Here is a 72,089-nt window from a genome sequence, read left to right as displayed (position 1 = left end):
CGACCACCAACCCCAGTAATGTCGGCACATGTATAAGAATGACACAAAAATATAAATCAGATAATTACATGTTTTACCCGCACTGAATAAAAAAATTAACACTCAGTCTCCAAATATATATAACGAGAAAAAATGCTGACTTATCAGATAAATCAAGAATTCCGTTATCTCGGCATATCATACTGGTGTATGACATGCACATCTAAGGACGCAAATTGCTTACCAAAACTTTTTCTCTCTCTACATCATTGTACTTACATATGTATCTACGTGCCATAGACTTGGTCAGGTTCGTCTCGGCACTTATGGTTGCCGGTGACAATATGTACCTATGGAAGACAGTATGTGCAATGTGGTTAGATACGTTCTGACACCGGTGACAATACATGTATGTACAGAGCGACCATATGAACCGTCACAAGTCCTCTCTGAGCCAGGATTTACCTTTCTCCTCCTATAACCACGAAACAGAATTTACTTTTTCCCTCCTATAACCACGAAATAGGATTTACATTTCCCATCCTAACCCTGAAATAGCATTTACTTTTCCCCTCCCAGCCAGAAAATATTAATTTTACCACTCCTCTATTGACCACGAAATAAGAAACACTTCTCCCCTCCAAGTCACCACACGAAATAGGATTTACATTTTCACTCCCAACCACAAAATTGTATTTACCCTTTCCTACCAAACTACGAAAGAGAATTCAACAAAATAAGATTTAAACTTCGCATCCCATGTAGAAATAAGCCTTCCCTTCTTGACCATGCAAGAAATAGGATTGAACTTTCCCATCTCAAATTCGAGATTGCCCAAACATGAAAATCCTATTGTTTGTGTGTGTGTGTGTGTGTGGGGGGGGGGGGGGGGGGGGGGTTGTAGGGAGAAAAATACCGAATTTCAATTTCCTGAGTCATTTTTCTTCACATAGATGACTCTCCTTACCGTTTTAAAGGAGTGTGTGTGTTTCTGGAGATGGGGTGGTGACAAGGTTTTTTTTTCTTTTCTTTTACATAGAAAATCTATAACTGAAAATTCCTAGGGGGAGGGTCTGGCCATATTGTGTGTAATAATCTGCCTAACTGCAGCACAACCTAGAACACATTCCCTGGTTCCATCCCCTCCCCCCACCTCACTCCCTCTTCTAAGCATAGTGAAAAATGAACATATATGCAAAATAAAATTATTTAATGGAAACATCACTCACTTAGATATGAAACAAACAGCACATCAACTTACATATTTCTAAACAACATACATCTAATAATTCTATCTTTTGTATCCAAAATTGACAAAAACTGTGTACAAGGTTTTGAGCATCCATGAATCCTCATCTAGAAATACAATAATTCTAATGCGAGGATTAAAATAAAATGCACTCTTTTATAACAGTTTTACATGTTATTACTTTCATTTTCTACACAACATTGTCTATTTTTATTTTCAATGCCAATAAGTCTCTTTACCATAGCACTGTCCACAAATCACAGTTTCTCCCTTAAAGTGTTGTTAAGTTACATACACACATGTATACATGTATTACTTCATGACAAATTAAGGAACATGAACTTTTTTTTTAATTTTAACATGCACACAGGTCATGTTTGATAAGAATTCAACAAATGTGTTGTTTAAATGAATATGACCAAAAAAGCCAAAGATATATGTTTTATTGCTGATGAAACACTAATGGTTGGAAGGGGCACACCTGAATAAGAAAATTAATGCAATTTGAAGCAGACTTGAATGATATGTACCTTTATAGGCCATTGAGCAGACAATGTATGCCAAATATGATATAATTACCCTTTTTTGTCAATTATATTTTCTTTGCTTGTCAGGAATTTTTTTTTTATCTAATCCCCTTGAAATTTTGGATCCACCCCTGACTACTAGCATTTATAAAAATTGAAATTGGTTGAACTGTTAAACTAGGTCCAAACACACTGTAGTTAAAAGGTGAATCATACATTCATTTCACTAAATACAAAAACACATTTTTTAAAAAAAAACAGATTTTCTTTGTATCTTGTATACACAGTATACATTATAGTATGCAATGAGTTGGTAATACCCCTCTTTTCCAAGAGAAATGGAAAAAGTGCTGGAGCCACCCTTGAATTTAATTACTAAATTACAGATGTGCATTTTACAATGTATATGCCTGTGTTATTTACGGAGTCAATGAAAAATATTTCACTGAATATACATGTAGAGACATCAGCAATCAAAGAGCAATGCATATTATTCTGGAGCATGCATCACACTGTCCACTGGAAAATATTTTAAATGATTTCCTTTTTTTTTTAAAAGAAAGCCTAAATTTATGGGTGGATCAAAAAGTTTCATGGATAATTAAAATAACTGTGCATGTCATTCAGTAAATTTGCTAACTATTACCCCCCCCCCCCCCCCCCCTTTGTGCGTTGTGTCATATCTATCTTTGTACTTCGTGTTTTTCAAAACACTATAACTTAAAGCGAAATGGAAATTGCTATTCATTTATTTTTGTTCTTTATTATGATTATTAATGTTTAAATATGTAATATAATGTATAGGTTCAACCTTGTTTTGGCCCACCTTTAGTCCAACTATGTTTTAGTCCGACTTATCTAACACAACAGGAGATTGTGGTTTTGAGTATTTTGAATTTAATTAGATGATGTGGCAAAGTAGTTCCCTCCCAGTCTACTAGTATTAAAGCAGAAAAAATTGAGTCCATAATTATTACATAGAAGTATATATAACCCAGAAATGTAACTAAATTGAATAATGGGGGGGATTCAAAGAAGCTATAAAGATGAATTGCAAAACATCCTCTGTAAAATGGGACTTAGTTCACACAATCCAAAATCATGCTAATAACAGAATATAGCGAATATAGATTGACTAAGACATATAAAAACAACCACTATAGCATTATCAGGACTAGTTTGTTCTTAATTGTGGAAAAAAAAATCTGTGTAAACATGCAATGATCAATATCTGAAAGCTAGGGAGGTAAAAATATAAACAAACCTAAGGTTTCACTCACATGCACATTTCTCTTAACATTTTCAAACATCTACACTTACTTACCTGTACACTTGAGCCAATTTTTATTTTTATAAAAAGATTTTTTTGTTCTTGTTTACCACTAATTGCAATTTCTATGTAAAATATAATTTTGCTTATCACAAAAAGCAAATGACTGCTCCGTAAGAACTCATTTTCATCAAAATCTAAAGAAACTCAACTCCTACACCAAAAACCATGATTTTTTTTACTGTACACATCTTTCAGTTTTTACATGTGTATCATTAGATTATTAAAGATTGTCAATTTTGAGGGACTTCAAAAATTACGGGGAAAAAACTTCTGTAAAAAAAATTCTTGAACACAATTTGTTTGAAAAAATATCAAATTTCACATATGAATGACATACACTGTTATGCAGTTACAAGTTCCATGTAAGAAACTCGGAAATAAGTCAGATTAATGTTTTGTTACATGTAATGATTCATTTATACATGTACTAGATATTAAAGCAAACTAAAACTTAACTGTCAAATGTATAACGTAATATCTTACTTGTCTATGAATTACTATAAAAATTTCTATAAACTTAATAATGTGTTGACATACAAACAGAACACAAACAATGCCTTTACACTTTCAACATTTAGAAAGAAAAACTCTGAAATAGTATGATGCATATTGAAAATCAGAAAATTAAAAAAATATTTTCTGACTATAAACTACCTATAACTTACCAAACACCTAACACTCATAAATTTTGGCTTCGTCTCACACAACATATCACATTTCATATAAATATTTTAAATCTACATTTCATAACAGGTACGCAAGAAATCAAAATGACTATAATTTCTTGAAAATATCTAAATGCCGCTTTCTATAATTACGTCCCATCTTCATCATCAACGTGAAAGTAGGTGAAGCTCCTAAGATAATGGAGAGAGATATCGTAAACCGTGAAGCTGGTGCCGACGGCGATGGGACCCTTGATCCAATTCATGCTCAGTCCCTTATACAGGCCTCTCCAACTCTCCGTTCTCCAGACTAAACAAACTGTCTGATAGATAGAGGTGTACTCATGACTGGTACCTGTCACACCTGTAAACCAGATAAAATTAACATAATTAATTAGTAATTAAAACGCTGTCTGATAGAGGTGTACTCTTGACTGGTACCCATCACACCTGTAACACAAGTAAATTAATTAGTAATTAGCATTGATTGTAAAATCATTTTCATCACTTTTTCAACCAGAAGTCTCTGATGAGACTGTAGCTCTACTGGTTTGTACTTATAAAAAAGAAAAGTAGCACTTGGACTTGAAACTTTGCAACAGCAATAAATAAAGTAATGATCCTTGGTTTAGTCTCTTTTTGTAGCAAAATTTATTGCAATCAGACAAAAACTGTAGGAAGAGTAACTTTTTAAAAGATTTTTTCAGAAATTTTAATTTTAGTAACCATGGCAACATCATTCATCAAAATAAAAAAAAACTGATAAAGACAATTATGTATCTCAGTGTAGTCTATTTGCATGCCACGTTACATTGAAATTAAAGCAAAACTATAGAAGGAATAGCATTTTGAATGCATTTCACAGAAATTTCTATTTTTAGTAACCAAGGCGACATCGTTCATCAAAATCAAAAACCGATGAACTATATAATTTATCTTAGTGTAGTCTACTTGTGTGCCAAGTTATACTGAAATCAAACCAAAACTGTAGGAGGAGTAGCATTTTAATGGAATTCCACAGAAACCATTGCAACACCAAAACTGAGGCCATCATTAAAAATATCTGTGTTTCCCCTAACCCAACCCAAAAATCTCAAGTTGGGTAGGTAGGTAGGCAAATAATTTTTTTTTGACAGCAGCTTTGAAAGTACATTCTTGAAATTGAATGGAATGATACCTTAAAAAGAAAGCGATTTGTAAACAGCCAGAATACCATACAAATGCTGTTTAGACTCAACACTTAAGGTAAATTTATTCACAGCTATTATTCAATCAAACTTGTGAAATATCTCATACCATAGTAAATTTTTTGAAATTGAATACATCTGTTTAAAAGATTCTCGGGTACGCAAGGACTGGACATCAGAATATATAATTATGTAGTTTTTCAGGGCTTCAAAATATGCAGTGGTTCTAGAGCATTTCGTTTTGGAGTCTCGAAGTAAGGAGCTATTTCTCTAAGTTGCAGGTTTAAATCCATGCGGGACGTTGAGACCTGTTCTTCAAATGAAACCAAAAAAATTGGGTTCAATGTCGCAGTAGATACTGGCACAAAAAAAGATCCCTCACAGCTCAATGGCCTAAAGTGCCGCGTACAGCTCTGAATTTGGAGCCCTTCACTAGACAAATGTTTAAATAAATGTTGTTGTCCCAATAATTATCAAAGGAATTCAAATCAAAGGAACAACCAATCTTCAAAGGCCTTGAAGAAAAATACATGGACGCCTCAGAGAGCTTTTATCATAATATCATATCTATTTGGAAAAAGTATGTTAACAATATTAAATTGAAACAAAACATATCTAAAAATGGTAAAATGTCATAAACAATGTCAAAGTCATTTAGTTTAACCCATGAATAAACGGCATCGAGAAAAGACGTTTGAATTCTATACATTAGGATGAAATATGCAGACATAATTACAATTCCTTTTGTCTCATATTGTAAATATAGGAATATTGATGAACTGTTCATAAGATCAAAGCTCAAATTAAATAAAACGCAGTAAAATTGATTGGTGTGTTCACAAGGTGGGCCCCTTGTCTGCTCATGAGGGGTATCAAGTAGAGGGCCTACGGGTCTAAGCATTCTCTCTATACGTACCTTAATTTTAAGACAGGTAAGTAAATACAACCAAAACACTCTTAATAGGTCAATGTATATTATACTTTATTAACAAAGTGTTTCAAGAGTGTAGGATTCTTATATGCTAAAGGCATAAGGTTGATACGTCGCCTTCTTTTAAAACACGAACTAACCCTCTGTGACCACATATTGTGGGCCCCATCTTGTTTCCAACAAACGCTTAATAATCACAGAATAAAATCAGTCGTTCTGATAAAAACAGATTTTTATGGAATTCTATTTAATAAAAGTTGATAAACCTAAAAAAAAATATTGGAATATCTTATGAAAAAAAACTTTCCAGTCAGCACGTTTCAAATGGATTGGTCGCGTTAGGGGAAACAAAGGTATTTTTTATTTTGGCCTGATAGATACGTATCTTAGTGTATTTTACTTGTGTGTCAACTTATACTGAAATCAAACCAAAACTGTAGAAGGAGTAGCGTTTTAAAGAAATTTCTATTTTTAGTGACCATGGCAACACTGTTCAACAAAATCAAAAACTGATGCACTTTGTTATGTATCTTAGTGTAGTCTACCTGTGTGCCAAGTTATAATGAAATCAGACCAAAACTGTAAAAGGAGTAGCGTTTTGAAAAATTGTTTGCAAACAAACGGACAGACAGCTAGACGGACAGACAACGGACACCTTATCGCATAAGCTCTTCTGGTCTCTAACCAGTAGAGCTAAAAAAAGGAGGGCTTTAAAAAGCTTTAAATGCTTTAATCAATTATTTAACAGAATAACAAATTTCACAAGAATTTCAACCAGCTAAAGTTTTTAGTCTTAGATGTAAGTCTTTTGTAAAACAGGTCCCAGTAACTTGATCTCCTCTCACCTGCTGTTTGCATCCTCCTTCTCACAATGTCTAGAGGGTAGGAAGCAGACTGTCCTATCAAGCCTGCCACCGCCCCAAAGCTCATCCTCTCTATAGGGTTAGGATCTCGACCATCACGGTAACCTTTAATATGTAAGGAAGCAGACTTTACATAATTCCTTAAAATAAACTTACTCATCCCACAAATGAAATGAAAAAAGATGAAAATGCTTAATTGTTGTAAAATCATACCAGCATGCCATTTCTTCAGAGTTTCATATGTGAAGAAACTGGCCCCTGAGTAAGGAATGGACCCCAGCACTGTGGGGGTAAAGCCTCTGTAGAGTGTAGCAACACCCTCAGCCTTCACTATGTGTCTGAATACTGACCAGAGGTTGCTGTATCTAAAAAAAAACATTAAAGATCTCTGACCTTTCAATCAATACAGAAACATTTAAAAAAAACAATTACTACATATTTTTCTCTTTTTCTTTGAATAGATTAAACTGCATGATCATTATCACATAACATGAATTTCTATGCTACCACAAACCCATGAGAACATCCATAGATCTATACATGTATATTTAAGAAGAAATTTACTTGCCCTCTCCTAGATAATTCAAACCCACATAAGTACTTACTATTGAATTCTCATAGAACAAATCATCGATATAAACTATAAAATTCCCTTAGATTTGACAGAGACTTATTTAGACTTGAAAGAGACTTACTGAGACTTGACAGAGACTTGCTGAGACTTGATAGTAACTTACTGAGACTTAACAGTGACTTACAGAGACTTTACAGTGACATGCATAAGACTTGACATAGACTTACTGAGACTTAACAGTAACAGCCATTCTAGCCCTCATCAGGTCGAGGGGATACGTAAGTGAGGAGGAGGTAACTCCAGCTAGAGACCCCGCCAGGAACCGCAGGTGTGGAGGAAGATGTCTGAAAAAAAGAAAGCAGCCACTTAATATTCATCTATTTCCAGAGAAAATGCATTAACAATTTGAAATACTTTTTAGCTAATTCACATCACAGCATTTGACCTTTTCACCTTCACCTAACATTGTCTTAACCTTGCTCAGCATCAATTATACTGTTCATGAGAAGCATGTTATATATACTCACTGTTTCCATCTGTACCAACTCAGCAATAATGATACTGCACATTAGAAGTGCATTATATATATTATATAGACTTACTGTTTTCACATGTCCCTGTTCAACATTAATTATACTGCTCAAAAGAAGATTATATTGACTTACTGTTTCCGCTTGTCCCTGCTCAGCAGTCTTTTATACTGCTCATGAGAAGCATACTGTATGGAAGCATAAGGGATGATTCTGACCATGGTAGCAGAGTTCCCCCTCCACAGTTTAGTGAACCCCTCCTTCTTCACTGTATCTATCAGGAAAAGGATGGCTCCCCTGAAGGAAAACTGCTTATGGGAGACTAAAAGGAAATCAACAAAAGTACAGTTAAACCTTGTTAACGCCAAGATATCTGAGGACTTGAGATCATGGAGATATGAGGTTAAAATACATGAAAAAGTGTTTAGGACTACAAATTCGTTTTTGACATTTCCATGGTATTGGGGATATTAATGTTTCAGGTATATACAAAAGTTCAACTGTATATCAAATTCTGTACCCTCTTAATGAAAAATTGGGTTTGATGAATACTGTGTGATTGTTTTTTAAGAAATCTTAAATAATGTTTGAATTTTTAAGAAAATGGAAATATTTCTTCCCCATACTATTAACGATTAATGAGATTTTTAGCCAATTAATTTTCTGAAGAAAAAGCGTCATTTAGCAAAGTTAGCAAATATGCACAGGTAATTGATGATACATTGATGATACATTCATAACATCGTATCACCTGTACTTTGTATCAGTTTCTCTCAGGGTTCGAAATTCACTATATACAACTCGCAAAACTCGAGTTAGAATTCCCAAATTGTGAGTTAAACTGTCTTTTCAAAAACCTGCGAGTTGATTTTTTTTGCATTGAAACTGTAGCACAATTATATAATATGACAGAACACAATGCTTTTGATTTAAATCAGTAATTTAAATAAAAGTAACACTGTAGTTGTATTTTGTGTATTGTACAGTAGTTACTTTTTCCTTAAGTTACATGTATTTAATTTATATAAATTTAACTTTATATGAAAATTGCAAGTAGTCTTATAAAATTGCGAGTTCACTTTCTTGGTACTCACAATTATTTGCAAGTTGGAATTTTAGGGAGTTTCTAACCCTGTCTCTGAAATACAAATCATCTCTCTTAGTAAAATTTTATGTATCCTTGACATGCTGAATTTTGAGTTTTAGATACCAGTACTAGAGGTTGGTCTGTGTTTTGTGAGATTAATGTATCTACATATGTTTTACATGTAGTGATGTACGTACTTTGAAAGTTAATCTTTGTCCTGTCTAGTGGGGCTATCACTGTCTTTGCCACAGCTCCCGCCATTGCTCCTGCTATCAGGGAGGTGATGATCTTACTGTGGTTTGATACCTGTGTAAAACAGTTAAAGCTTAATCTATATATATATTCAAATACAAGATACGTGTATCATTATCTTTTTTCCCAATGAGTACAATAATGTTATTATCAGATAAAGGACATTTAAGCATTAAATGCCTTGTGTATTTTACTGGATCATGAAATGCAAAGGGTTTACTAGGAAAAAGTACTTATATTAAAAGTAAATATTTGTCAAAATTTATCAAAAAATATCATTATGCTCAAGCAATATGGACTGGTTGAAAAAAATTAGATTAACTATTTATTTGAATAACATTAGACCAAACAAAAAAATATGTGTGGTTCCGGTTACACTTAAAAAAAAATTAGGGTAGGTAGGTAGGGGTTTTTTTGTTTTTTTTTTTTTTTTTGTTTTTTGTTTTTTTTAACAAAAAGATTTTCTTAATTTTTTCTAAATAATACCTATCACTGATTTGCAAATGGCATTTAGATGTGGTGTGATAATATACTAGTCAATATTGGTAGGGGACACCTACATGCTAGCTTGCTTTGGATTTAACACTATTAAACACTTGCACTATGTTTTGCAAGGAGGCGTCATTGCTGAAACTAAAACTTAAACTGGAGCCATTGATGGAAATCGGGGGAAATTCCGGAAAAAATATGAAAATTGCCAAAAAAAAAGTTTAGGGTCGGGGGTATAAAATAGGGAAGGTCGGGTAACCGGAACCACACATATTTTTTTATTTGGCCTTACTTCTTGGCCACAGATTAAAGCTGCCATTATGATTTAAAACTCACTTTCAAATTAATTTCATGCTCTCTATGCATTATCTCCTCTTCATTGTTCTCACACTCTGCCATTTTGGCCTGAATATCTCTCATGGATGCCCCCCGCATGGCTATTTCTGGAATTATTTGGTCAGCCTTTTCTCTCTTCATTGTCTCTTGATTATGCATTGATAAAGTTTTTTTTTCTGTATTAAATACAATGTACAATGCCCTTGATACCTTCCAAGGCTGTTCACACCACTATTAGTCTATTATGTTTTCTATTTTGTTTTCTCTCTACATTTTGCTTATCTGAAATAAAGAAATATAGAAAAATATATTTTTTAAAATATTTATCAAAATAATTTTAAATAAATGTTCAGCACACAAAATAAAAAGTTTCCATCATGCCCCTGTCAATTAACATACACAAATATTTTATAGAATCAAAAAATGTTTTAGAATTAAATACAATGTGCATGATGTGGTTCTGAAATTTATTATCAAAATACAGTGTTGTCCCCTTAGAATTTTGAAAAAGCAGGGAACATCTAAAAAGTAGAAGGGGGTCGGGGTTCTTCCCCTTACAAAAGGTTGAAGGGCAATACCAGAAAAACTTGTGGTTTACATTATTATAGGGGGAAATCAGAAATCCCCCCACCCCACCCTTTAAGGACAACCCTGAAATATTATTAATAAAAAAAATGCAAATGTCTATTAAATTTTAAACAATTTAATAAATTTCAGCAAGGAGATAGCAGGGGGATGGGGGCATTCCATATATATACAATTATTCTCTTCTACAAAATCTTAATGTGGTTTCATAAATTAAAATTAAATACATAATGAACCGATTTCTGTTGTTTTCATGGTTAAGAGCCAGGCTAAGATCGTCAAAATTATGTTTTAACTACAAATTTTACTTATATGATAGAATAGGACAATTAAGGCATGAATTTAAATACCAATCTAATCAATGTTTTTTTGTTTGGTTTTCTTGGTTTTTTTTTTTTTTTTTGATCCCATGAAAATTAATGAAACTGGAGGTATTATACTGTTTATTTTCAGTGCAGACCTACCTTCTACATGAATATTGTATTACATCCCCATACGATGTTCTTCGATAATTTTTTAAAATCTTTTTCTCTCCAGCAAATGATTAAAACAATGCAATGTTTATCTGTACTTCATATTCCTTGTTTACAATCAAGGCTTCATTCATAATAGAATAAGGATATTATACAGTTGTATGCATGTCATATCATCCTAGCTATATGTTACACATGACCATCATCAGTCATAACCTGCTTAGCTTATATAATTTGACAGTGATAAACAAATGTCAAATGTGGAAAAAAACATGTTAATTTTATCATTTGATTTTGCATAGACTAACATGAGGCAAAAGAAATTGTGATAAACATTTATTTTAAGACTAGGCGGCCTAATTTTTTGATGCAGTTCATAACTTATGCAATATCCTGAAGCTTAGGGTAACATGCCCTCCAAACATACACGTTTAGGCCTACCATGTTTACTACGACTCAAGTGTGGCTTCAATTTTCATTTTTTGTTAATGAAAAATTTCAGAAAAAGCCTGCATATTTTTTTTTATTCGTGGAATAGACAATGAGAGGTCAACGTGAGAGGTACGTACTGTCGGCTAACGACCGAAATATTAACCCCCCAACCGTGACCATTAGGCTCTGGAGCCATGTCTCCCTCCCAAACGGACGCAGACGACAATTTTTCTAAAGAATTTCCAACAACAGAAAAAAGTTAATTTCATTAACTTACTTCTTCACTGATATGTCCCATGCAAGTTACACAAGACACAAAAAATCAGGGGTGTTTTCATTCTGTTTACATCACCGATATTGTCCTCTCGACGCAGATGTGTGGATTTTAGAGTTACCTCCCGCAAAATAAACAGTAACGCATAGAATGTTTTGTAGTTTCATAATCTTTTTTCTCCCCTTATATTCTGTGGCGATCAAGGGATTTGGAATAAGAATTATTGACTTGACATTATTTTACCCATTTTTTGTTCCAATACATTTTTTCCTAAAATTTTATAGGACTGCAGAAAAAAAATGTTTACAAAGGGAAGTAATTCACATTCTGATAGCTAAGTCAAAATGGTAAGTGCTGCAGTGTACGCCTATTTTTGCTTGTTCTTTTGTGTTTGAATACGATAAAATTCTTGTGATAAAGTTGCATTTCTTTGTGTTTTCAGGCAAAATTCTTCAGTCAGACGGATATAGATAGTAAGTGTATATCATATTTGTCCCATCTCACCTGAATAAAGTCCATACCTGTTCTCCTTATGACCACGCCCACATTCCTGGAACAAACTCTGTCCTCACTTCATTCCTGTAATTTTTATTTACACACATATTGAAATTGTGTTTGTATTCACTCTAATCCTCTCAAATCTATACTGTTAATGTTCGACATTAATTAATCAGATCCAGCTTTATTAATTTAGATATTCAAAATAGCTTTATATAGCTATTTACTCACAGCTTTTTACAAATATTTTCTTTTTTGACAAGAAAGGAAAAAAGTGTAACTCTGTGACTATTCATATATAATACGGACTATAAAAATAATCCAAATCAAAGATAATTTAGGTATTGCAACTTTTGAACACTCTTAAGCAAAAAATGTACTTGGTATTTCCATTGTTTGGATAACTGTATACAACTTTTTGTTCAGTGAGGCAGAGATAAGTATGCTTCACATTAATTGTGCTTTATTTACATTTGCAAATATTTTTCTTAGATGAACCTATAGAAGAGAAAATATGTTCAATTCTGTATGAACTTATTAGGGGGTCAGAGGTCATGGCGTGACCGAATCACACAGCGAGACGATATCTTGTCTACATATTTCTGTCACAGTGACACTGGTTTCGGAACTTCTGAACCGTCAAAGCGATGAAAAAGATAAAATTATTGAAACATATATTTTTTTTTCGTTCAACAAATGATTGTTAGATCTTTCTTTGGTGTGAAGAATGTTTCTAATTAGCCTAAAATCACGCTTACCTTTTTAACCCGAAATTCCTTTGAAGGTATGTAAACTGAAGACGATATAGCACCGCTTTTGACTTCATATATAAAGAACTAGTACAATAATAGTAAGATTATTCTCAGTAGCGATCATTGTTTTTTCATTACGAACAGTTATTTCCTGAACTGGACGGCTTAACATCCATGTAAATATTCAAATGTTGGAGCGAGGCGAACTCTGAAGAACAAACAGCTTCTAGGTCATTGCGCGTCACAACATAGCAATACGGCGGGCCGTTTGTGTAATAAATGCAGTTCTACTCAGAATATTCGTCTCAAATGTAAATAAAAGTAATAAACAACAATGTTAAAAAGTTCACTGGGAAATGAACTTGGTTGGTACGTGATCAAATCTTCTGAGAAGCCCTTCGGGCTTCACAGGATTTGATCACGTGACCAACCAAGTTCATTTCCCAGAGAACTTTTTAACATTGTTGTTTATTTCTTAAGAAAATTTACTAATTGATCAAATTACTTTGTTGACTAGATTTGACTCCTTTATAATTTCATTCAAGAGGTAAATTTTAAATCAATTGCTTTTATTAGCTCCTAAAACATTTAGAACTTTGAGTGCAAAGTCTATAATTGAGACACATTTTGGTTATGAGCATGTTTTTTTTTTTTTTTCCAGAACAGTACAAAATTTTATTATATCCCATTATGGGTTATTTTATCCAAATCTGGCTTTTATAACCAATTTTGGCAAACTGGTCATAGCCTTGTTTTGTTAAAAAAATGAATTCATTTTCCTATCTATATTTTTAAATTTTCTGTACTCTAGGAATAAATTTTACAAAAATTGAAAAATTATAATATATATGGTTTTTTATTTTTTTTATTTTTTTTTTTTTGGTGCTAAATTATTTTACATGTATGACAACAATAAGTGTAGTATACACACATCAATGACATGAATATTTGTCCTGAAGTTTTGTTGTATGCTGAAGAAGAATAAAGGCAACTTGCAGGGCTTTTAAAAAGGTTAAAAACAGTTGGCACTTTTACAAAATTAGGAGGTACCTTGTGAAAGTGATTTCAAATATATGTTATAGAATTTTTCTCCAACAAATATTTTGTCTGGTACAATTATAATTTTAGCGAAATAAAAATACCGGGTACTTTTTGAAAACTTTGAACTCGATTTAAATATAGGATTGTTTTGTAGAGTTCAAGGAATGTTTCTTCTTCCATGCCAGGAGGGGTCACATTGCCAATGAACAGGAACTGTCCCTCGTAATGAGGTCCCTGGGGTACAGCCCCACCCCTCAGGAGGTTTCCAAGTACTTTAAGAAGTATACCAAAGGTAAATCAATCTTGACGACCATGTTTGATCATTTTCCTCTTTACTACATTTTACTGTTACAATGAAATTATCCATTTTATGTATATAGTAAAACTTGTGTAATACGTACATCTCTGGTTCGATATAATTGGCCAGATTAGACGAAATTCCAGATTAGGTAATTTAACATTTAACATAATTGAATTTACTGAAAGGGACTTGAAGTGTACATCATATTAGGCAAGATTTTGATCTACAGAACATGGAAATCAGACAAGTTTCCCTGTACTTTGTTTTGTGTTAATGAGCAATTTTACAATTAAATCATGTGCTATGTAAACTGGTGATGGTGTCAATGCAGTTTTGACCAAAATTAGAAGAAAGAACTAGGAGTACATTTTTTAAAAATTTTTCAGACAATAAAATAGAATTTGCTTCCTTCCTTGAGGCGATGCATGATCATACCAGTGTAGAAAATCCTGAGAAAGAATTATTGGATGCTTTCAAGTCACATGACACAGAGAGGCGGGGCTACGTCAATTCTGCAGAGGTTCAACATATCATGATGAACATGGGAGAAAAACTGAGTAGACAGGAAGGTATGTAAATCATACTGGACCTTAACTGAAACCTAAAACTGAGTAGACAGGAAGGTAAATCATACTGGACTTTAACTGAAACCTAAAACTGAGTAGACAGGAAGGTAGGTAAATCATACTGGACCTTAACTGAAACCTAAAACTGAGTAGACAGGAAGGTAGGTAAATCATACTGGACCTTAACTGAAACCTAAAACTGAGTAGACAGGAAGGTAGGTAAATCATACTGAACCTTAACTGAAACCTAAAACTGAGTAGACAGGAAGGTAGGTAAATCATACTGGACCTTAACTGAAACCTAAAACTGAAGAGCTTTGATTTTTGAGAAATTCACAGCTGGCAGATTAAGGCTCTAAGTTAATCTTGCTCTTTGTAAGCCTTTATTGTGGAATAAAGTTGTTAAAAATAACAGTGAGATAAAGATTTTTGTTTAAAAATAATGAAAAAGAAAACTTATGCTGATCTATCCAGTAGCACTGTCTGTAACCTAGATTTAATTAATGATTGTCTGATAATGATATCCAGTGAGGTGTGACTGACTGCTTTAGATTGTAATGCTTCATATATAATATTTTTTTAATTTTTGGCTGTTTTTTTTTTTCCATAAATTTCAAAAAAAGTGAAAGTGTATTAATTCTTTGAAAATCTTCTTCTCTGCTCCAGGGTATTAAATAAAGTAACTAAGTACATAGTTATGACAAGCAAGAGTGCCTCTTCCAAAATTGTGAATTTCATGGTCCTTGGGTCAGGGGTTCTGGTGTGTGTGTGTGGGGGGGGGGGGGGGGGGGATGGCTCTATTGATTATATAGTGAAAATGCATTAATTCTTTGAAAATTTCCTTCTTTGCTCATGGGTATTAAATAAAGTAACTAAGTACATAGTTATGACGAGCAAGAGTGCCTCTTCCAAAATTATGAATTTCATGGTCCCTGTATCAGGGGTTCTGATGTAAGGGCAGGGCTCTATTGATTATATAGTGAAAATGCATTGATTTTTTGAAAATATTCTTCTCTGCTCCTGGGTATTAAATAAACTTACTAAGTACATTAGTTATGAAGAGCAAGAGTGCCTTTTCAAAAATTGTAAATTTCATGGCCCCTGGGTCAGGGGTTCTGGTATTAGGGCGGGCTCTATTGATTATATAGTGAAAATGCATTAATTCTTTGAAAATCTTCTTCTCTGCTCCTGGGTATTAGATAAAATAAATTAGTGCATAGTTATGATGAGCATGGTTGCCTCTTCCAAAATTGTGAATTTCGTGGCCCTTGGGTCAGGGGTTATGGTATAAGGTTGGGGCTCCATTGATTTTATGGTGAAATGCATTAATTCTTTGAAAATCTTCTCTGCTCTTGGGTATTAGATAAACTAACAAAGATCATAGTTATGGTGAGCATGGTTGCCTTTTCAGAAATTGTGAATTTTATGGCCCCTTGGTCAGAGGTTCAGGTCTTCGGGCGGGGCTCTATTGATTATATAGTAAAAATGCATTAATTCTTTGAAAATCTTCTTCTCTGCTCCTGGGTATTAAATAAACTAACTTAGTGCATAGTTATGATGAGCATGGCTGCCTCCTCAGAAATTGTGACTTTCATGGCCCCTAGGTCAAGGTTTCTGCTGTTAGGACGGGGCTCTATTGAGTACATATGAAAAATGCATAAATTCTTTCAAAATCTTCTTCTCTGCTCCTGGGTATTATTCAAACAAAGGAAGTGCATGGTTATGATAAGGAAGACTGCCTTTTCCAAAATGGTGAAATTCATGGCCCCTGGGTTAAAGGGGGGAGGGGGTATGATGAGCAAGGGTGCCTCTTCCAGAATTGTGATTTCATAGCCCCTGGGTCAGATGTTCTGGTGTAAGGGTGGGGCTTTATTTTTTTTTATTATATATTGAAAATGCATTTCTTTAAAAATCTTCTTGGCTTCTGGGCATATATGAGGCAAAAAGAGTAAAGTTTTAATATGCAAAGGTATTTTTACCAGAATTTTGAACACCAGGACCATTTAGTCAAGTGTTCTGGTTCTGGCCAGGGCTCTATTAACTTGTATTCTGCTGAGCAAAGTTATTCCCCTTTGCCATTCACCTTTGATAATTAATCACTGTAAACAATGTATTTGAAAGGTTAATAGAATACAAGAATTATGCAAGAATATTTATTGTATAATACAAAAAGTACTTTTTTATAATTTTAATGATCAGGTAGACTTGGAAATAATAGATGAAAAAAAATGAGACAAAAATAACTCTTCTTAAAATGTTCTTTAAAAACCAAGAGAGGCCAATGTGAGAAGTTATAATATGGGGTTAAAATTTAGACATTTTGTTAATAGTCTGCATGGTAATAGTGATAAATGGGGGACAGATAGATGCTAGACCAGTTATTTTGTTGATGCTAATCATATTATTTTTTCTTGCTTTTGGGCAACAAAGCTTCATTTATCAGTTAATGGATCCTCTAAATTGTTGTATTGTACTCAGGTGACCATTAAGGCCCTTGGGCCTCTTGTTTTAGCTATTGAAGTTAAAATACACAAGGGAAAAGTGGTTAAGACTTTTTACTTCAACATATCCATGGTATTTTAAATATCTCTAAAGTTCAGCTGTAATTTCAACCTGAAGTATATAAGGCCATTCCAACTTATTTTCTTTGTGTATTGTTCACAGATGGAATTGGCTTTAGGGTTTGAAATTATTAAATAAAAAAAAAACTTATTAAAAAATGTATCTTAAATCTTATATATGAATGAACAGAGGGATGATGAACCTTGAATTAATTCTTAGTTAATTTTCGATTAGTTCTTAGTTAATTTTTAATTAATTCTTAGTTTGCCTTGTAAATTAACCCTATTCTGCTTTACTTGCAGTTGATGCCTTGTTCCGAGAGGTTGGAATCCAACATGGAGGACAGATTCGTTACAATGACTTTGTGAAATCATTACTTACCCCAGTTCCTGATTATTGATTTTTTACAGTTAATATCTTGTAAACATGTGTAAAGATCAACTTTTGCTGCATGTACATTACAATGGCTTTTACAGGAACACATGCTCATGTAAAATGTGTCACCAAAGAAAACATATATTAATTTAATGTTCATTACTATACCAGTATACTGTATACATGTATTTTGAATAATTTGTGGGATCCATTAATGGCATTTAACATCTTGTAAAGACTTTTGCTTCGTTACTGTAACAATGGTTTTACAGGTACACATGATCTTGTGAAGACTTTTGCTTCATTATAATGGTTTTACAGGAACACATGCTCTTGTTAAATGATATTTAATTAATGTCGTTCAATGCTACTTCATTAACTGTATATTTTAATTAATTTGGGAGCTCTGGATGGCAGGTTTTTTTTCTTCATTTTATTCTGGTAGTACAGTACATGCAGTATGCAATTTGCAATTTGATACATGTTTCAAAATGAATGCTAAAATATTTGACATTTTGTCATCAAAATAAACGAAATAATACCTAGTACATGTATATTATATATATCATGAATATGTTTTGGTTTTTGGTTTAGGAAATACATGTATTTGCAATTTTTATTTGTTTGAATTATAGGGGGGATTTATTACAGTTTCTAATATATAAAAGCTGTCAGTGCTTTACTAGAGCTGTTTTGTTACTCCTTATAAATTGTATACATGTATTAATATATAAAGATGCATTCCATTCTCTATTTTTGTAATTATTTGGTTTTTGTCTAAAATATTTGGTTGTAAGTTGTATCCATTGTTTTACTTTTATATACTGATATTTTCTAGTAATTACATGTACATGCCGTATTGTCTTTAAAAAGAAATTCCAATGTATTTTTCACAGTTATAAACTTTTATATATCATGTGATTACCTGTATTTGATTTTGATAGTTGGACCATACATGTAGAACTGATATGTACTGCTAGGTTGTGATAAAATAAAAAAATGTTAAGTACAGAGTAAACGAGTTTTATGTACTAAGTAAATTTAATTAAGGTCCATTCCCTGCATATGTCCAAGTCCAGAGCTTCTGATCCAGTCTGCTGAGTCACTCTGCTCTACATATTTTGGAAATTTGTGCCAAGTTTAATATGTTAAAGAAGCTCTAAATAATTTCACTGCTGATTGTAGGAGAGGTTAAATCAGAGTGATCTGCCCTTAGATGTACATGACGTAAGATCAATCATACTTAACATAGAATGAATGGAATGAATGCATATAGTTAAGTATTTTTGATGTTATATTAGACCAAGATAAAGTAAACTAAATAAATAAATTACATGGATTTTCAATCAAAGACATTTTTTGGAACAAATACTTCATGGGTTTTGAAAATTTTACCTGCAGGGGAAATACATTCATGGCAGACAACTATGAAACAAGAATGAATTAGAAAAACTCATCTTTATTTGATATAATTTTATTGGGGTTCTAAAAACATTTCATTCTTAAACCGTCCTTGATGCGGAATTAGACCAAAGCCCCCCCCCCCCCCCCCCATTACTAATTTCTGTAGATTTTACTTTCTGGAATAACAACCCTCTACCTGAGATGTCTAATGTCAAATGAAGGAAACAAGTGCATTGATCCAAACTCCGATCCCGGGCAAATCTATTGGGGAAGAGGGGGCAACTTTCCCAAAGAGAAAAAGAAGCATTACATTACGGTGGAAAATTTTTACAAAACAGTTCATGGCCGTAGGAAACGGGGGGGGGGGTGCCACCCCCCCTCCCCCCCCCCCCCATAATTTTGCCGAAATATAGAATACTATAGAAAACATAGCTGCTACATGCTTGTGTCCCCTCAATGATAATATCTGATGACTTTTTTTTTTTTTTTTTTTTTTTTTTTGTTAAGGAATTTTGGTAGTTCATATAGGTTCATAGTGCCACCCCCCTCCCCCAACTGAAAACGTATGGTTGTGCCCCCTCAAAGTGAAATTGCTTCCTACGGGCCTGCAGCTAGAAAACGTGAAGAGGGGTCGGCTTTTCAATGACAATTTCCATGCTAATTTTACAGCAAAAAAGTATATATTCTCTAGGGGAGAAAGTGGGGAAGAGCACCCCACCTCCGGTCCTCATTGCATGCTTGTACTTTATGGTCAAAACTTTTAAGATACTAATTAAGCTTTGCCTAGTTTGTGCGGTTTTCATTAACAGTTTTCAGTAGCTTTGGAAATTGGGACCATTATCATCTTTGACCTGTTGACGTACCGTGTACATGTATATTTAGAATTCTTGTATTGAAGCAACTTTAATTATATTTTATGGTTTGAGTTTTCCGTCTGCCAGTACCAAGAATAAACTAAGTGAATCAGCTAGTCTTTGGAATTTTCTGGAAAGTTTTATTCCATGACATATCTAAAAATATTTACCCATTTCTTGGTTTTAAATCCAAAAGAAAACATTTAATGAAATATACATGTACATCCTGATTGTATTTCCACAACATATATATTTTATTCTTCAAGTATTAAAAAAATCGCATACATCCACAACAGCTGTTCATTTTATACACTGGTTTTCCCCCAGAAAACATAATTATTCAAGGCCACCAGAGATCACTTCACGCGCATCTTTATATATAAACATCGCGCGATCAATATTATATTCGCTCGATCGTGACCCCAAAATGCAATGTGTGTCCTGACCGAGTGAATTCATAGACACAACAGACGATTCCAATACACAGAAATGGGGGAAATTCCTACTGACCTATATTTAGACTGAGGTCAACGACTTGAGGTGGATCACGGTGACCTAGCTTACTCTAATTATAACAGGGCAATGTTCTATGATGAACTTCCGTGGCCTGGATATCGTACTATTACGCAAGATGTGTGTTTAAAATCCAGCGTTCATTGAACATTCCCGTCTGATTTAACACTGGGTTATGCAGTGGAAAATTATGATATGGTTAAAAGGTGGATGGAAACTTTCATGTTTAAATAGAGCGCATCAGGGAAATAATATGATTTATCGTCTTCGGAACAAGTAGAATCTTTTTAAACATTATTTTTAAATACAGTTTATATGCATACAACCAGGGACCTATATACCAAGTATAAGTTAGTATATAGGTCCCTGATACAACTTATTCTCAGATTATATATTATATCTACAAATTAATACAGATTAAATAAAGTCATTGACTTTAATAAAAGGTATAATTAATTGATCTATAGAATTATGCATTCATTAAACTTTCAAAGACAGACGAAGTATATCGACTGAGAGTGATTTAAAAGTGCATATTCAAAAATAAACCACTGTGTCAACTGAAGTCAATGAACCCGTTGCACAATATGCCACCTGTAAGCTATATTGTTAAAAAACATCAAAAGCAGGCCGGCCAGTCCTTTTTGGCCCCAGAAATCCCCATGCGCCGAATTCTCTAAATATAAAATGTTAAAATACATGTATGTTGTTAATACATGACCATTAAACAATATGTCAGATGATGTTGTTAAAATTTATATACTAGTATAAACCATTAAAAAATTAAATGTCAATCAGAGTCAAAATGTACAAATGAAAGCAGTATAATAAGTGCATGTAGGGGGCGGATCCAGTAAACTTTTTTTATAACCATTCATTTAAAAACAGCCAATTACGACTAAGACATTTAACAATTGTCTGTAATCAGATGTGATTTTTTTTTTAAAGATTATCCACAAGTTATATTGCAAATATAAAAGAAATATATATATTTTTTTGCTACATACTTTTAACGTAAAACAGACTTGTTTGGATAAAAACCAACAAGCCATTTCTCAGTTCAAGTTTAAAGTGAAAAAAGAAATGTCATATAAAAGAAACAAAAATATTAACTTTTATTTGGAGGTCATACACTCTGCACGCAATCTTACAAGAAGAATGGACACTGATATGTATATGTGGATAAAAAAGAATTTTTGAAAAAGAATGTTCCTCGTGTGGATTAAATTTACTAAATTACTAAATTTACTAAATTTACTCTTTCTATCGCGCCTCAAGTGGTCAGCGGCTTTTATTTCTTTTTCGCTCTCAGCTGCAAGTTTGTTGCTGAAGTAAGTTGTGCGTTCTCTTCCCAAATTCAAACTTGTTCTAAGCATACCTATATTGTCTTCCCACAAATTTTTATTAAAATAGAAAATTTGGTGTTATGACTATTTGTCATAACACCAAATTTTCTATTTTAATAAGAATTTGTGGGAAGACAATATCTTTACTTTTATTCTTTCTCAGTGTAAATTCTACAACAAGAACAAACCAATAATATTTTTCAGATATTTTCTGATATTTTTAGTTGTTGTTGATATAACAGTCATGCACCACTATTAAAAAAAGACTAGGAAGCGATGTGTTTCCCTTGTGGACAGGACACCCCCCACCCCCCTCCCTGCAATATTCAAACCCGGAGCTTGTTGGACATTTCTTCACATGTTATATATTTATTATACACTTAGTACTTGTGTTCTAAATAAGAACGGTCCGACAAGTATGTAGTAGACATGTATACATGTACCTGTACCCTTAAAAAAGTTTCATGTACGAGGGTTGTCCGGTAGAATCGTTGACAAGTTGTCTACAGTGAAAAATAAACTGTATTCCTTCGACCAATCAGATAAAGCGTAATATATCAAACCTCCTGCAAGGATGTCAATAGAGAAATAAAATTTTACGTGTTCGTCTAATAAATCGTCTGATTACAGCATATGAAACACTAAAGATGGGGTTTAAGAGAAGAGTGGTTGCAAAAACATGATAGGTTACACTGTATCAGCTTTGAAGCGGGGAACCCCCCCCCCCCCTTCTTTATAATTTTTGTTTCTTACCTTGTGTATTTTGTGTATTTCTGCCAATTTTTAAACTTTAACAAAAGTACAGACCAGTTGCACAGAATGACATACAGATAGAATTGACGGAGAAATCACATATTTTAGAGAAAATAAAGACTCCTTATATTTTATTAGTTAGTTGGGGGGTGGGGGGGGGGTGGGAGGGGATCCATGCTTCAGGTGCCTGTGGCAGGACCTTATACCCTGTGTGCATTCAAGTGTAATAAAAAAAATTGTCTATATTTTGTTAAAAAAATTTTAGATGCACTCAAATATGATAAATAGACATTTGCTGAAAATTTCATCTTAGTGCGCCCATTATTTTTCGATAAAAACGTTTTGTCCACGATTTAACCGGACAAACCTTGTACAAATGTTTATCTTAAACAGATAGATAACTTAGTTGTTGCTAGAGTGCTAACTCATTGTAGGAGAAGTTTCTAAAATCAGTACAAGGTCTGATCGAGATTTTTTTCTCAAAGAGGAGAGCGGAAGGGGGGGGGGGGGGAATACACACACATTCAAAAACAAGACAAACAAAAACCCCTAAATGAAGTTCCCAAGTCACGAAAGAAGTATTTTGACAGTGGGGCTGGGGTTAGCTGCAGAACTGTAGCTCTTTAGTTGAGAAAATATTAACAGATAAACATGATTTATCTGTTCGAATTTTCTCAACCAGTAAGCTACAGTTCTGCAGCTAACATACCTGGTAATATTTATTATCCTCTCGCAACAGAGTTGGAGGGAGTAAAATAGTTACACGCTAGGGTGTGTTTGTTTGTTAGATTGTCCTTGTGCAAAACGGAAGTGACGTTATTTGCATCGTGATTGATGTCAAATGCTGTTTGGATTTATAAATTATCCTCTTTGCGAGCGGATGGTCAATTTGCTGTGCCATTGTTGTACTTGTAATATTTGGTAGCTCTAGTTATAAAAAAATTCTCAAGAGAATACGGATATCCCCCCTCTCTGCTACCCTGGCTGAATTTGCCTATACAAAATAGGGGGAAAAAACTAAGAGGTTCAGTTTACATTGGAAGATATAAATTGTCTGCAAAACCAAACTATTTCCTTCAAATGATTTTGTATCATTTGTTCTATTAATAATTGAAGTAACGTTCTTTTTTCAGGTGCTGTCGATCTCTTTGTGATTGAAATTTTGGGATGTATAAATGTAAAGAAAATTTTTCCTTACAAGGCTTAGTTACCATCTATATTTCCCATTCCATGTGAAATCTTAGATAGTTTCAAATCGTATCTCAAAATGCTTTTAACACCACTGTCAACAAATCCATCACACATTTGAGCTTTCATGCTGATTAACATCCTTAAAAATAGTCACTGTCAGTCCAAATTTGAATGTCCCATGTCTGAGGCAAAGCTATCCTCTTCAAATATACAACAATATCTATTTTAAAATTTGATTTTCTTTTTAATTCTGTTATAAAGATAAAGGTCTTATCACCGTCTCAAATGCAAACTTTGATAACATTCAATTTCTTAAAAGTGACAAACGTGTAATTGTATTAATATCATAGATAATTCATATATATACATAATATATACAAATGCATTTAAACTGATACACATGAATCATGCTGATAAAATAAAGAATAGCAACAAAACAGAGGGGTGCGTATCATTGCCGCTACATTTTCAACATATATATGCATGCATGAGACCTGTTTCCCTGCATCTCCACACAAAGTCTAAATATGAAATTTATATCCATTGATAACTAATCGTGCATTACCGCGATTTGTCATAAACTTCTCAATAGTAGCCATGGCACTCATGTGACGCTAAATCGACTACAGACTTATATATACTCATTTGGATTAAGGCCGGTTTACACGGTAATACATGTCGTATACAACTTGTCGTATACAACTTTTGTAATATATTCCTCACGTGTCTACATGGTCAAAACAGGTTTACATTCCACTCTATTGTTATTTAAACAAACGAAACGCCCCTTTAAAGAAGTACGTTTTTTTTTTATTTTGTCAACATGGAAGCACGGGAAGAGGAAGACAGTTATTTTAATGTACATTTTGATAATTTCATTTGCACTGCATTTATTTGTACCAGCAAAGGAAATCTAGAGGACGGGTCAGACAATGGATCGGGAGGAGAGACTACTATGGTGCATATGTGGCAACGCACTACAAAAATTACGCACTTTGATAAATTTCTTCAAAGTGCGTTAAAATTGGGACAAAATCAATGCACTTTGAAATTTTTTTTCAAAGTGCGTTAAGAGTGTACATTAACATTTTTTTTACCATGGAGACACTTATCGCACTTTAAAAAATATGTATCAAACAAAAATTCTGGACTTAGATTTAAGTATAATAGACAGCATTATTTTGTTATATTTCTTTCGAAAAACTGATGAATTGATCAACTCTCATCGAAAACGAGAAGTCAGGTAGAAAGTCCCTCAGCGTTCTTTCTCAGTTTATCTTTCCTATCCAAATATATGTATTAATATAACTGGTATGAAATTGGTATATTTGCTCTCAATAAATTTGAGATAACATAAAATAGATAAAAAAATTTTGATCTGAATTCTAAAGTTTCTGTGAATAGATATGGCAGATTTTGATGATCTTCTGGATGCAGTATCCTCTTTTATAGAGAAGAGGGACATATTAATGAGAAATTCAATTTCACAAGCAGAACGATTTGCTCTTACAGTGCGTTTTTGGCCACCGGTAATATAAAATAAACCGTCTATTTGAAATACATTTAAGGAGGAATGTTAAACCAAAAATTTATTTGATGGATCTTTAAGACATCCATTATAAAGTAGGGTTTCAGCATTGAAAGACTGATATTTGCTCTTAATTATTTTATACGATTTTGTTTAATTTTTTCAGCGAAAAAGTAAAAATATTGTTCTACATTTTAAATTTGAACAAGCCATAACTCATGTAAATGTACACGTATAAAAAGGTTGAGGTATTCTTTTAAAAAATTGAAGTGGTTAGTGAAGCATAAATATAACACCCAAATCCCAGGCCACTGATTGGCTAGAGAAAGAAAGTCTCATACGACTTGCTGTACAGAATAGAGACACGTTCTATTCGAACGCGTGAAATATATGACTCCGGGGAGGTTTAAGTAATGGATAAATAACGAGATGGTGTTGAATAGGTTAGAGAAAACATTCCCTCCGAGGGCCGAAGGCCCGAGGAGGGGATGTTTTCTCTAAACTATTCAACACTATCGAGTTATTTATCTTACTTAAAAAACTGCCCTACTGTGGACCCCAAAGAAACATTTACCCATTCATATATCCAAGTTTGCTGTAATACAATAGGATCTAGCCCATTTAGATATCCAACAGTGACACAATACAATAGCCTAATCGAACACCCCTTTTATTCATGGACTAGTGAGCATGAAACTGCATGGTGTTAATGTCATTTCAAACCTATCCATTGTACTGAACAGTCTTGAAATCAGATGAAAAAATAGTTTTAAATCCAAAGTAAAATTAGAGCGGTTCAGATATAGTGTTCTGAATACTTTTGACCTGAAAGCAGAAGAAAACTACAGAATTTTGATAAAAGGTTGGAAATCTATCATTACATATAAGATGATGATTTGTTGGGAAAAATGTTTGAATCTTATGGAGTTCCACTCGGACAATACTTCTAGTAGTGCTAAAACAGATGAAAAGATTGTCTGTATTATGCGGAACCTGCTTTAAAAATATTCCATATCAAGATCTGCAATAAGAAGGTATCAAAAATAGATGGGCTGTCAATTTATTAAATTGTTTTGGGAAGTATGCTGGAAAAGTATGAGAACAGAGATGAACCTCGAATAATCTGAGAGGATTTGCTGATAACGGACCCCTGAAATAATATTCAGCAACAGGAAGTGATGTGGTTTAAGGTTCAAGGTGAAAATGTATTTAAATGCGTGTCAAAATGTGATACTTTCAAAATTTAAGACCGGAAACATTCTGTTAAAAAACCATGGATAAATATTGGATATTTTATTGACGACAAGAGTCTAACAGTGTGCAAATTCGGAGGAATTGTAATTTTTGGGAGCATTGGAAGTACATTTTTAACACGATTCTAATGGTGTGATAAATGCAAAGTGATTAATTCTGTGTGCATTGGACAAATTCTAATAGTGTGACAAATTCGGAGTAATTGTTTTTTATTTGCATTGGAAATACATTTTAAACTCTTTTATCTCCTTTTTTCATTGCTTAATTATGTTTGTATACACTGTTGGATATTTAAATATCCCACCGATGGGCAGTTGGATATTTGAATATCCAACTGATGGCCAGTTGGATCTTTAAATATCCAACTAGTGCTGGTCGAATCGGTAAAATATACGTAGACTAATAACAATGGCTGAAGTCATTGAAGTTTTTTAAATTCCGTGTAATAGCGCCGTACACACGGTAACATTTTGCTTTATACAACAAGGTTTATACAGCTTGCTTTACCGTGATCAAAATTGTACTTCACTACACGGTGAGTGAATTATATTGAATGGAACTCATATCCCCGTGCCATTGCTGGCCATTTCAGTATGTAGCGGTAATGAGTTGTTGTCGGCGCTAGTCCCTTTGAAAAAATGTAGAGGTAATGATCGCCCGAAAATTTGAGAAAATGTAGCGGTAATGAGTTGAAATTTTTTGCAATGTAGCAGTAATGTTGACCTACCAAACAGAGGTCATGGACAATGATCTTGGTCGTCTTTGTTTCAAGACTTTAACATGAAGGAACATTATCTTATTTGAACGATGTCACGTTTAGAATGTATTCTAAATAATATTAAAAGACAAAAATAAATACAAATAAAGTACGCAACTAAGCCAAAAAAATATATTTGTTTCACAATCATTTCTTTAAAACTTACTGCTATATTCTTAAAAAATAAAGTTGACAAGAAATGATAATGCTAAATTTAATTGTAAATTAAAGCACATCTAACCTGGTCCCAATTCCTAAACCATTGATATATAACTAATGCATAAAAATTTTAATATGCAAAGAATTTGATAATTAAACTTTAACATAATGTTTGTTTGCCTTCTCCCACTCTGGATGAAAAAGTTGGGTCGGTAGGTGGGTGACAAAAAAAATCTCAGAAAATTTCAAAATCAATGCTGAATTTTCAAAATCTATTTTCAGCCATGCCTTAGAAAAATAATTGCTTCCTGGAAGTTAAAAAGTTTTGAGTCGGGCCGTTTTTAGCCAGGGGGTTGGGAGAGGGCAACTAATTTTTTTTTAAAGATGGCCTTACTATATTGTTCTAGGTTTGCACAAGAAAGTAACATCAAAAGTTTTGTAAGCGACAAAAGTACAGTCAAAATTTAACCTAGAACTCGACGGGACGTCTGAAATTAACGAAATATCCGAGAATTCGCGATAGGGAGGTTTAAAACAAACAAAAAAAAAACACATTTAAATAATAATTCTACATTCATTACCGAGTGGAAGATTTCGCAAAGCCTATCCCCTTTTCATACATAGCAACCAAATTATGAGAAGTCCACATTCATAAAACAGAAAATTTGTTCTTGGTCTTACATTTGTCATTCTTAAAAATTCTTAGGGGTCCTTCTTAACCCCCACCCCCACCCCACCCCCGTCTTCTTGCATTATTTTTGTTCCAAACCTTTATACTTTAAGAATTTTATTATTCCTTTATATACAGGGTGTTTCATCATATTTCTTCCCATAACGATTAACTGTAAAATCTTCAATTTTAATCAAACTTAAAAAATAATTAAAAAAAAAAGAAATTAGTTTACATCTTAGAACAGGCAGGATTTTTATAATTATAAATCACAGGCATTTGTTTCTGTAATAAATATTTGACCCATAGTATAATAATGACACTATACTATGGGTCAAAAATTTATTACAGAAACAAGTGCCTGTGATGTATATGCTATGTTGTTATAATTGACATCATAAATTTAACATTATGGATATCTCTGTCTAAAAATCAAGGTGTTGAAGTTGCGCGACTGTACAGTAACTGTACAATAACTGGTATCAAAATGATAGAAAGAAATATCCAAATCAGATAAAAATCGGTAGAAATAATTTACAAAAATCATGTTCAATACTTTTATGCAAAAAGACTTCATTTAGCATACATTATTATTATTTAAAACAAACTTTTTTTAAAATATGACTTCATTTCGTACTTCATAAAAACAAGTTTGTGAAGACGACATGAAAGTATTTTCTTTGAAAAAGAAACGCCCCGTATGAATACGAGCCAAGGTATAGTTACTGCCATCATTCAATGGACCATTTCACAAAAATTCTTATAATTTTCGCAAAACAGAAAGATCGAGTGCAATTAATTAATGCATGAAGCAAGAAAGTTTGAAATCTGCCGTTACAATCACAATATTATGATGATTTGTATGAAAAGGATGTATTCACTATTACAAAAGAATTGACCTATAGGAGAGAACAATTTCCCGGAAAAAGTGACATTTAAAAATCAATCTTTATTTGTTGTTTTCTGCCGTATATATGTCTTAATTTTTCAAATTTGTATTTAACAACTAAAAGGAGTATTCTACTTAAGTATAGTAGTGTGGTCCCTTTTTACACCCTTGGTTTACCGGTTAAATATTAGCACACGGTATTTTGATTGTTTTTATTGTGTATAACGAAGTATTTTGAATTAAAACATTGTGTATTTATAATGAATAATTAAACATATCAAAAAATACAAGCCCGTTTTTAACACTTACCGCACTAAAAAATGCCGGAACATTTCCCCCCGATCAGACTACGGTTTCTCTATTACATGGAAATGGGCGGAGACATTTAGATTAGATACTATAAAAAGAAGATCTTGGTATGATGTTTTTCTTTCAAAGACGAAATTATATGTTCAAGATTCACAATCAACTACAATTACAATTTTCTATTTACAAAACTTTGGCAATAAAAGCTATAACAAGATGAACCAAACGAGTCCTTGCTGATCGATATAAAACTGAGTACGTTTCAACTGAGAACTAGCACATTTACTGGGGGCATTTACCCGTAACGGTACAAATCCACGTGGCTTGCTGTGATTCTAAACAGGTCATAAAGAGGTTAATCGCATGTAAATGAAGTCAGCGAAGAGATTCAAAATCTTATTACTTTTAATTAGAAAACATAGAGCACAGGGTTGTTCAACAAAGATATTTTCACTTAACATCTACACATATAATATACACATTATATTTCAAACTCGACTCGAACAAACCTGTGCTCGGTGTTTACGAAAGCTTTGAAGTGTGTATCTGTCACTGATTTCTTTTGATATTCATGAAAATCAAAGGACCCTACCTTCAACGCGCAGCTTCGTATGCTGCCTATATCTATTGTTTGACATTTTTAGATGACGATTCAAATAATAAAGACATTGGTTAATCATAGAATTTAATTTTTAAAAATTCTAATTAATGTTCGAAATTTGACGAGTAACCAGGGACCACAGATAAGCCTTACTGAGACTTGTTCTTTATTATTTACAACTTTACAATAAACCTCCAAAGTTGGCCGAAACACCATTTTGTCCGTTAAAGCGTTGATTTTTGCATAAAATTTGGCCTAGAAGTCCTTCAGGGCAGGCCTGCCCCTAAATAAAATTGTGATATTTTGATAGGTTGGGATGTAAGGAATAATTTAAGATAAGATTTTTTTTAGGGGCACCCCTGCCCTAGGGTCGAAATTCACAAAAAACCTACAAAAAATAAGTAAACCTGATTTTGACAATCTGCTTCAAATTTATACCACTCAATCTTGTAGTCAGAACAGCTCATTTGATATACATGTATGCGCTGACTTTTATATCGTGGGTCCTTTCTTTTTAAAGTCGGGGGTTCGAATCCACCTGGTGCCACACTTTTATAGTTTTAAGTTTTCGCCTATACCTATTCTTGATATAAGAAACACTAGAGAGATCAAATCGTAACAATCCTATGTACAGTTGTCAATCAGGCGGAACAAATCTCAGTATAGCACACTTTCTCCGAGGACAAGAATAACTCACTCTGTGTTACTCGATACAGGTATTCTCGGCAGCATTGAGCTGCGATGAATTTCAATTGTATCTATATTCCTTAGAATTTAATCACATTCCTTTTATTCTGTCTGTGCTACTAGTGCTTGTCTGGGTTACATGTAGCACATGAATGTTACGTATTGCTTGAATTATTTGAGCTTAATATATTTAGAATAACATACATGTACTTTTGTTTGCAGTCAGTGTTCTAAGATCTTAAGTTTTGAAACAGTAGGGCTACATATACCAGTAACTGTACTCCCTTGGATTTCATTTAAGCCTATATGATTTGCACACATTAATGGCATGTTTTTATTATATCCAACGAAAATGTGTTGTAAAATAAATAGAATAGACATAAAAAAATTTAATTCCAGAGACAGTAGACATTACCATTATGTACAATAAGAAGTAAAGAAAATTATCAATTATAATTACATTTGGAGATAACAAACTCAGAATATCAATGAAAGTGTTCCTCCTACCTTTACTCACTGAAATAAAGATTTATGAAAAACAAATTGTTACATGTATTCAGCCTTATGTCATTAATCGGAACGGAAATCGACAAGCTTTTTGTAGAGAAAAAAACCAAGCCCGGCCCTATAGGTCAGATCCCTATTTATACATAGAAGTGAACCTTTAAAGAGAAACTGTTTTCATATCAACAGTAATTTTATTAAATTTTTCGATAAAACTGAAATAATGTGAGGTCTCTTAAAAAAGTTTATCATGTGAATTTCATGGCCCCAGGGTCAGGGGTTCTGGTGTTAGGGTGGGGCTCTATCGACTATATAGTGAAAATGCATTAATTCTTTGAAAATCTTCTCCTCTGCTCCTCGGTTTTTATCTTTACACAACACCCAGTTCTGTAATATTTTTGAAAGGGTTAGAGTTCTTGTCTACTCTTTTGTGAAGAACAATTAACACTACATATTTCTTAGATTATTCATTCATTTATCATTGTACATGCAGTTTTCAATTAGTGTATAGAAAAGTGCTTCCTGCATATATCACATAATTATAACGTTTCATCACTAAAATGTGTCCTTCTGTGTGCTTTTAAGGTACCTGATACACTGAATACCTTCCCATCACATTTATAAGGTTTAACACCTGTATGCGTTCTCATGTGTTTCTGTAAGGTCTGTGACTGGTTGAATGCCTTCCCACACACATCACATTTATAAGGTTTATCACCTGTATGTGTTCTCATGTGTTTCTGTATGTCACTTGACTGGTTGAATGCCTTCCCACACACCACATTTATGAGGTTTATCACCTGTATGTGTCCTCATGTGTGTCTGTAAGTTCTGCGACTGGTTGAATGCCTTCCCACACACATCACATTTATAAGGTTTATCACCTGTATGTGTTCTCATGTGTTTCTGTAAGTCACTAGACTGGTTGAATGCCTTCCCACACACATCACATTTATAAGGTTTATCACCTGTATGTGTTCTCATGTGTTTCTGTAAGTTCTGCGACTGGTTGAATGCCTTCCCACACACATCACATTTATAAGGTTTATCACCTGTATGTGTTCTCATGTGTTTCTGTAAGTTCTGCGACTGGTTGAATGCCTTCCCACACACATCACATTTATAAGGTTTATCACCTGTATGTGTTCTCATGTGTTTCTGTAAGTTCTGCGACTGGTTGAATGCCTTCCCACACTCATCACATTTATAAGGTTTATCACCTGTATGTGTTCTCATGTGTTTCTGTAAGTTCTGCGACTGGTTGAATGCCTTCCCACACACATCACATTTATAAGGTTTATCACCTGTATGTGTTCTCATGTGTGTCTGTAAGTTCTGTAAATGGTTGAATCCCTTCCCACACTCATCACATTTATAAGGTTTATCACCTGTATGTGTTCTCATGTGTTTCTGTAAGTTCTGCGACGGGTTGAATGCCTTCCCACAAACATCACATTTAAAAGGTTTATCATCTGTATGTGTTCTCATGTGAACTTGCAAGATACATAATTTGTTGAATTCCTTCCCACACACATCACATTTATAAAGTTTATCACTTGTATGTGCTATGTGCCTGGTTAAATGTTCTCTTTTATTAAACATATTTTTGCACACATTGCAATTACATGGGTCATTTTGAGAATTCACTTTGGTGTAAATATCAGTCATAACAGTATTTTTTCTGTGGACAATACTGCTCTGTAATGCCTTTGATCTACATATGAAACCCTCATCTGATATGCAATTCTGTTTAGTTTGTTCTGTATGACTTTTAACTTGCTGCTCAATATTTTCTTTGGCTGTATATGCAAGGTTTGATGTACTACTGGAAACAGGGACGTTAATGCACGCTGTGATATTTGAAAACTTCCCTTTCACTTGTTTTTCAACCTGTATGAAAGATAATAATATATATTTTTATTGCAATAATGCATCGTTAATGTGATGAATGTGATACTATAATAAAACTGATGGTTTGATATTGATTTATCATAGTCAATACATACATGTATAATGATTGATAAAACAATTGGGAGGAGCCCCAGAACGATGGGCCTCAAATTTAACTGGAGACTCTGATAACCGAGATAAATTTCTCAAAAAAAGCAAATATTTATATATATCAAATATTATATAATGTGTACAAAGGATCACTTCAGGATAACAAATGAAAAGAACGTTTGGAGAGACCAATTTCCGGAAAAGTCATATTTCATTAATTTTATTTTTGCATTTTAAACCTAAAAAGCACTCTCCCTGTACGACAAGTTCTTGCATGAATTTTTTTTGCAAAAATTCTAAAACTTCAGAGCAGACCTTTCTTTCAGTCAGATTATGAATTTTTAAATAGATGTTAACTAAGATTTAGGTTTATAATGGTTTTTAAGGACATCCTTGCTCTGGTGTGTGAATCAAAAACCTGATTTTGACAACCTTGCTCATAATCATATCACCCTTTCTCTTAATCAAGAGAGCTAAAATTGTTAAGACTGCTGAGTCTCATGACCTAGTTCAGTTAAAAAAAAATCATATTCACCTTTTGCCTTAACATTACTATTGTAACTGTTTAAAAATGCTTGCTTTTTAAATACTATTTCATTTGTTTTAAAGAGAATTGTTTATTTTTCTTCAATTAATAAATCTCAAGTACAAGTTCAAATAAACAAAGGTCTTAATATAAAAGACAATACATGAAAAAAGAGTATGTACCGGTAGAGATAAATAAATGCAATCTTCAAGATCATCAAGAGGTACAAAACCATGCTAAAAATTTGACATTTCCATACCTGAAACATTGTTTTTTCCCATTTGAACGGTGAGCAAAAGCTAAATAAACGCATGGCAAATAGTGTGAGAACTGTGAACACAACCTGTCGGAAAGACAGTGAATGGTGACCAGTAAGAAAATACAAATAATAAATTGAGTGCAAAATAAAAAGTGATCCCCTGTTGTGGTCCACCCTACCCTCGGTGGTCATCATTTTAACAAATTGGAAACTGCACTGCCTGAGAATGCTTTTATATTAATAAGACTAATTATGGCTTTGTTATTTTTGAGAAAATTAAAAAAAAAATCCTATATATTTCTTTATATAACTTTGATATCTTGTTAAGGCCCTATATCCCCCCCCCCCCCCCCCATAGGTCATGATTTAAACAATCTGGGATCTAAACTACATGAGGATGCATCTTTAGTATATTAATAATACAATTCATGGCTTTGATGTTCTTAAAAAAAGTTAATTTTTCCTGAATATTCCTATATAAGATTTTGATGCTGTCCCATCCTACCCCTGGGGATTCATGATTTGAACAAACTTGAATCTACACTACTTTACGATGCTTCCACATCAATTTGACTAGCCATCGCTTTGCTGTTCTTGAGATTTTTGAAGAGTTTTCCCTTATTATTCCTATGTAAAACTTTAATCTCTCAATATAACCCCATCTGTCACTGAAAGTTATCATTTAAACAAACTCAAATCTATACTACCTGATGATTATATCAGTAAGACTAATCATGGTTTTGCTAGTCTTGAGGTTTTTTATACATATATATTTATACAGTATGTTAAACCTTGATACCGATTGTGGCCCCATCTGTCCTCGAAAATCATCATTTGAACAAACATAAATCTACACTACCTGATGATGATTTCATATCACTACAACTTATCATGGCTTTGTAGTCTTGAGAAGAATTTACATATATATATATATATATATATATATATATATATATATATATATATATATATATATATATATATATCGGCATCGAAAGCAAGTTTTTTGACTTGCCTAGATAGCCGAGCGGTCTAGCGTGCTGTTCTTGTACTGCTAGGAGACAGATTCCGTAGGTCGAGAGTTCAACCCCGGGCTGGGGCGGAAGTGGGTATCCTTATAAAAGTGAATTTCTCTGTGCTTTCTATATTAACATTTCTTCACTTAGGGTAGTTATGTTAGTTTAAGAGTTGTTGTAAAATGTGCTTTATAAATAAAAATTAATTTCATTACAACGTGTATTGGTAACGATCCTCTGATAAAACTAATGTCCAAATAACTGTATCTCACTTCCATTCTCAATGACCGTGTAGTGTAGGACAGCGCCGCGAGAATTCCATCGGCATCGAAAGCAAGTTTTTTGACTTGCCTAGATAGCCGAGCGGTCTAGCGCGCTGTTCCTGTACTGCTAGGAGACAGATTCCGTAGGTCGAGAGTTCAACCCCGGGCTGGGGCGAAAGTGGGTATCCTTATAAAAGTGAATTTCTCTGTGCTTTCTATATATATATATATATATATATATATATATATATATATATATATATATATATATATATATTCCAATTTAAACTTTGATCCCTTATTGTGGCCCTGGGGGTTATGCTTTGAACACTTTGTAATGAAGGCTTCATATAACTTGATCCCATTTACTTGAGAATGCTTTTTGAAATTTAGTTGAAATTGGCCCAATGGATCTGGAGAAGTCGAGGAGAGATATTTAAGAATTCATGAAAATTGGTGATTTCTTTCAACAATCTTTCTCAAGAACCACTAGGCCAGAAACTTATGAAAGTCATGTGAAACCTTTATTACATACTTGTAGATGCAAATTTATTCAAATTATGACCCCCGGGTATAGGGCAAGTCCACAACATAAAATCAAAGTTTTACTTAGATTATATGGGGAAAATCTTTAAAAATCTAAAAAACAGCAAAGCCATTAGTAGTCATTTTAATACAGGAAATCTTCAGGTAGTGTGGTTTCAAATGTATTTAAATCATGGACCCCTGGGAGTAAGATGGGGTCACAACAAAGGATCAAGTTTTTACATAGGAATATATAAGAAATATCTTTTAGATTGATTGATTGTATATTGTTCAACGTCCCATTCGAGAATTTTTCACTCACATAGAGACGTCACTGTATGCCAGTGAAGGGCTTCAAATTGAGACCTATACTAGACACTCGGGGCCATTGAGCAGTGAGGGTTCATTATCGTGCCAACGCCTACCGTGACACGGGACTTACGGTTTTAAGGTCATATCCGAAAGACCCGTGACTTTCACTTTTAATGCCGGGCGCTTGGCAAAGGAACAGTCACTACCTATGTTTACGTCTTAGGTTAGACGCGGAGAGGCGAACGAGAATCGAAACCGGGCTTCCCGATCATGAAGCGAACGCCCTACCACTAGGCTACCATAACTGGTACTAAATATCTTTTATAATAGTCTTTTCGAGATCAACAAAGCCATTATTTGTCATAAAACGAGAGTATTTTAGGTAGATATATTTCCTAGGTTTTACATACTATTAGGAAGATGAAGGAAAATTAAAAGGTTTCTTCTTTTAAAAAACAGCAAGGCCATGTTTAATCATATTGATATGGAAGCAGGGCCACACCGGGGAATCAATGCTTTACATAAGAGTATTCAGGAAAAATCTTTAAAAATCTTCTTCTCAAGAACCAAAAAGCCACTATGTCATATTACAAAAGAATTATTTTCAGGTTTTGTAGATTTAAATTTGTTCAAATCCTGACCCCTGGGGTAGTGTTGGGCCACAATGGCCAGCCAAAAGTTTACATAGGAATACATTAGGTAAAAAATCTTCTTCTTAAAAACAGCAAAGCCGTGATTAGTCATATTCAGAAAGTGTTGATTCAAAATTTGTTCAAACATGACTCCCGGGAGGTAGGGTTGGATCACAATGGGCAACCAACGTTTAATATGGGTATTCATAGGAAAATCTTCTAAAATTCTTCAAGAACAGCAAGGCAATGATTAGTCATATTCATGTTTAAGCATCCTAAGGTAGTGCAGATTCAAATTTCTTTAAATCATGACTTCCTCCCCTACCCATCTGGAAGGGAAGGGGGGCTTTTATTTATTTAAACTTTTCAATTTTGAACTGATTTCTGCTTTTCTCTAGCCAAAGTTCTCAGGTGAGCGTTGTGAGCCATGGGCCTCTTGTTTCTATAACTAAAGACAATGACTAAAATAGAAAAGTTGAACCCTCTACAATTTTTTTGTTAAACCATACTACACCCTCGCCAAAATTTCTATTTCTGAATTTCTTATACTATCCAGGATTATACCCAAAAGCTATGAAATACATGTAGATGTTAGAAGTGAATTATTTTAGATTTTTAAGGGTTTTCATAATTATGCTGCATGTATGTTCATCTCTCTAATCAAATTATCATCTCTCTATTATTGATTTGACAGTATAGTAACATAACACATATACAATGTATCTATGACTGAAATATGCATATACTGCATTTTCTGAAAATAAGTGAACGCTTATCAAAAGGACAAGGTGATCACACAGATAGAGCGAACACTGAACGTTTTGTGATTGGGAAGTGGGTAAGATGTGAACTCAAAGTGTGAACGTAAAGTATGTGAACAAGCTGAACTCACAGTAAACGAATGGGAAAAAAAAGAATGTTTCAGGGACAATTAGATGAAAAAGTAAGAAAAATATCAACTAAGAATTGGAGATACTTAAACCCAGGCCTGGAGTATAAAAGGAAATGGGAGGAGCTTAAATTTGAAAATCACATATTATCCTACATGTTCAGCTGAGCAGAGATGTTTTGAAAAGTTATCACATCTTAATATGTTGTACTGGCTCAAAAATTGGCACAGTAGTACATTTCCTTTTCAGTTATTCCAGTATGTAAAAATATTCATTGATTGATTATTTTATATGCCAAAATATACATCAAAACATCTGAAGTGAACAGATTTCAAATTTACCTCTGCTCTATATATGGCAAGTTGACCCCTGGTCATATTGAATTGTAATGAACAAAGCAGAGATGTAAATAAACAGAGCCATGTGGATTCATAAACAAGTTTATTAGCCACTTACTGCATTGAAATTCCTTGTTGAATTGAATAAATCCATATACACAATCAATATTCAAAACAAAAATATTATATTTGTCATACTTATTATTGAAAATAAAGGTTTTAATGCACATTAGTTGCATAATATTTAGAGTATTATAACCACTTGTGTCCCATGTATCGCCTTCCTGAAGGATTAGGATATAAATTCCTAACTAAAGATAAGACACATTCAGGCATTATTTCTCTGAGTGTCCACACTATATTCTCACAGTCACCTTGATTAAGTTTTTCAGCCTTCTTAGCAATGTATCGCGGATGATTCCACGCATATCTTCTTGACATCATTGTCCAGAATTTCTTGTATTTGGTTTTCCTGATTGCGGAGTTCCTAACATGAGGTGGTGAACCATTTCCAAGCCAACTCTGTCTGTTTGTAGTTACACATGGATGACAAAAACAATACATGCATTCCTGGTCATTCACCTGTGGTGTTTCATCATCATCTCAAAGTCCAGGATTACCACCCGCTGGTTGCTGCTCCTCATTCTGGCCAGGATTTTCACTTGTGTTGCAGACTATTATCTCCTGGTTTACAGCAGGTCTTATCTCTTCATCGGTATTTCCCTCTGACCAGTTATTAAAAACAACACAAGAATCAAAATCCCATTCACTGTGTGAAAACAAAGCTTGGACAGAATTGATTTCAACTTCTGTAAGATTCAAACAAACTTGTCTCCTTGTTTCAGACATAACAAAAAAATAGCAAAAACACGATAACTCCTTCACTGAAATGGTTTCCAATGGAATGGTCAAGACAAAGAAAATTGATTGACCACTGAAAAATCTTCCCGCCAAACTTCACAGCATGTACTGTGGAAGAGTTGACTAAGGCAAGGGTATGATAGCATCAAAATGTAGTGCATAATGCTGTCCATAAAGTTTTTTTTTTTGAAAATGATTTTTAAATATTTTATTTTTTTTGTACTGCTGTTCGATTTTTATTAAAATGTAATGTTCAAATTGTTAATAATGTCTAAATCATGTAATGTACCCCCTTACATTACCCTCTATCTAATGAAGTAAACATGTCTATGGTCAGAGATGCAGAGTAATATAAAGGAGGCCACAATTTTGTTTTACCAAGTTGCACATTCTCATAGTTATATAATTAGTAAGTTATAAAAATAAAAGGGCACAAGGCAAAATTAAAGAAAACATTATAAGAAAATTAAATAAGAAACAAATATGATAGCATACAGAAATCATTCTGACTACCCTATGGCACCCCCACTGACCATAGTAGGGCTGGTAATACCACCTGCTGACTTGACAGACAATTTACTTACATATTCACAAAGTCTGTTATTACATGATAAAGAAGTAAGTAAAGATGGATGAACAAGTACCAAAGAGAATACGAGATGAGAATAGAGAACAACAAGGGAGAAAGAAACGAAGATCTGATGCTGGAGAAGAAATGAAAGTGCGGAATGAAAGGCGCAAAGTACAAGAAAAACCACTTGTTACTGGATGTATTAGATTTTATGTTAAATCTGAAGAAGAAAAGGTTACTGTTTACAACAAAATGGACAAAATCAAACTTTGTTTGGCCGAAAAAGTGTCATTTGTAACAAATGAGCAGTTACTGAACAGTGTGTTTGACTTTTTCATCCAAATGCATGGATTAACAGATAATGCACCTCAAGAGGAAAAACTGAACTTTCAGCCTTATTTACCATGTGACCAAAAAACAACAGATGAGGATATGTTTTAACATCTTATTCAGCAATGAGAAACATTTGCTCTGGAATTCAACATCATGGCCAAACTTGTCAGGAGTTTTTGGATATAAAGAAATTGCAAAGGTTTGGTCATGCTGCTAAGGTGACATTTGCCTGCAAGGAAAAACCACTTGATTTCGGCAGATTCATCACAACATTTGCCAGGTGGAATGTTTCTCGTAAATTTGAGAATGGTGCATTCTGTCTATGCAACAGGATTACGCTACAGTCAATACAAGAGACTGTGTGATGCTGGAAATATAGGGGTTATACCAGAGAGTGCATTTGAAAGCCAACATGATCTATACTGTTCTGTTACTAGAGATATGGCTGAGGAATCAGTAACTAAGGCAATCAATGAAGAAGAAGCAACAGAAATTCTAAAATCAGAAGAAAATGAAACCCAGTATAATGGAATAAATATCATGACAGATGCCCGCCATGGTTGGAGAAGAAATGCATCCCAATCAGATGTTGTTGCATTAGGCCAAACACACCATCGAGTTGTTGGATTGGAGGTTGTAACAAGACAAGACGATCCTGTAAGTCAGAGACATGAAATGAAAGGAGTTGAACTTCTTTACAACCATTTTGATGAGAAGGATGTTTCTGTCAACCTTCATGGTCATGACAGAAATGCAAGTGTTAACAAATATTTGTCCGAGAATAAGCCTTCTGTAACAAGTGCAAATGATACATGGCACGCAAGCAAGAATGTCAGCAAGGAAATGAAGAAAATTGCAAATGGTCCACTGAAATACAGAGGCATCACTTGGCATCCGGATCTTTCAGATAAAGATGCATCTATTAAAACACATACTTATTATGCCATGAAAAACTGCCAAGGATCATCAAAGAAACTCCGAGAATTTCTGGACAACATAGTTGAACATTATAAAAATAATCATGAAAATTGTTCCACAGAGTCAAGATGTAAATGTGATCCCAACTATGAACTATCCAAACACGTTCTTAAGGATTCAGATGCAGAGAGAATTTTGAGAAATGAAATAAGAAAACTTCAAATTTACAAAACACCAGATGATTATGTCAACTGTATTGACACTCATTATGTTGAATCCTTTAATAACGCTCTTCTTATTTATCACGATAAACGGATTAAATTTGGTGATGAGGAATACAAACGCAGATCTCATATGGCTGTTCTAGACTGGAATGAGAATGTTGATCGCGAGTATACTTCAATAAGTAATTATGAGGATGCTAGACGACCAAGAGCAAGATCTGGACATAAAAACCTTGTGCCTAAAACAAATAAATTTACACTTATCTTGTGGGATAAAATTATTAGTGCATTCTACAAAAAGTGACATTCTGTTTGTGTTGTAACAGTGAAAACTTATTCAAAAAGGTATAATTAATTGTTACAAATACCAGTAATACAATAAAAATATACTTTATCAGATGGTAGCTTTTTTAAATTTGTAATTTTGTATGAGTCATTTATCAGAAAATCTTTTCACTACTATATTCAATTATTTGAAAGCTATTAAATAAAACAAATGTTAACCTTCACACATTCTTAAACTGGTAAATTGTAGAAAGCAATGGTCAACAGATTATAAGATTAGCCATGTGCTTATCAGCTGATAAGGGAAAGTGATGCTAAATATAACCAGCTGCTCTGTGTTATCTTGATAAGCTCCTCCTATAGAAAATGCGGTAGTGACTACCGCTGCCTGGGGTTTAACTCAGAATATGTTGACATTATCTCGCTATAGAGTTCTTATCTATGAAGAGATTCATCATATATTACATATTACATGTACTGAATAGAACTAAAATGATGAAACAAAAACAAATCCCTATTTACGTATAGCTTAAAGTCATTGAGAAAAACAGAAATCAAAAAGATTTTTTAAGACTAAAACTAGTGTTGTCCCTTTAGGTCTTTTCTCTTGTCATCCTGAAGTGTTTTTTTACAAGACACTGGGAACTTGTCCTTTGAGTTATTATGCATTAAAACAAGAATTTAGTTACCTGTAATAAACAAATTATAACTAAACATGAAATGAAAAAATGCAGATAAGGGACAGTAATCAAGCTCAAAAGTCCATTGGGACAAAACAAATCAATACAAATCGCGAGTTGAGGCAACACGGACCCCCCCCCCTCTCTCTCTCTATCTTCCGTTTCATTGGTATCTCACCTTGTATCTCATTGATCTGACTGAATTTGCAGTGCCACTATTTTCTTTTCCTTTCTTCCGGCAATGCAATATATGGCTTTTAAGAAAGTCAGGGGTACTTAAGCAAATTTTGCAATGTGGACAACGGAATATATCTGCATTAAGATAAATGTAAATTTGAAGCATGCATGAATTAAGATGAAATGGTTTTTCGTCTTATTTTTTCATTTGAATTCAATTTTATAGTTAATTTTTTTTCTAATGTCTGTTGCGAAAACAGGCATCATTATAATAAGATTAAAGCATAAACATAAAAGCTTTATAATAACGTGTTTGATACATGAAAAAGAGTTTATCTAGCATATAACCTAAAGTTATTTTACATAATTATCATGATTTTGCTATTTTGTAGAAAACAAAACTTACCATTAACTGTATATGGCTTAATACACTTAAACAAACTGTATCCATGTTTGTATTTACAATGTTTTGCCATAAACTCCTTGTTACTGAATCCAAAATGACACCAAGGACAGATGAAGACTTCTATAAATAATGTAAAAATGTTTGAAGAATACAATATATCAGTATTTTTTAAGGTCATCATTTTCTAACATTCAAATTTGCTACTTTTTACTACTTTTCATCATGTCCATTTATTAGGATTACTTTAAAGCAATATGAGCTGCATTTTTGAGAATTTGGTTTTGCTGTTTAAATGTACTATTTGATAAATTTTAATGTAATATGAACCTTTTTGATCAATGAAATATATGGAGATAACGAACAGTATTCAAACTCAAAAGTCCATTAATCAATACAAAATAGGAGCAGAGCAAACACGGACCTCCAAACATCAGAGGTGGGATCAGGTGCCACGGAGGAGTGAGCATCCCCTGCCGACCGGTCACACCCGCCGTGTGCTCCTTGTCATGATCGGGAAATAACGGAATTGTATTTGCTGACAAGGTCATTGTATCGACCATAGAACTTACGAAATGATGACTTTAAATGAGACAAATGAAATTCTTGTTTCATCAACTTATTTGTCAATAATTTACCTCGTTTAAGAAATTGTACATACGTAGAGCATGCTCTTGCGTATCGAATCAACTGAGAAATATATACCCCGTATGCAGGTGATGAAGGTATATTGCTGCATAAGTAAGGGAAGTTGACGATTGAAAAGTTAAAGTCATCATGTTTATCATAAAGCTTGGTTATTAGATTACCATTAACGTCTTTTTCAAGTAAAATATCCACATATGAAACAGATGTGTCAGACTCTGTGGTATCTTTTATCTCAAGTTCACAAGGATATATCGTATCGACATAAGAATGGAAATAGCCATTGTTAATTGACAATACGTCGTCGATATATCTAAATGTCGAGTTGAAGGCCACAGCAAGTGTTTTCTTCTTTTCACGTACAAGATTTTGGACACATTTTGCTTCATATGAATACAAAAAAAGGTCTGCTAATAACGGGGCGCAATTGGTACCCATGGGAATTCCAATAGATTGTTGGAAGACCTGGTCTCCAAAAACCACATAGATATTGTCAATCAGAAACTCAAGCATCTTTTTAATGTCAACTTCAGAGTACTTGTGTGAACAATCAGAATGTTTTTTAACAAAATAATTTTGCAAATGACCAATGACAAGGTAAGTATATTTACGAGTTCCATTTTTATTGAAAAGCAGCTGTCAATGATATCAAAACTTAAATAACTTAATGACTTAAATAAACTGTTTCAAAAGAGAGACTTCTGTACAATCGGATATATAGTACTAAGGAACCATTGTTGTACAGGACAACAATAATGTAATTCTGCTTCAAACAAAGCTTAAAAATAGTTCCTCCATCGCAAATATGAACAACAGAAGTTAATAAACGTTCCTTTTTCCTGTCATTGAAATAGTGAATTACAATTTTGCAACAAAAAAATTTCCGCTCATATTGTTTCAAGTCGAAAATTGGGACAAGGGCATGTGATTATTAATTTGTGTCTGTTTATATCAAGGTTTTCGGCAAGTTTACAATTTCCAGTTGAAAAATAAATGACGATAAGAAATAAAGGTTATAATCTTTCCATCAATTTAAATGAAAATAATTGTAGATTATGTGATATTTGAATGACTTCTAAGGCAAAACAAGTTGTTATAAGTTTTACTTTTTAGAAATGATCCCTTACACCAATTAAAGTGCAAAAAGGGGTCACTATATAATTAGTCTTACTGTTGTAAACATTGTCATCTTTTTAAAGGCACAGTTGATCTGTACATTATGAATGTGCGAAAACATGAAACAATAAGGTTGTTAATTATAAGTGAATCTCAATTGCAAACAATAACCTTACCCTCTCCATTCACAATTTTTGGAGAAACATCCATTTCTTCTCTATATATCCCTAGTTCTTTCCCATAATCATGACCATACCATACCAAGAGTTCTGTCCCAACAGGAACGTCTTTAAATGATCTGTAATATATCCGTCCTTTGTACTGAAAGGCCACTAGATTCTGTTCTGATTCTGATCTAGCACAGTTGACATATCTCATCCAGTTACTGAAGGGTTTTTTAAAAGCATTCACAAAATGACTTGGATGTCCCTTTTTATATATCTATGGAAAGAAAAAGTGCAATCAATCAGTAAATGTAAATAAAATAATTATAGATAATAAGTACTTTCATAAAATCATCAAATTATAACACAATATATCCTCTGATTAAAGTGATATGAAGAAAATATAATAGAGGCCTGGGTGTAAGGGGATTTTCCCCATCCAGTTTACACCATATTTTTTCGAGAGAATTTCTGTAGACATGTGCTTCCATTTCTTTGGATTTTAACTGATCTTGACACAATTATGAAGTAACAAAGCATCGAAAATGTATTTTATTTTACCTTTCCTTAAAAAATGAAAAACAAATGAACTGTGCCCATAATGCTCACCTGAGTCACGGACTTTGCTGTTTTGACCAAAAAAAAAATCCAAATCCAAATTTATAACAACAAGAAATTCAAACACCATATTATGGCCTAACCTTTCCCCAAAGTGTGTACAATTAAACTAACTCTAACTTGAATCTACACAAAATGAAGAAACTTGACTCTTCAATTGAATATCAACATAAATGGCCTTACTCTTAATTAGAACTTTTAAGATTTTCTTTTCTTTATAATGTAATATTTGATTCTCAATTATATCCCACCCTAACCCATGTAGTGTCTATAAGTTGAAGCAAAAAAATGAAGTAGAGGTACTATGAGCACTGAGCTCACTAAATGATACCCCGCCTCCCACATGATTATAATGGCAAAGTCCATGTTTTGCTCTGGGAGACCCAAAATAAGTGTCAGATCAAAAAGTAAAATATGAGGTGCACATTGGCATCATGCAATAAAGAATCTGTGAAAGTATTATAAAATTTTATTCAGTGGTATAGTAGGAGTTGTGGATAAGAGATGGGTACCCTTCAAAGTATAGAAAGATGGCAGCGTCCATGTTTTGCTATGGAAAACGCAAAATATGTATCCGTAAATAGGAGGTGCACAATGGCACTATGTAACAAAGATTCTGTGAAAGTCTCATTAAATTTCATTCAGTGGTATGAGGGGTTGCGGATAAGAGATGGGTACCCAAAAGCATAACAGACGAACGGACGTACAGACAAACGGACAGACAGACACCCCCATCACTATATATCCTCCCTGCTTTTCAAGCGGGGGAATAATAAATAAATAAATAAATAAAAAAGGAATAAACACATTTGATAATTTTCCAATCAGTATGATTTATTGCGGCCCTAATACTTTCTTATGAATTAATATGTAAAAATATTTAATCTCCTTATGTGTCCACATCTTCTATACTTCCAGGGGCATTGATTTGAACAATGAATCTGTACATGTACTACCAGAGGATATTTGCACATTTTTAGGGCTTATCATGGCCTTGCCTTTCTTGACATTTTCAGATTTTTCTTTATATAAGAACATATCAAGGTTTGATCTCCTATTGTGGCCCCATCCTACAGGTACCTCATAGGGACCATTCTTCGAATAAACTTAAATCTGTACTACTTAAGGGTGCTTGTTTTTAAATGTGACTAATCATGACCCTGTTGTTCTTAATAAGATTTTTTAATGATAATAACTTATATATTAACATACAAAAATTATATCCCCTAAAGTTGCCCAACAAAGGGATCATTCTTTCTGAGGATACTTGTGTAAAAATACGCTATTCCTTGTCCTGAGAAGAATTTTATGAAGATTTCCCCTTATCTTGATTATCCATTCTACTCCCGGAGGCAATGATTTGAACACATTTGAATCTGCTCTACCTGAGGATGCTTGCATATCAATTGATATCAGGTTAATCATGACATCCTTGTTCTTGGGATATTTTAAAACATTTTTCCAGTGCTTTTCTATGTAAAACATAGATCCCCTATTGTGTCCTACAACATTCCTGGAGATCAAGATTTCAATAAACTTAAATATGCATTAATACTGTAAACCAACTTTTATTCGCGTGCGAGAAATTTTCGCGAGGTTCGCGAGAGCCTCGTCATCGCGAATATTTCTCGCCGCGAACCGGTCCTTAAAGTCTCTCTTTCTCTCAACAACAGATTAAAAAAAAGGCTTGATCGCGAAAATTAATCGTCGCGAACTAGTTTATCCCCGGTAAATCGCGAAATAAAGTCGTCGCGAATAAAAGTTGGTTTACAGTATATCAGCAAGCTTTCAAATTCATGCTGGTTAATTTCTCCTTTTCCGCCTCAATACTTCCTGAGAAGCTTTTTTATGACAATATCTGACCCCATCAATGGTCAATATCTTTTCAGAAAGTGGATGGCCATTCATTTAAAAAAAAATAAAATAAATGGTCTAGTGATTCTGACGATGACGTCAAAATGTAAAAAGTTTACAGAAGACACAACAGATCTAGACAATAAACAGATTGACGCCGGCCACTCTTGGGTCAGAAAAACGGACTTGATCCTTCATTTCAGATGAGTTCAAATTTGAAATAAATATCATTCAAACTGACGATTTACTTTACTTTATGCAGCATTTGTGTCTAAACATGCCTGCCAAGAATATCCAGTTTCCTGGGCTTCATCCTGGTTCTCGGTAATTTCTCCCTCATACGGACCAAATCTTGTCCTTTTCGGGAAAAAAATATCAGTAAATACTCCTAGTCCAGCATTGGTTATATTTGACTCTTTTACTGTGAGGCCCAGTGGAAGGGTTTTCTTTGCTCTCTCAGGAATACCTTGTAATTGCTTAAATAAGAAACTTATTACAATTTTTCTGTAACTTTGCACTTGCTGTAAACGCAGAAATATTTATTTGGGATTCATTATGTTTATTTTGTTGTTCATAATTATCAACGAAATTAAATGCCTTACGGAATATTTACAAGGCTAATTATGGAATGATCCCCACAAAACATTAAAGATAACAAATGAATGAAAATTTACAAAAAATCTGCCTGTACAGTAGACGAAAAAGTATGGTTTCTATGGCATGTCAAACGTTGCAATATTCGATCTTTTCCATTTGCATTGTATAATTTTCCATTTGTATTGTATAATTTTTATTTGTATTGTATAATTTTCTATTTGTATTGTATAATTTTTCATTTGTATTGTATAATTTTTATTTGTATTGTATAATTTTCTATTTGTATTGTATAATTTTCTTTTGTATTGTATAATTTTTATTTGTATTGTATAATTTTCCATTTGCATTGTATAATTTCTTATTTGTATTGTAAAATTTCTTATTTGTATGCGATAATTTTTCATTTGTATTGTATCCGCGGACTGTTTATTTGTTTCGTTACGAAGGATTTCATTGGTCAATTTTCAACCTGTATCGGGTTGAAGATGTTCCGGATGCTCAAAGCAAACTGGGCTCATATGTATTTGCTTGATTGATTGATTGATTATTGTTTAACGCCGAATCGGCAATATTTCATCCATATTTCGGCGGCATATTTATTTGCGTGCATGTTAAACGGTCATTGGATTCTAAAAAGGGAGCGCTGGTAGATGGCAAATAAATAATCTGTCCTTAGAAATGCTGACTGAGAAAATAAATAAATTGACCTTGAGTGGTGGTAACTACCCCCACCCCCAAAAAACTGACTTTTCGGGTTTGGGCGGATTTTCTTCTTTTTGTTTTTCTCCTTGTCTCTGGTCATATTGGAAATAAATATTCTCTCCTGCGAGAGAATGAAAATAAATAATCGGATTCGACACCCCCCGAGAATCAAATGGTCGTCCCTTAGCATGCACCGCAAATAGAGGCGCCGAGTTTGTGTTTGTAGAGAGTGCGCGATCGGAATTGTGGGAAGGGTACCAGACTAAGTTTGTGATTGGCACCTGAGACCTTTATACAGACTAAATTTTATGACCAATGACATCCTTCGTAACGAAATAAATAAACAATCCTCGGATACAATACAAATGAAAAATTATCGCATACAAATAAGAAATTATACAATACAAATAAGAAATTATACAATGCAAATGGAAAATATAGAATACAAATGAAAAATTATACAATACAAATGATTTTTTTTACAACACAAATGGAAAATATAGAATACAAATAAACATTAAACAATCCAAATGGAAAATTATAAAATCCAAATGGAAAATTATAGAATACAAATAAAAATTATACAATACAAATGGAAAATTATACAATACAAATGGAAAATTATACAATACAAATAAAAATTATACAATACAAATGGAAAGTTATACAATACAAATGGAAAAGATCGTATATTGCAACGTTTGACATGCCATAGGTTTCAACATAATTATTTCTGAATTGCTATAACTTTAGTTACTTATTTCAATATTAATATATGTAGGTAACATATTGGATCCCTTACATAATTGAACATGTTGAAGTTTTTTTTAATATTTTGATTTAATACTTAAATACACATGTACATTGTCAAGACTCAAGTAACATTGGATCCTTAGAACATGTTTGAAACACTAACTATTATTACACTATTATTAGTGACATTCAACTACCTTATTTAAAGTTACTGCAATTGATCATTAGACTAGGTTTGTTATGTTAAATTCCTCCCTCTAAAAGGTCTTTATCCCCAAAGACAGCAGCCCACGGCCAGGCTTTTTTTTCTGGCAGGTCTATAACCTGTCATTTCCAGTGTATAAAGCAAGGTACTAAATATGACAGACAAGGAGTAAAATGCAACGGACTTAAGCAGGATTAAAACCTTGGTCCATAAATCTAGTCAGATGCTAATGACTGGCAATCTAACCTGCCTGATCGCTACAAGTCTATACACATTACCTTTGTATCATTGACAACTAAAAGTGGACCATGTATTGGACAGTCACCTTCATGTTCCTGGTTACATTCCTCACAGTCTGCAATAATTTATAAGAAATTGTTTTATAATGTTTAAATGTTTTTGTATTGTTTTCTCTTAAATTATATTGATTGAATGACACAAGTGGAGGTCTCACTTTTCTTTTGTGCAGTATCAAAACTATAAGGGGGTAAAATGAAGAAGAGACCAATGGACCACGTATATCACTCACTTGGGCACACTACCTTAAAAAAAAACACAAATTAGTTCAGCATTGAAAAGTTTAATGGGGTGGGTGTCAGTTGGGGGGGAGGGGGGGGGAGTTAAACTTGAATTTTAAACTTCCGGAGGATACTTTCATATCAATATAACAATATATCTTGAACAAAAGATTTATTTCCTCTAAATTCCATTATAAAAAGTTGATCCCCCATTGTTACCCATTTCTACCCCTTGGGTCATGATTTAAACAAGAGGCCCATAGGCTATATTGCTCACCTGACCAAACTGGCTAGGAAGAAGCAGAAATCAGTTCAGTATATTGAAAAGTTTTCGGGGGGGGGGGGGGGGTTAGCAAACTTAAATTTACACTACTTCAGGATGCTTCTATATCAATAATACTAATCATGGCTTTGCTGTTCTTAAATAGAAGAATTTTGAAGATTTTTTCCTATGTATTACTATGTAAAACTCTGATTGCTCATTGTGGCCCCACCCTACCCACCGTAAATTTGAACAGATTTGAATCTTCACTTCCTGTGGATGCTCCTATAATAATATGACTAATCATATTTAAAGATTTTTTTCTATATATTTCTATGTAAAACTTTGATCTCCCAATCGTGGCCCCAACCTATGCCCGGTGGTCATGATTTGAACAAACTTAAATTTACACTATGTAATAAAGGTTTCATATAAGTTTCAACTTTTCTGGCCAAATACTTCCCGAGAAGATTTTTAAAAGATGACCCCAAAATTTCACCAATTCTTAAATATCTCCCCTTGGAAGAGGGAGTGGCCCTTCATTTGAATAAACTTGAATTCCCTCTATCCAAGGATGCTTTGTGGCAAGTTTGGTCGAAAGTTACCCTGTGGTTCTTGACCAAAAGTCGAAAATGTTAAAGTTTACAGACGGACGGACAGACAAAATGTGATCAGAAAAGCTCCATAGACAACACCATTTTTTCATATATTTATTAGTTGCTTTAACTCCCTTCAAACCTCTGTCACATCCGGTCCTAAAACAAAATGAGAAAGCAGGATGGTTGAGCATAGGACCCAAAACCCATACCTGTCGCGGAAACGACTATAAGAAACAATATTTCAACTGAATCGAAGCAGTTCATATATCTGGATCATATATCTGGAATTGAGAACTAACAGTCCAATAGTAGACCTCCTCACAAAAAAAAAAAAAAAACACGATACAAGTGCTGGCCATTATACCAAACTAAGCAGTAAATGAGTTAACACAAAAGACTGCTGATGGTCTATACTATACATTCTACAAGTTCACGTCGAAATACTTTTGACTTGGAGCCGCAAAAACCTCTAGCATATCAGTTGTCAAAATTCTCGCCGATGAAACTCCAAAGAAAAGCCAATCAATTTTTAATGAAAACTAGATGTGTTGTTAGCGCCAAGAATACCCCTGCAAGCAGCCCAAATTTCAAATACATTATTTGGTTTCAAATTTGCATTCGAGCTTGACCCGTATTTTCTGGTAAAATACCTGGATATGCAATTTCGACCTTTTACATACATCCCAACAAAAGTTAGAGAGCAGAAACTGAAAATTTCTTTTTTTCCTAAGTACAAGAGTGGCAACTTTTTCAGAAAATCATCGGACCACAACCAAATTCAAATTTGACCTCTATTTTCTGGTAAAATAAATGCACATGCACTTTCAACCTTATACATACATCCCTACAAAAGTTAGAAAGCGGAAACTGAAAATTTCTTATTTTTTTCTAAGTTCATGAGAAACATTTTTTTATTCCCTCCATTACAGAAATTTTTTTAACATGACAACTATATCTTAAATAAAGTATATAAGTTAATCTTAGTGTGAGAACAGAAAAAAATAAAGAATACATATTGTAAGTAATGGAAAAAAAAAAAAAAAAAAAAAAAAAAAAAAAAAAAAAAAAAAAAGGTTATGAAATCAAAAACAAACACAAAATAAAATCATTAAAATCATCAGATACAAATCTTTGAAACGCAATTTACTCTTTTGGGGATCAGCACCTCTGTCTTTTTTCAAGTAGTGTACCATTTTTTTTTTTTTTTTTTTTTTTTTTTTGTTTCAATAAACTAGTACATGTACTTTAACTTAGTTACAATGCAAAGAGAATTCTCAAATATCAATAAGAAATTCTAGAATCATGCTTAAAATGTGTTTTTATTCCTTTTGGTTAGTGTGTGTTTTTTTTCCGTATAGAAAAGTTTTCGAATTTAAGATGGTCACTAAACAAAGAAATAACTTGGAATGGACTTATTTGATGTTAAATGCCCCTTCCGAGAATTTTCCACTTCTATGAGCTTTGAAATATTTTGAATGATATGTGTCTTGTGTAAATTATACACTAATTGCCTAGGACACAGAGATATTGCGGACTGTTCAAATCCATGGAAGGCAAGGCAAAGCTTCTCTTTGAAAGGGAAATTTCCACCAACCATTATAGTTGCAGAAATAAGACGAAATGTAACAGATAGCAAATCAAATTATAAGGTTAGAGAGTAATAAAAAATTGCTAGTACATGTACGTTACATTTTCGATATCTTGTTCAACACACTGTCACAGTTTGTAAAATTTGATGTGATACATTTAATTAAATATACCAAACATGTTAAAGAATAGAAGATGTTTTGTTGATTCAAAAACGTATCATCTCTGGAAGTAATTGCGGAAGGCCTACAGTTTTGTCAAATTTGATTAAATTTTTATCTTTTCATGCTTCCAATATTTGATCAAGTATGATTTTGATAAAATATTGAGGGCGTGAAAAGACCGAGTAATTTTATCAGAATGAAAAAAAATGATGTGGTGGACGGAGCAGCTTCAAGAGTATTACTAACAATAAATTGATTATATGACAGGGTTTCAGCTTTCAAAAGAAAGCACATCAGAAATGTTGATTTTGTCTGACCTCGTTTGAGAAAAACAAGCTTGAACGCGCTTCGCTTCACTTTAAGAGTGAAAAGCTTAGACAGGCATGTAAAAACAAGTTTCACTCAATCATGAGTCATCAAAATATTACTTCATCTATGTACAAGCAAATAGACAGAGAAACACAAGAGAATAAATGATCAGAAAAGAGTCATCAACTTGAGCTTGTAGACTTAAGTTCAGATGACACACTCCTTAATGATATGTAATTTTCCCCAAAAATTTGTGATTGAAGTATGGCTACATTAAAAAAATTCCTCACAAAAAATGAGGTACATTACCAGGTATATGTACAGAATCCAGAGAATGGTGTTTTCTATACAATTCTATTGGACATCACTTGAGTTGCTTATATAGGCTAACAATTTTGGTTCTCACATTTTTTCAGACACAATTTGAAAAAACAAAATTAAAAACCAGAAGATAATATAAATAATGACAAATATTTTGGTATTTTATGAAGAGATATATTTAAAAAAAAAAGAAGATATTTTCTAGGAAATAATGTTTTGTCAGAACTAACATGTTTCCAAGGTAATGACTTTCAAACAAATCTATGAGTGATTTTTTTTAATTTCTTGCATGAAACAAACTATAGCTCAGTCTTAACCCTCATCTTCTGCAGGGCTCTAATTGGCGACTAATTTAGTCACCATGGCGCCTAAATTTTTTGATTGGCGCCTAATTTTTTTTTTCCATAAGTCGCCAATTATTATTCGGCGACTTTTTTAAATTGACTTGGCGATCGTCGAATTCCTGACATTTAACATTTTTAACAATTTTTCCGAAAAAGCGGAAAGAAATTAAAAGAAGACGAAATTATTTTTTGGAATGGCAATGCATGTCGTGTTTTCCTAGTCACATCAAGGGGCCTTATATTGATGATTATTAACTTTAAAAGTTGGCGCCTTAAAAAATTGCCTGACGACTATAAATTTGCATTGGCGATTTTTTTTTTTATAAAAGGTCACTCAGAGGCCTGTTCTGGTAAAACTTGTCAAACAAACTTCTGGTGAAAACTTGTCAAACAAACTGATACCTACAAATAAAATCGTCATCATCTGGCACTTCAACGTCCATATAGTTAAGTCTTTCTTGTACTCGAAGTGGATATGTACGTTTTTCTGTTTTCTTCATCTCTTTCGTGTTTTTCTCAGACTAAATGAGATTGACAAGGAAAGGAAATCAATTACAAAACTCTTTTTAAAAACTGACCATGTTACCCTATATATAGTTCATATTGCTCTACATCAAATTCCTATAAATAATATACACAACAACAGACTTGCCTGCCGAGTGGTTTAATTCCTATCAACTAGTACATATGTACATGTATAAATCCTTCAAACTAGGGGAACATCGGTAGAGTAGGCAAATCTGCAATGGACATAAGACACACCTAACCCATCCACCCACCCACCCACCCCCAAAAATGTTTTAGAAATATACCTGCCCCTTCAAGATATTGAGGGAAAATATCTATGTCTAGTGTATTTTAATCAATGAACTTAATTTGATCTTGTAACCCTAAACAGGTTCCAAAGATATTGAGAAACAATATCTTCTTATACACATGTCCAGAGAGTTAGCCTTTGCTTTTGACCTTATAACCTCAAAATTTATAAGAGCCATCTGCACCTTAGGGATTACCACTATATCAAGTTTGATGTCAGTCAACAAAGGGTTATAGTATATTGATCAAGACCCCTGGCTCTGATGTTAAAAATTATACTACCAAATTATTTAGATTTCGATATTGAACACTTATATTGTTACCTCTTTGATCAAGTAAATTTATACAGATCCTACCTGATTTTTTTAATACAGGCACTACAGTGTCAACCGGAAATTGTAAAATTGAAATAAAATGACTTTTACCATTAATTTTTGTATGTGTGCAAGTATGGGGGGGGGGGATATGAATTTTCAATTGGGACAGAGTCCTTTTATTGACCTGCATTCAACTGATATTAAGCCGTGTAGTGGTACTCTACATGTATATAAAGGTTTTACCTTTATTTTCCTGGGTCGCTTTTCCTTTTGCTCCTTTAGGGGGACAGAAAACCTAACTGTTTGTTTCTTTTCTAAAAAAAAAAAAAGATCCGGATGTTAATTGCCAATGAATAAAATACAATGGTCGCCTGTGATAAAATGAAGATTATTCCCTAAAGTTGAGTTATTAGTGTTGCGCAACATCAGTTCGAGACTTTACTGTATATCAAAGAAATATAAAAATTTCTGTACATTTTGTATAAAAAGTCCAATAAAACAATGCATGCACACAGAGTTACTTGTGACAGTGATCAACATATCTAGATCTAATTGAGAGCAAATCCTTAGCGAAAGACAGTCTGCGCATGAACATGCGAAAACTGAGTAAACAGATAAAAGCAGTATATTTTTATATTTCAGGTACTGTACGTACCCCTCGTAGACTTGTAAGGAGTCCATTCCTCGTCACTGTCCGATTCCACTTTCTTTGGTTTTCTTTTTGCTCTAGATCTGGGTCCCTTCATAAACTCAGGCATCACTGCTGGTAATCCTGAAAAAAAAATCTTCAAAGTAAATCTAATTTAGAATTTTTTTTTCTTAGATCTCTTTCAATTGGGAATTTTTAATTGAAAAAAGTGGCAAAATTTTGAGATATTTATGTATTGTATTAAGTTTTACTGTTGAATAAAAAGATACTTTAAAGGCTTATTCTCTATGCACATCTTTATGAAATCAACCATTAAAATCTAAAGTTCAAGTTTTTCTTAATATAAAATGCACTGAAAAACTCAATTTGCTTATCATTTGGAATTTTTTAAATAATTGTTGGGAAAAAAAGAGTCAATTTTTAATTGGGACAGGGTCCTTTTACAGGACCCAAATGCAAGGCCTAGGGTTATCAAACCCTGTTATTTTAAACATACCAACAGCCAGCATTATCTCATAATTCTTCCTCATATTTTTATATCTAAGCAATTCAACATTAGAAAGTTTGGCCAGCTCAGCCTTGGAGAAGTATTCCTCTACACTGTACTCTCTGTTCTCCAGTTCTCTGATGACTTCATCACTTGGGAATTCCATGTTTGGTTTTGACCTTATTATAAACATTCACAAGACATAAATGTAAAGTTTTAAGTTCAAATAATATATATACCCACAAACTTTTTCTTTTCCATATAATTTACATGTACATCTGTGTGTGTGTAAAATTGTGTTTTATCATTTAACAGGTTTTATGTTTTTATATGTATTGATTTCTTAATTTCTTTGGATTGGTAAATTTCTAATTATATATATCCCTACATCAATAAAATATAAATTTCTATTTTCTGTTTGCATAAATTCTATATTTTATTTATAAAACAACCCTCTTGTTCCAGTTCTTCTAGATAAGAAATTTTGATCAAAATTAAATTAATATGCTAATTAGGTCTGGGGTCCCATCTTGGAGTATTTCTCCTCTGAAGGCAGAACTCTTCCATTTTGAATTACTTCCTTATGTGGAATCACTGGGAGACCCCCCCCCCCCCCCGTACTTTTCTGCTTCCTTAATTAAGCTACAGTACATGTAGCATATATCGTAATATCAGAGCTTATACTTTACACTAATCAGCTGCTAATCATACAGTTACGCTACACTTCTTTCAGTTAATCTGACAATTTTTATCAAAGGTGTATTATTCTCAAATGCCCCAGTAGGAAAAAATATGTCTTTTCTCCATAATCAAAGTAACACAGAGTTTGGAACTAGTCTGTGTCTGTAAGGTGAACTACTGAAATAGATATTTAAGGAGCAGTGTCTGAGTGAGTTATTCTGACTAGTTCTTGCTCAAACTTGTACCTCCTGTGAAAGTGTCACAATTAAACTTGTCTTTCATGCCAATCATAGGCACGTAAAAGTTAGTGCCCCTTCCATTTGATTTTGAAGAGGGGTTGGGGGCACAGAAATTGGAAATATATAACTTTTCTTAAAAAATGCTGGAAATAAATGATAATCAAATCTGTCCACGACTGGCAAGAAGAAAATGAATAACCTTTGTCTATTTTAATGCTACTGCCCCCCCCCCCCCCCGCCCATGAAATAAGAGTTTTGGAGTTTGGCAGACTTAATGAAAAAACAAAATTCGTCCCACTTTTTCGATGAAGAAGAAAACAAAAAATAGGCCTAATCTTCCCTTAATCATCTTGGAAATTAAAAATTTGCTCTTTACTAAAACATGACCCTAAACACCCCCCTTTCAAAATCAAATGGTCGTCGTCCCCTACGCAATGAAAGATTGGTGTTTAATGGCTATGCAATTTCAATTTAAATGCTAATTTTTACAAGTTAACTTAAGACAATTTCAATTAGCCAGACATAAAGATTTTTAAAAAGCCTTTTAGCCAGGTTGAAAAATTTGCCAAGGGCCGCGTTTTTAGAAGTATTTTTTTTTAAAGTTGGATGCTAACTAACAAGGAAATGACAAAGTATAAATAAATCATAAACTCATCTATTAAAGCATGATTCTTTCTAATTACAGTATTACTTACAATCAATGAGCCTATGAATTGTAAACCCGTTTATCTTTGGTGACCTTCGTTTTCACGAAGCAGACGACAATGATATTAATTCGAATGTCGATCCCGATCTTAAAAGAGGTATAATTTAGAGGTCCAAAGCAATGCAATTAAACGTTCATATAAAACTAACAGTACTGTAAGTTTCTGTCATTTTAACTTTTTAAAATTTCTTTTATTTTTTTAAAAATAAATTTACTCTCCCTCCAGGTGGCCTGGCCCTGCATAACTGGCGGAAGTTTTAGCAAGGTAGAAGTTTTCATCATTCCCTAACTACTAGTAATTTAATTATAAGCACAACCTGTACCAAACTAAATAAGACATGAATTGTAAAAATGAATATGGAAATAAATTTACATATGCTTAAGTCCTCTTTCAAGGTTTGATGCATGCACTATTTAGTGTAATTCTAATATAACCCCCCACTCCCCACCCCCGCCCAGGCGCGGATCCAGGAAAAAAAGGTAAAATCCATTTCCAAAACATGGAAAACACCCGTATTTCGTGGTGGTATTGGTGGGTACACGTTTTCTAGGGAGGGGGGGTGGTGGGGTCCAATGTCATTTCTTATTTGCTTCAGTATATACTTTTAATACCTCTCAGTGCAAATTTCAGGGGGGGGGGGGGGTCCAGACCCCCCGACCCATCTCTAGATTCGCGCATGCAGCTCCACCTTTTCCTTCGTCAGGACGACACGACGACCCTTGATAGGAGGAAGACTACCTGTTTTTAATCAGACTGATGTACATGTACAACAAATGTTGAGATTAGAAGCTTTGGGGTATAAACTTGTTAGAAATCATGTTTCATTCCTATGTAGATTACAAATATTATTCATAATTTCTATTAATTATCGCTATTTGTGTGGGAAGATGCAATCCTGTTAACAATTCAACAACTGTTATTCATTCATGAGAATTTTAGCAACAACGGTTATTTTTTGGGCATTGCCAGTTTTGTTGTCTACGTCTAAAAGAATAGATGAACTCTGCCCAACCTGTTTCAGGTACTTTTAAAGCATTTATATGATTTCAAGCACTTGCATATTACACAACTAGTAAGAGCTATTTGTTTGTCAAACACAGTCTTTCAAAGTGGAAGGTCAATCAGTCAAGAGTTGCATGTAAAAAAAAAAGTAAATTGGATGATGCATTCAAAGAAAGCAAGAAAATAGATCACTGTTTATGGGTTGAAAAGTTTTCAATTGATTTCCAACTTTATGAAAATCGATAAATTTTCAAACTCAGTATAAGTACGTACAAAAAGAATTATACATATATACAAACTTTGATACAGGAATATAGTTAACTAAAGCACCATGCAGCCCAAAAAGGCTGATCCGAGAAAATTTACCAGATTAACCCCGTACCTAACAGCAACATACGTGTAACTTTACAAATATTGAAAATCAAACTGATTCAACAACATTGAAAAAAAGCAAAAGAGAAAATGAAGAGTTCTTAATTTTGATTTTTTTTTTCCGGGGGGGGGGGGGGGTCTGCGTTTGTTTTTCTTTTCTTCGTTGATTGATGGTTCGCTGACGGGGATTTCCAGATATTGTTTTCTCACAAGAGTACGGGGTAAATTGACTTTTCAGCGTTGAACCGACAAATTTGAAATTGTACACATTTCCTTTTACTATTAACTATAATGACACACGCCGTTTCTTCAGAAATATTTTACTTAGATGAATCAATATCTGCACAACAATTTTAGCGATTTTTAAAGAAAAAAATCTTGATATTAACATTACAAGGATGCTTAGAATGGAACACATCTTTCTACAAACGGTCAGGGACCACAGAATTATTGTGCAGAGGCGGATCCAGAAATTTCAGAACGGATCATGCCAGTTTGAGGATGAATCGATATGAAAATCAGAATTTTTTCTTGACAAGCAAAAGAAAAACTCTTTGATTGAAATATGAGGTTCCCTTCTCATGGGCAGTCTGCTTATAATTTGACAATTCTTTTTAACCAGGGAATCCATCATTAGGAATACCTCGGGCCTTTCACAGAAAACAAGTGTTTTTTCTGTGAAAGGCCCGAGGTGTTCCGGATTGGGAATCTATATTTCCAGGGGAGGGGGGGGGGGGGCATTTCTTGACATCTTCTTTAAAAATTTTGATAACTTTATCATTGATGTTCTCCTCTGAGTAACAACACATTTCATCTCAAAACTATACCTCCCATGTTGATAACTACATAACAAACAGTTATGAATCACAAGAAAAGAAAATTACAATTTCCAAAGCGGGAAATTTTATTCCATCGAACTAATTGATAACTTTATATACATAATTATTTGAGAAATCCCGTTTTACATTAGTTTGGTCCACAAACCCGTCAGTGCGCGTGATTACTTCATTTTTTATCACCAGTGAGGGACGAGGAGAGGGGTTAGTGTAAATTCTGAAAATAACTCTTTCTATATGCATGTATCATAGACTTCAGGTCAGACAACACGTTCCTTGAATATCTGTTTTAGCATCCCTTTATAATATACCCAAAATATTTATAGTTATCGTTATATTTTGATTTCTAAACTATTTTTAAAATGTCTGAAAAAAATATTTAGGCCAAAAATTGTGATATCAAAAGTTCAAGTGATTTCTAGTATAGGATTATATAGGAAATATTATCCTCCGGGATCTTGCACAAATGCCTGGTAATTTACACCAACTTTTTGTTAAGGAACTTCTTAAAGTAGCAGTATTTCAATCACAAAATCTTGGGAAAAGATGCATATTTTTGAGGAACGTGTCGTCTGACCTTAAGTAACATTTCAATCCACCAAGGCATGCAGTATGATTATTCTCCAGCATTTCTCCTGTACTAAGGTTATTTCAAATATTCTCATTAATATAATACAGGAAATCCTTAATGTGTGAAGGTTTGTTACTGCATATGTAATAAAGTACTCTATCATGTAACGATGCCTGTTGACTGTATTGAGTTCATATGCAATTAAGTTAAATAAAATTTATAAATGCAAAGTTGATAAAGAAAGAAAGAAAGAAATAAAAGAAATAAATTAAATAAAATAATAAATAAATAAATGAATAAAAAAAATAATAAAATAAATAAATAAATCAATCAATCAATCAATCAATAAAATAATTGTGGAATGTGCCATTCCCACAGGTGATGGATCCGGTATTAATATGACCCATTCATTTCGAATTAAAACGATCAACTCATAAAAGATATTGACCACCATACAGTACTTGCTAAATTAAATGCGGGGTATATAGATACCTTATGCTCTTGATAAAAGTTATATAGATAAAGTGATTATCTCTAGGCCTCGCACAGAACTACTGACATTATCCTTTTTTTTTTTAATTAATTGGTCATTCCTTTCCATATTTTTAGTGGTTTTAAAAAAGTTTTAGTGGATAAATATATATGCATTAAGTGTACTATACAATAAAGCACCATATGCAGTAGGTATATAGCTAATATATCACGCCAGTACCCGAGATCTCGACCTTTCATTGGTTGAATTTAAAAATGGCCTTTCTGAAGAATAAAATGAATTTTAAGCAATCTGAGTCCATCATTTGTATGAAACTTTTATTTTTTAATTTAATGTATCAATCTTGAAGAAGAGAATTCCCCAAATATTTTTAGGGTTGCCTCTCTTTTGTAGTTTGATTTCACCCTAATTAATTAATTAACATTTCCAACTCGATCTATATACATGTATACATGTACAACGTCAGGTTTAACATATAAAGAACCACTGTATATGTACTGCAAACTAAATAGTTCTAATAGCAATGTAGGATATTTTTATGAATATTAGTGATCTGCCCGTAGATGAAAATTCATAAGCAAGAATAAACAAATCCATTTTTTTAATTAATGCTAAGTGCGTCCAAAAATGGCGTTTAATATTTTTCATCCATAAAATGCTTCAAGGTACAACGCATACTCTCCATGGGTCGGATCAAAAGGGGCGTCAAGACCCCCCTGGATTTTCTGAGTTATCAAAATTATATGCTAAAAAACGAAAAATTAAACCACCTCTTATAACGGTAATGAGAGTTAACTATCTTGAAAAATTAATTGGCCATGGATCCCCCCCCCCCCCTCCTCGAAATAGGATTTTTTTTTTTTTTTTTTCTTTTTTTTTTTTTTAGGTTTGGGCAAGTTGTCTACCGTATTTCCTCTTTTAAGCCGAGTCCAACATTTGTTAGACTTAATGTGGAACCCTATGAAAAAAAATGGATCCGCCCTTGCTTCCCTATCTGAAATTTACTAGATTTAAAAGCATTATAATATTCTGTCATTTATTATCAAATAAAGATACTCGATACATGCAGAGAAAAATTAGAAGTAGTGATATTAAAAGAATGGAATAAAATAAACTTACATGTATCTACCAAATGATGCAGCTGCTCATTCCTTCGTCCAGGATTTTCTAATATTATTTACACTTTTTAATTTGCATGAACATATAAATTACTTTTTTAATTTGGACATACATGTACATATTACTTTTTAATTTGGACATACAAATTCATGCTTTCACAGAATTTGATTCTATATACTGATATGACTATTAGATATATTACAGCATATTTAGTAACAAAGGAAAAGAAAAAGAAAACTGCTATTTCAAAGACGTCTCTTCGAAAAGTGTATCAATTCAAATGAAACTAGCCCCGGCCGTAGAATGCACACAAGTCCATTGCATAAAAATGGCACACGCATAAAGGATTAGATTCGCAGAGAAGCAGGTATTGCCCTTGTTTGACCTCTCTGTTGAAGATACATAGGTCACAGGAACTGGTATGGATGCATTCACCCCATTGTATACATGTTTTCCTCCTTCGATTACAGGAGAGCGGGTTACAGCTTTTGCAGCATTACTTGTACTAGAATAATAATCAGGCTCTAACCTTCCTTTTAAAGGAGGATTGGTAGTTGATTCTATTTGACGAGGCATAGCTTCTTGAGAGCAAGTACCACTCTGGAAGTTTGTCACATGCTAAGCTCTCTGGCCACAGAAATCCAAACCTCTCCAATATTGGCTCACAGCCGTTTCTAACTTCATTACAATTGGAGCGACAGGATCGAATAGCTGCTCCTTGTTCTATGCACATTGGTAATACGATGCGCGTAAGAAAAATCTAACCTTAGGACTGCATTCATACTGCAGAAGGGGGTCGAATGTAAACAGCTGTAAGCCGATCTCTTCTTGATTTTTGTTGTTTGGCAAAATTGTATAATTGTAAGGCATGTCTCTGCACATAGGAATTTTTATCACTTGGCATTTTGCACGTGATTGAAAAGTTGTCCGAGAGCTTGTAATTCCAATAATTGTTGGAGTATGTGTGGTTATCTTTTGAGGAGGAGGCATATTTTCCCGAGCGCACATACGATTTTCTGAAAACCTTTCACATGCAAATCTCTCCGGCCATTGATATCCAAATTGCCTCATCAATGATTCGCATCCATCTCTAGCTTCGTCGCAGATAGAGCGACAAGGCGGAATCGCTTCTCCTTGTGCAGAACACATCGGTACATACATCGTACATAAGAAAAATTTCAATTGAGAACTGCATTGAGCTTCGACAATGGGAAAAAACTGGAGTACTTGAAATCCAGCATGATCTTGTTTTTGATGGTGTAAAAGATTTGGCATGATAGTATAATTGTACGATAAGTCCTTAGACAGAGGATCTGAAATTTGTTCGCATTTTGGATGTGGCTGAAACATTGTTTGACCATTGCTTACAAAACAGGCCCAAATAAAAAAGAAGACAAAGAGGCCTGTTTTGAGGACTGCCATTTCTGGAGAACAAAGAAATGGGCTGTTTTGTTCAAATATCCGGCCAGGAATTCAGAAAAGTTTTCTGAAATACACAAAATACCTTATTTTGAGTATATTTTTACAGATGAATATTCATTTTAGTATATTTATCCATATGAATATTCATTTTAGTATATTTATACATATGAATATTCATTTTAGTATATTTATATATGTGAATATTCAATTTAGTAAGATTCTGAGATGAATACCTATTTTCATGCAAAGATATTGAAATCAATGGGCAGTCTAATTATAAATCATAATGTTACATGACTGTAGCCTCCAATCATTGTGCAAAATGCTTTATTACAGACCTTCCATACACTATTGAAAAATTATTTTGCGAATAAGAGAATATCAAAGATATTGAGTAACATGCTGTAGGAGTGTAGCTATTGAGTTATATCCTATAGGAGTGTAGCTATTGAGTTATATCGTATAAGAGTCTAGCTATTGAGTTATATTCTATAGGAGTGTAGATACTGAGTTATATCCTATAGGAGTGTAAATACTGAGTTACATTCTATTGGAGTGTAGATACTGAGTTATATCCTATAGGAGTGTAGCTATTGAGTTATATCCTAAAGGAGTGTAGACATTGAGTTATATCCTATAGGAGTGTAGATATAATCCTCAAGGAGTGTAGCTATTGAGTTCTATCCTATAGGAGTGTAGCTATTGAGTTATATCCTATAGGAGTGTAGCTATTGAGTTATATCCTATAGCAGTGTAGATATTGAGTTATATCCTTTTGGAGTGTAGATATTGAGTTATATCCTGAAGGAGTGTAGAGTGTAGTCATTGAGATATATCCTATAAGAGTGTAGATATTGTGTTATATCCTATCGGAGTGTAGATATTATTCTCAAGGAGTGTAGCTATTGAGTTATATCCTATAGGAGTGTATTTATTGAGATATATCCTATAGGAGTGTAGCTATTGAGTTATATCCTATAGGAGTGTGGATATTGAGTTATATCCTATAGGAATGTAGATATTAAGTTATATCCTGAAGGAGTGTAGAGTTTAGTAATTGAGTTATATCCTAAAGGAGTGTAGATATTATTCTCAAGGAGTGTAGCTATAGAGTTATATCGTATAGAAATGTAGCTATTGAGTTATATCCTATAGGAGTGTAGATATTGAGTTATATCCTATAGGAGTGTAGCTATGGAGTCATATCCTACAGGAGTGTAGATAATATCTTCAAGGAGTGTAGCTATTGAGTTATATCATATGGGAGTGTAGCTATTGAGTTATGTCGTATAGGAGTCTAGCTAGTGAGTTATATTGGAGTGTAGATACTGAGTTATATTCTATAGGTGTGTAGATACTGAGTTATATCCTATAGGAGTGTAGCAATTGAGTTAAATCCTAAAGGAGTGTAGATATTATTATCAAGGAGTGTAGCTATTGAGTTATATCCTATAGGAGTGTAGCTATTGAGTTATATCCTATAGGAGTGTAGATATTATCCTCAAGGAGTGTAGCTATTGAGTTATATCCTTTTGGAGTGTAGATATTGAGTTATATCGTATAGGAGTCTAGCTATTGTGTTATATTTTATAGAAGTGTAGATACTGAGTTATATCCTATAGGAGTGTAGATACTGAGTTATATTCTATAGGAGTGTAGATACTGAGTTATATCCTATAGGAGTGTAGCTATTGAGTTATATCCTAAAGGAGTGTAGATATTGAGTTATATCCTATAGGAGTGTAGATATTATCCTCAAGGAGTGTAGCTATTGAGTTATATTGTATAGGAGTGTAGCTATTGAGTTATATCCCATAGGAGTGTAGCTATTGAGTTATCTTCTAAAGGAGTGTAGATACTGAGATATATCCTATAGGAGTGTAGATATTATTCTCAAGGAGTGTAGCTATTGAGTTATGTCGTATTAATTGGAGTGTAGATATTGAGTAATATTCAAAAGGAGTGTATATATTATACATTTATGGAACCTTTCAGTGGTGAATATGGTTTGTTATTCATCAGAAAATATCAATATTGACCGAAGCTTCGTCTTTATTTATTGTTCTGTAGTAATTTGGAGAAGCGGAAAATGATATGTTTCCATACTCCGCCTTTCCGCCAAAAATAAATTCTCTGGTAGATTTAAAAACAATTAGCCATTTCTATATAAAGTTGTACAGTTAATTATGAGACTTAAGGAAAGAAAAATATTATCTTAAATATCCATAAGGTCTAAATATGAAAGGCACTTAAGCAAATATGTTATAAATATTTCATTTAGTCAGAACCCAACAGGAATCTTTCCTTAAGCAATACACTTTAAATCTTAGGACAGATATAACTCTTACTATTTAAAAATACAATGGAATTGTATCTCTTTAGCTGTAGTGTATGGAGGGCTCTTAAAATATCCGACCATCTCTCTTCCTGAGCATTTAGAACGATTTTAAATTTCATTTTTACTAAAACTGCACCCGAAACAATCAGTTGAAAAGATTTCTCATATCGGGAAATGTTGATTCACTTGCTATGAAATCATCATTGCTCGTGGAGGACCAATGATCTTGGATTTTGTGGGTCACTGCATGGCCGTAAGAACCGGGGAGGGGGGGGGGGGCACCAATAAATTTTGCCGGTACATAGAATACTATAGAAAACATTGCTACTGTATGCTTTTGCTCCCTCAATAATAACGTCTGATGACCTTTTTCTTTTTGCTTGTCAAGGAATTTTGGTAGTTGACAGTGCCCCCCCCCCCCCCAACTGAAAATGTGAGTTTGTTTGTTAGTTGTTTGTTTGTTTGTTTAACGTTCCTTAGAGAATTGTTTAGTCATATTGACACGCCACCTCTTGTCGGCGGAAGACTGCAAATTTGGATCTGTGCTTGGCACTTACGGCTTCTGAACGGCAAGGGATCTTTTTCTTGCCAACACCTACTGCGACACGGGACTTCAGTTTATACGGTCTCATCCGAAGGATCCTACAGTGGGATTCGAACCCGCGACGTAAAGATCAACTCTTGAGGGAGTGCTCTAACCACTGTGGGCGACCACACGAATCAGTAATAAATAAATAAAAAGATAAATAAAATAATAAAAATTTAATGGTTATAAAATTATAACAATAATATTGAACGCAATCTTCTAAAAATTCAATTTTTAAAAGAAATCCCTACTTGAATGTTGATGATTTAGCGTTTTCACATATTTATTTCAGCTGATTTAGAGGTAATTATGGCTCTCCGGATTGAAATTGAGGGGTAATTGGTCAGTCTGTGATTTGTAAATTACTGTTAAAACACAATGTCATTACCCAGACTGTCCTGCAATTCTTTACTGATAATAATCACCGTTGAGCACTTTGAATCGGTATGTGTATCTATCTTTTGCAATTATCTATCAAATTAAATTATTAAACAAACATTGTAAATTATGTGATACAGTTTAGACTTAGTTTTGATTATGGTGACAATGAAGAATGAATTTGTGTGACATCAGCTTGGAAAATTATCTACGATTTCTAAGGCATGTTTCAAGGTTTTCTGAATTTTTTCTTGTCTACTGAAATAAAAAATATATGCATGTAGTTTTCTGATCAAGAATAAAGACAAATAGAATGTTTTTAACTTCAAGCATCTTTTTTTAAGTCTTCTTGTGCGTAGGAATAGAGCTACCTGAAAAAAGTCAATAAATTGTGTAGTTTGATACGATTAACCGATTAATCGGTCGGAACGTCTTGCGGTTAACCGATTAGCAATTCTGTATTCGATTGCCATCCCTAAAACGAATACATATAACAGTGAACCTTGCGCGCATAAATTCTGCGCAGTCATTATTTTTTGGAATATCACACGTCGTCAAGCAATGTTGACTGTTAATACGCTGGAGAGCGTGGCTTCATTATTCAGCGGGTAACAGTATTTTTTAAAATATTTCTCGACGAATCAGATTCAACTAATTTACATGAAAGTATAATATAATGAAATAAAACAGGTTTTCATCAAAGAAAAGAATATCAATTGAAACCTCACGAGGCATAATCTTGAATGAATACATGTATGCATTAATACAATAGAAGAGTGGCTTTGTTAATTGCAAATCATTTAACATACACATGACTATGTTGTTATTTTTATAATATATGTCCTTGCATCATTAGAAAATATTCTGAATCACCATTTCCAGTTTGAAACTGAGATATACCACTTGATTCAAATTTCAATCCCAATTTATATGCATACGAGTTTCAAACAACTGTAAAATAAAATGACACATGATTAGATCAAAATCAATTTGAGAAAGTTTGTAAAATTTTACTCACATGTATACTTGAAATATCTTTTTGTGCGTTTCCCAGTCCTTTTGCTGAGACACTGCTTTAATTCACACGATAAGTTGATCATGCAAATTACGTAATACATGTACATTTTTTACACAGAAATAGATAATAGATATAACTTAAGTATATAGCAATTACATACTTCTTCAACAAAGTGAGTTATTTCCGTTTATATACTTTGTTAATTATACAGTGATCTAATGACTTCTACAATCCGTACATAAGTATTCTAGTATATAAAACAGAGCTATGATTACTAGTAAATGTATTTACTATGTATAACCTTTATTTTTGCCAGTGCACATTTTTTTAACCGTCAACACAGTCCGATACGACAATGGTTTCAAACTTCATAAATCTTTCATATTTACACGTACTTCAGGGTTAGCAGTGGGGCTCTGCCGCTAGGAAATACAAGTTAGTATTTTAGAATGCTAATGTCAGGGAACCAGTCTACTTCAAGGTCTCCTAACTGTATAAATATGTAACTTTTTCGGCGTTTCCGACAAGCGGGACAAACAACCTTGAATGTGTTAAGTACGCGGCAAAGACAGCCCCCCCCCCCCCCTTTCACTGACAAACATACAATCCATTAAGGTATATCGATCTTGATGTATGTACATGGTATTTTTAAAAGTTCAGTTTGTGTTGTAGCTGTATATCATTTAGTATAAAAGTACAGTGTCATGAGAGCTCATAAGCATGTAATATATATATGCTTATGCTTGATATCAGCGTCTCAAAAGTGAGATGACATAAGTGATGATGCATTAACTGTTTGGAGTATTTTTGAAAAATAGATCAAAAGTTAAGGTCAAGTGGACTGTAACGCTGGCATTTCCCATAATGTCTTATGACAAAGAGTGCACATGCTAAATAGGAAAGATATACCTCTCAAAAGTCCAAGATATACTGTTATCGGTATTATGATCTATTCTGAAAAGAAAGTCAAAGGTTAAGTTGAAAGGTCACAAGGTCGGTAACTACGATATTTTACAAAAGCCCTAGTACCAACTAATACATGTACATCTCCAAAATATCAAATCCATATCTTTTACAGTTCTCAATATGTAACAGGAGAGGAGAAAAATGCGACAGACCAGAACGAAATTCGAACCCGATCCCCCTGAATCTCCAGTCAAATGCTCTGCCAGCTGAGCTATCTGGCCACCAGCGATCAAACCCGACTGACCGCCACGTTCCTTCCTTCTTTAAGATCTTTGCCCCCGAAGACACCAACCCAGGCTCTTCCCTGGCAGGTCTTTCACCTGTCACTTCCAGGGCATGGCACGGTACCAAATGTAACAGCAGAGGAGAAAAATGTGACAGACCAGACCGGGATTCGAACCCGGGCTACCTGAATCTCCAGTGAGGTGCTCCACCAACTGAGCTATCTGGCCACCGGCGATCGGACCCGTCTGACCGCCACATTCCTCCCTTCTTTAAGGTCTTCGCCCCGAAGACACCAACCCAGGCTCTTCCAGGGCATGGCACGGCACCAAATGTTACGGGAGAGGAGAAAAATGCGACAGACCAGACCGGGATTCGAACTCGGGCCCACTGAATCTCCAGTCAGGTGCTCTACCAAATGAGCTACCCAGGCGGTATCCACGTCCATTTACACACACACACACACACAGTTAGTTCGCTAACTTTCTGATCACCCCTTACATGTATATATATATATATATATATATATATATATATATATATATATATATATATATGCATTTATATATTAATAAATTTTGCACATAAACTCCGAAACGGATGCACCAGAGTTTTTACTAACTCCTCTAAGAATAGACTAGATACAAGATGATGTCCGTAAACTATATTCAGATTTCACTCGCATATTAAGTATCATACATTAAATTAGAAGTCTACTTTCATTTTCTATAAACAGCCATTGTGACATGCAGATACATATTTTATTAATTTTTCTTTGCATACATGTATATAATATGTACATGTATGTTAAGTGTCATATTCCATATTTATTTGATTTGAAATGCACATACTGAATAATATAATTATTCAGTTTATAAACCTTTTGTGTGCATTCACCCATGGTCTATCAATAGATGTGTATATAGATATAAATGGCCTTAGATCATTAATTATATCCAGGGCTAATGTTGGATATTTCTTTTAATTTTATCGGTGTTTTAGTTTGTATTTTACTTGGGGATTGGTTCATGTTTTTCCCTCCAGAAGGTTCTTGTTTTTCTGGACATTCTTTGTCAAGAGGTTGGTCAGAAATGATGTCTTTTTTGGTTGTCTGACATATTGACAATGACCTTTTCTAAGAGACTGACTTTTCTTCTCCTTCTGGTAAGTTAATAATTTATTACTAATATTAATATGATTCTAATATTTCAATTAAATGTCCAATCTGTAATTTTGCATACTTGATCTACTTCCCAAACACTTTCCCTGAGTAAAAGAGATCAGTGAGAATAATATTTTAAAGTATGATGTAAATAAAAAGATCTCATTGTTATATATTTTAAGGTAAACATATTTTTATGATCTGGCGTGTAAAATTGTGTAATTAATTTACAGATCACTCATTGCATGTTTATATGCAGCATTATTGCAGCTATTACACACCTATTCCCATAGAATGGTATGCATATTATGATTTTATGATTATTTAGTAATTTGTAATGTTCAAATACATTATGATGATAATTATTGTAAAGTTTTATGATGAGAATTGTTTTTTCTTTAATTGTTGAGAAATATATGTATATTTTATGTGTAATGAATCATCTCCCTTAACAATCATTGTATTTTTATGCTTAAATATTTACACTTTGTTATATTGTTAATATTGCAGGGTTTCCTCACTTATCTGGCAATTAAGTCTTGTCAATAGAACCCTCAACAGGCTGTTATTCTTCTTCAATGACCAAAAACCCGTTACACCGTGAAATAGAAAAACGTGAGTACGATGGCGTTTCCGGTTGGCGGATCTAAGTTACTGGAAATTTTTAATGAAACTAACAACAAGCAATCGTTAATATTGACAGAAGCTTCTAGAACATCATATAGCATCGAGCCCGATGTTAAAAGAGAAACGAGCGATTATAGCTGCATGAACATAAAAAGAAAGCTTTTGTGTGAATGGTCATTGAAATGATGGTAAATCATTGATAACACTATAAGTTGTGAATATATTTCTATATATATCGAAAGACTATTACATGTATGTAGTAGGTTTTCCTAATAAATTTATCTGTAAAATTTGTATATATTCCTCAGTGAGAGCATTGTGGCAACGAACCCGAAGCACAAACTGTACTTCGTAATAAACTTGCTTACATGAAAAGAAAACATTAATGAATAAGGTATTGTTCAAATACAGTTAAAGCTTTAGAATTCAGTGCTTTAATCAATGAATACAGTCTTTTGTTTCAAATACTCGGCCTATTTATAGGGCATTAAGAGATAATTTTTACACAGGTACTTGGATCTTGGTATATAAATATGTATGTACCTTATTGATATATATAAAAAAGTAAAGTACAATTTTTACATATCAATAAGGCACACACATATTTATATACCAAGACCCAAGTACCTGTGAATTTTTACCCCCCCCCCCCACCCCTCCCCCCCCCCCCCCCCAAAAAAAAATCAATTTATCAGTAATATGTGCAAATTCGCTGCTTTATCCTTGACGGAAATGAGAAACAAGTAAGAGCATCTGAAGTACAATATCCATAACATATTATAAAAGGTTTAACAATAAACGTCAATCATTAAAATTGTTATTTTTCAAGTTTTTACGAGGAGGTGGGGGGGGGGGAGTGGGGGCGGGGGTAGAGACGTACATAAATTCGATTCCCCAATATATATATATATATATATATATATATATATATATATATATATATATATATATATATATATATATATATATATATATATATATATCCTGATATCTTATGGCTGATTTAAGTGGAAATTTCATCGAATATTGTAGTTTCAGTTTACACAATTTTGTTGGAATTGTTTTTATGTATTTATTGACAAAAAATCAGAAATAACAATGACCAAGTTAACATCTTCTCTGTTTATGTCCAGTTAGTTCTCTTCTCCTCATACACTCAAAATTAGGGGTCCATCCATTCTTCCTCTTTTCGGCAAAATTAGGGCTCCATAAAGATCTTCTGACATTGAAAAAAAAATTTCCGTTAACTCTCTCACTTGCATATAAACGAATACAATTACCCTCACACTGAACAATTTTTTCCTTATTGTTTCAAATAAGACTTCTTGAAAATAATTATATGGCTTCAAATCTGGAGTAAAGGATTTTACTTTTCTTTATTACTAATAGTCTAAAACAAAAAAAGGTATTCACACTGCTTTTGTAAGCGAATTCAAATTCTAAGGGGGTGAATATCTTGAAAGCGTATGTTATGATTCCGAAGTTCTTTACGGTCTTAAAAGCAGATTAAAGTGCCATACAACAGTTTGACTCTAAATTTGCCGTCAAAATAATCAGAATATTCTGTTTAAGGCAATGGACAAGAATTTTGACTTGTCAGTTTTCTTGACTACCTTCTTTTGTATAACTAATTCGAAACTCATATGTGTATAACAATATTAAACTGTTTTAGTCTAAGAACGTAACTATTCTGGTCCTACATTTTTTATATCTCCCATTAGTATAATCTAGTGTTACATCTTTGTCAATAGTGTGTTTGTAATATGCAAATATCGAGCAACTCCACTTTTACAATGTGACATAAATCATTTTACTTGATGTATTTTCTAATC

The 72,089-nt window shown here is 33.5% G+C and overlaps 3 protein-coding genes and 1 pseudogene across 3 annotated transcripts; 1 reads left to right on the top strand and 3 right to left on the bottom strand.

Moving 5' to 3' along the window:
• Nucleotides 1-3,627: 3,627 nt before the first annotated feature.
• On the bottom strand, nt 3,628-11,857 carry LOC133201149 (mitochondrial coenzyme A transporter SLC25A42-like). Its single transcript, XM_061336932.1, has 8 exons — nt 11,770-11,857; nt 10,003-10,284; nt 9,123-9,231; nt 7,974-8,160; nt 7,536-7,652; nt 6,948-7,099; nt 6,717-6,839; nt 3,628-4,117 (listed from the first exon to the last, which is right to left on the bottom strand). The coding sequence occupies exons 2-8, from the start codon at nt 10,159-10,161 to the stop codon at nt 3,903-3,905; spliced, it is 1,062 nt and encodes a 353-aa protein (XP_061192916.1). The 5' UTR covers nt 10,162-10,284; nt 11,770-11,857; the 3' UTR covers nt 3,628-3,902.
• A 319-nt stretch (nt 11,858-12,176) lies between these two features.
• On the top strand, nt 12,177-18,614 carry LOC133201055 (calmodulin-like protein 4). The gene is made up of 4 exons (XM_061336857.1): nt 12,177-12,239; nt 14,212-14,349; nt 14,745-14,927; nt 17,789-18,614. The coding sequence occupies exons 2-4, from the start codon at nt 14,283-14,285 to the stop codon at nt 17,884-17,886; spliced, it is 348 nt and encodes a 115-aa protein (XP_061192841.1). The 5' UTR covers nt 12,177-12,239; nt 14,212-14,282; the 3' UTR covers nt 17,887-18,614.
• Nucleotides 18,615-31,731: 13,117 nt separating this feature from the next.
• Nucleotides 31,732-44,692, bottom strand: LOC133201133 (zinc finger protein ZFP2-like; annotated as a pseudogene).
• Nucleotides 44,693-47,142: 2,450 nt separating this feature from the next.
• On the bottom strand, nt 47,143-55,701 carry LOC133201020 (histone-lysine N-methyltransferase PRDM9-like). Its single transcript, XM_061336823.1, has 6 exons — nt 55,528-55,701; nt 55,038-55,154; nt 54,626-54,696; nt 53,656-53,770; nt 49,424-49,500; nt 47,143-47,364 (listed from the first exon to the last, which is right to left on the bottom strand). The coding sequence occupies exons 1-6, from the start codon at nt 55,682-55,684 to the stop codon at nt 47,143-47,145; spliced, it is 759 nt and encodes a 252-aa protein (XP_061192807.1). The 5' UTR covers nt 55,685-55,701.
• Nucleotides 55,702-72,089: the final 16,388 nt, after the last annotated feature.

Source organism: Saccostrea echinata, unplaced genomic scaffold (genome assembly GCF_033153115.1).
Source record: "Saccostrea echinata isolate AGI-Se365-2 ecotype Australia unplaced genomic scaffold, CSIRO_AGI_Sech_v1 ptg000042l, whole genome shotgun sequence".
In the NCBI taxonomy this organism is placed as follows: Eukaryota; Metazoa; Mollusca; class Bivalvia; order Ostreida; family Ostreidae; genus Saccostrea; species Saccostrea echinata.
Note: the sequence above shows the minus strand (reverse complement) of the source record. Positions and strands in the feature narration are given on the sequence as shown.

What these genes read in the sequence shown, in the direction of transcription:
- LOC133201149 (XM_061336932.1), bottom strand. Translation starts at nt 10,161, where the DNA reads ATGCATAATCAAGAGACAATGAAGAGAGAAAAGGCTGACCAAATAATT. An exon ending in GCTGTTACTGTTAAGTCTCA is followed by an intron (nt 7,100 to 7,535) that starts GTAAGTCTATGT and finishes GTTTTTTTTTAG; the next exon opens with ATACAGCAACCTCTGGTCAG. An exon ending in AAGGAGGATGCAAACAGCAG is followed by an intron (nt 4,118 to 6,716) that starts GTGAGAGGAGAT and finishes TCTGGTTTACAG; the next exon opens with GTGTGACAGGTACCAGTCAT.
- LOC133201055 (XM_061336857.1), top strand. Translation starts at nt 14,283, where the DNA reads ATGAGGTCCCTGGGGTACAGCCCCACCCCTCAGGAGGTTTCCAAGTAC. An exon ending in CTTTAAGAAGTATACCAAAG is followed by an intron (nt 14,350 to 14,744) that starts GTAAATCAATCT and finishes AAAATTTTTCAG; the next exon opens with ACAATAAAATAGAATTTGCT. An exon ending in AAAACTGAGTAGACAGGAAG is followed by an intron (nt 14,928 to 17,788) that starts GTATGTAAATCA and finishes CTTTACTTGCAG; the next exon opens with TTGATGCCTTGTTCCGAGAG.
- LOC133201020 (XM_061336823.1), bottom strand. Translation starts at nt 55,684, where the DNA reads ATGGAATTCCCAAGTGATGAAGTCATCAGAGAACTGGAGAACAGAGAG. An exon ending in TGAGATAATGCTGGCTGTTG is followed by an intron (nt 55,155 to 55,527) that starts GTATGTTTAAAA and finishes TTTTTTTTTCAG; the next exon opens with GATTACCAGCAGTGATGCCT. An exon ending in TCCTTACAAGTCTACGAGGG is followed by an intron (nt 54,697 to 55,037) that starts GTACGTACAGTA and finishes TTTTTTTTTTAG; the next exon opens with AAAAGAAACAAACAGTTAGG.